This window comes from Podarcis erhardii (genome assembly GCF_964252035.2).
Source record: "Podarcis erhardii genome assembly, chromosome: 4".
In the NCBI taxonomy this organism is placed as follows: Eukaryota; Metazoa; Chordata; class Lepidosauria; order Squamata; family Lacertidae; genus Podarcis; species Podarcis erhardii.
Window position 1 is genome coordinate 21,240,012 of NC_138508.1, and position 72,089 is coordinate 21,312,100.

Consider the following 72,089-nt stretch of genomic DNA (forward strand, 5'->3'; position numbering starts at 1 on the left):
ACACCTTTCCACATTATATGTCCTAGCTTTCCACCCAAGTTTATTGGGTCTGAAATAATTTGGGGGGGGGGGGACACAAATCTCTATTCACTGCAGGAAACAGTGGGCAAAATGTTATGAATATGTTAAAAAGAACATCATACCAGATGGCCTTAGTGGTTCCTTCTGGTTTTCATAATCTATGTGTCTGAAAATAACTCATGCTTTTTAATGCTTTGAGTTTAAACAGTTTAAACAGCCCGTGAGGCCCCAGCTCTTTAGGGTAACATATTCAGTTGTTTTGATAGACTCCGAAATATATGCAAAAATGGCCATGTTGAAGAACAGCAACAAAAACGTAGTCCGCATATGTGGAAACAAAAAATACTTTATTCATGAATTATCAAACATCATGTGAGAAAGAAGTACATACAAACTGCTGGGCTAAATCCACATGTCCACTGATAAACAAAGAAATGGGGCCTGCAACAAAATGTTGCAGTATGGATTGCTCTTGGTTCCAGGCTACTGTTTTCCATCTCAACCCAGATTTCCATTTCCCCCATTTTGTGGCTACTGAACTTGCTCAGTCTTCGTTTAGGGGGTTTCTCTCCCCTTCAACTTTCCTCCCTAAAACTTTTTTGTCCTTTTGCAGAACTTTGGGTTTATTGCTTTTATTTAGTAGCTCAACTAATGTACAGACTGCTCCCCATCCAAGGATCTCCAAGTTGGTTAACTCTAACTTGTTTAAAACCTCACCATTCTGCTGTATGGGTGGTACTCTTCTGGCTATGTAGAGAACTGAAATTGCTATTAGTATAGATCAGCCTTCATCAACCCAGATTTTTTGGACCACAACTCCCATCAGCCCCAGCCAGCTGTCATTTATGTCAAGGTGGTGAAGGTTAGATATGTGTATATGTGAAAGCCAGCGGTCAACATATGGAATAAAAAAGATGAGAATATTATGCAAGTGTCAGGCACAAAGTTCACAGACTGAACATTTATGCTGCAGTCATCAAAAAGTGGCACTTAACATTGGTGAAAGTCAGTCAGTCAAGTTTATCTGCTAAAAAACACTGGTCATCACAAAAATACAGAAAAGACAGTACTGATATACATTTCAGCACTGGGAGTCTGGGAGCCAGTGCAATTGGCCCAATACAGGTATAATATCACCTTAACACACATTCTCAAGTTAGTAATATGGCATCTGGGTCCTGTACTAACTGCAGTTTCTAAACAGCCTTCAAAGGCAGCCCCACACAAAGCACTTTACAGTAGTCTAAACCACTTGGAAGTAACCAGAATATGGATAACAGAGGTCACGTTAACTGGTATGCCAGCTTCCAAGTTTGAAATTTCAAGGACAGCTCTGGTTGCATCTGTCTGGATCTCCTGCACATGTAGTCATAAAAAGTAGCTGCCTTTTGTATGCGTTATAAATATATAACCAGTTTCAGTGGACCAGTGCTAATATGGTTATTTCTGAACAGTTGTTTTCTGTACCGTCAGTGGTTTAACCTCTGCATGGAAACCAGCTGTTTGCCCTTGTGATCCGAGTAACTCTCTTGCTATTAGGGTCAAACTCATGTTGATTTGTTCCGCTGAAGAGGTAAAAGAATCCTATAAAACAAAACAGAGTCAAGTTACTATAAGTTACATGCAGCAAAGAAATATGAAAAGAAAAACATGCTGAGGTATTGGGAAACTCTGGCTAGTGCAAAAGGCAATGGCTGGGACATTGGCTTCATGGGGGGTGGAGAGATGGTGAACGCGAAAGGGATAATTTCCTGCTATTTACCGTGTTTGCTGTCAGACTAACTGCTACGTCTGCATAGCACTGGGTGACAGCTTTGAGCAGCCTCCTGGAGGACATTGATAAGCACTATCTTATAGGCACAACATTTATAGATCTGCTGCTAATCTCGTGGAAAGGGGATAAAATGGCATAATTAGAGCTGCAATTTATATGCACAGCAAACTTCACATCATGATCTAGATAAGTATTAAAATTTCATACATGTATTTTGAAGATCCAGCCTTGGGAGTTGCTCATTATTATGGTGCCCTTTAGACCTTGATTAGCAACTATGGGCCTATTTTATGGTTTGTTGGGAACAGAAGAAGTTGCCTTCTACTGACTCAGAACTTTGGTCCATCCAGCTCAGTAGGAGTTTTCCCCAATCCTATGCTGGGGAACGAACCTCTGAACCTGGGATCTTTTGCATGCAAGACAGATACTCCACTTTTGAGTTATGGGAAACTTGACTGGCCATCAGGGTCAGGAATGTTTCAAAAAAGCATTTTAATTGTGTTTAATGTCACAGTATCACTTGGGAATGCGGCACCCATCAGAATCAGATGAAGGGGTACAGAGACAACCATAAGTGGTTTGGAACTTCTGGATTTGGATATAGACAGAGCAGGGAGAGTGAAGAACTTTTAAAATAATAATAATAATAATAATAATAATAATAATACTACTACATTGGCTCCCAGTATGTTTCCGGCACAATTCAAAGTGTTGGTGCTGACCTTTAAAGCCCTAAACAGCCTCGGCCCAGGATACCTGAAGGAGCCCAGATGCTGCCATCATTCTGCCCAGATGCTGAGGTTCAGCGCCGAGGGCCTTCTAGCGGTTCCCTCACTGCGAAAAGCGAAGTTATAGGGAACCAGGCAGAGGGCCTTCTCGATAGTGGCCCTGTGGAACACCCTCCCACCAGATGTCAAAGAAATAAACAACTATCTGCCTTTTAGAAGACATCTGAAGGCAGACCTGTTTAGGGAAGTTGTTGATGTTTTGCTGTGTTTTTAATATCCTGTTAGAAGCCACCCAGAGTTAATTAATTTATTTGTACCCCACCCATCTGACTGGGTTGCCCAGATGCAATGGGTATATCATTGAATCAGCTTCCTACACCCCTGGATGGGATTGCCCCCTTTTAAAAAACGAATAATAAAATATGGGTACTTGGACCCAGACCATGGGAATCTCCTGTTTGGACACATCACAAGGTTCACACCAGGCTGGAATCATTTCATATGTCCTCATGTCAGAGGCAACTTACCATTATGCTGAAAGGCAGCATCGACCTTCCCATTAACACCTGGGATGCCGTCTCTTATTTTCGTGGGTTTCTTGTCTATGGTTTGGCTAGCTTCATCATATCTGAATTAAAAATAATAATAAAGAAGGCATTTGTACACGAACAAAGCACTCTTTGAGATAGCAATGCTTTTTGCCCATCATCTACTAATATTCTTTTCTGAGGGGAGAGGATTTGTGAATCCCTGAACAACACCCATCTTAGAACTGCTCCTTCTTACAGCCATGTGGGAAGAGGTCATGTGATTTCTGGCTGCCACACTCATGCAAATCACTGCTAGAAAGCACTCTCTGTATTTGTGGGTGGCTCTCATTCAATGCTACTTCCTCCGCAGGCCATAGCTCATGAAGGCACCCCAAGGGTCTAAACCAGCTCAAATAAATGTGTGGAACTTAATCCTGGGGACACTCCGTGGGGAACAGTCAATTCTGTCAATCTTCCCAAAACGAATGGGATTTGAACAATAAAACAGAGCCATATATTTGAATCTATCATGTATCATCTCTCTCTATATCATCTATCTATCTATCTATCTATCTATCTATCTATCTATCTATCTATCATCTATCTATCTATCTATCATCTATCTATCTATCTATCTATCTATCTATCTATCTATCATCTATCTATCATCTATCTATCATCTATCATCTATCTATCATCTATCTATCTATCTATCTATCTATCTATCTATCTATCTATCATCTATCTATCTATCCATCCATCTATCATCTATCTATCTATCTATCTATCTATCTATCTATCTATCTATCTATCTAATCTATCTATCTATCATCTATCTATCTATCATCTATCTATCTATCTATCTATCTATCATCTATATCTATCTATCTATCTATATCTATCTATCTATCTATCTATCTATCTATCTATCTATATCATCTATATCTATCTATCTATCTATCTATCTATCTATCTATCTATCTATCATCAATCTCTATCTATCTATCTATATCTATCTATCATCTATCTATCTATCTATCTATCTATCTATCTATCTATCTATATCTATCTATCTATCTATCTATCTATCTATCTATCTATCTATCTATCTATCTATCATCATTATCTATCTATCTATCTATCTATCTATCTATCTATCTATCTATCTATCATCTATCTATCTATCTATCTATCTATCTATCTATCTATCTATCATCTATCTATCTATCATCTATATCATCTATATCTATCTATCTATCATCTATCTATCTATCTATCTATCTATCTATCTATCTATCTATCTATCATCTATAGTGGTGCCCCGCAAGACGAACGCCTCGCAAGACGGAAAACCCGCTAGACGAAAGGGTTTTCCGTTTTGGAGGCGCTTCGCAAAACGAATTTCCCTATGGGCTTGCTTCGCAAGACGAAATGTCTTGCGAGTTCCTGCGGGTTTTTCTCCCTCCCCCCCCTTTTTCTAAGCCGCTAAGCCGCTTATCAGCTGATCCGCTAAAAGCTGCTAAACTGCTAATAGCGCTAATCTGCTAAGCTGTCAATGGGCTTGCTTCGCAAGACGAAAAAACCGCTATACGAAGAGCCTCATGGAACGGATTAATTTCGTCTTGCGAGGCACCACTCTATCTATCTATCTATCTATCTATCTATCTATCTATCTATCTATCTATCTATCATCTATATCTATCTATCTATCTATCTATCTATCTATCTATCTATCTATCTATCTATCTATCTATCTATCTATCATCTATCTAATCTGTCATCTAACATGCTTGATTATGTGGTTCTTCTGGAGCTCTTTTCAAACCAGTGACGAGTATTTACCAATCGCATCTGACACGATTTCTTACCTCCAGTATCTGTCAGATGAAAAATAGTATGTCGTTCTTTCATTGCTATTGTAAAACGCTGCATCGATTTTCTTGACGTCTTTCGGGAAGCCCAAGGTATGGATGCGCTTGGGGTAGCCAGGAAGCCTGGAGTCTCCTTTCACGACCCAAAATTGGTTGCCTGAGATAAAGCAGGTGAGGGAACATATTTTAGCCAATGCTTCTCAGTGACGGCAATAGAAGAAAAACAATGCTGGGGACAGCACAGGGGGTGCAAAGTGATTTTTAGGGTGGGGGACAGTGCATGAGTGAGATGTGCCTTTCCTTTCAATAACTGCAGAGGTTCAGTAATGGGGTGGGCAGACTGGGGGGGGGGGACGGCATTAGCACCCACCCCTGCACCCCTCTGATATTGCTCATACCACTTACATATGTGGAAGAAATAGGGGGGTCGGATGCCAAAGGAGACAAGGCTCCCATACCTTTAGTAGTTGTGTAGAAAAAGTAATTAGGACCAGAGGGAAATTCTGAGTCAAACTTTGTCTGTACAGTGCCAGATTTATGTATAAACTAAACAAACTATAGCTTAGGGCCCCACTCTCTTGCCCCACTCCAAAAAAAATTTGAAGAAAAAAACCTGGACGTACATTTCCAAAATATAAGATAAAAACAAATGAAGTAAAACCTGCATACAACAACAGTGTTTTGTGTTGTGTAGGCTCCTATGATGTAAATAATGGACCCCGCCTGCTAGCCTGCTGCCTAAAATATCACTGGTTTGCTCGTTTCTATATATAGGGTGCCTACTAGGTCCATAAATTACCATATAGCATATATTCAACACAAAAAAGTGACAATTTGATGTTGACAAAGGACAGCTGGACATATAAAGGGCCCCATTACCTTCAGTAGCTTAGGGCCTCATCAAACCTAAATCCGGCCCTGATTTTTCAAATATAGCTTTATAACAAAACCAAATACATTTACATATATAGAGATTTCTCTGAATCTCGTGACTCCCCCCCCCCATCCCCTCAGTGGGTCCTAATGTCAATGTTTTCAACTGTGTATTATATCATAGTCTATGTTTTAATATTATATTATCCATTGTTGTTGGTTTTTTTTTTACATTACAAGTGCAATTAAAATCCTGCCAATGTTTTCATCTGCTTACAGTGGTCTGGGCTGAAAGCTCTAAACAGTAAAAGTGTAACAGCATCATCATTATTTTCTGCATCCTTACCTTTAAAAAGAAACGCCACATCTTTATCACTGTTTTCAAAAACTGCATCAACTCCAGATGTTAAAAATGGCCAGAATGTGGAAATTAAACTAAAGTCAAGCTGTGCATAACGGGGGTGCTTTCGCCAGAAATACCTGTAAGAAACATATACATTTATTTTATATAATGTGCCTGGGGACACTCTATTTTTGTACTTGTACCATCTAGACAGCATGATGATGCTGGCAACTTTTCTCCAGTAAATGAGGAGAGGGGCTTAAAGAGAGGAAAGGAAAAGGAAAGGGGTTTGTGTGTGTGGCAGAAGAACCCAGTTGCCAGGGAGTAAGTCCCATTGAAATTACTTCTGAGTAGACATGTATAAGATTGTACTGTTAGGCTGCACTCCTAACAACACTAATCTGGGAGTGAGCCACATTGACTTACTTCTGAGAGACATGGCTAGGATTGAACTATGAGTCATGTTCCTGCATTGCAGGGGTTGGACGAGATGACCCTTCCAACTCAACAAATCTATGTTTAGATCTTATTTGTAATTAATGTGCCAAGTTCATTATGGCTGCCCTAAGCCCCATTCATTTCTATGGGACTTGGGCACAGCTTACTTTTTTGGATGGTAGGGGGGCTTAAAGATTACTGTCTTACTTGTCTTTAAAAAACAACATTTCTCCCCGAAAGTTAGTGACAGCATCAAACGTCAAATGAGGATCGCAGGCAGTTGGTATTGCAGGTTGGGTTGGCCTGGCAGGTACTCTTGGTATGTCATCTTCCACTGGGTCCTCCTCAGGTGGGTTAGTTGTTGATCCTTAAAAATATTGAATAGTCTGAAATTAGTAGAGCACAGCCTTCTTTTTCTGAATATAAGAATACTCAAACAATTGCACAAAGAACACTTCCTTAATTATATGTTGACATTAATTTACACAGAGCATGTGTAAACAAAGTTTTTAACTAGCAGGACCAAGAAGAATGTATTTCTTTGTAACATATCATTAAAGAGTGGCTTTTACAAAGACTAACATAAACATCTGTCAACTTTCATTTCCCAAAAGTTATTAGAGATTACACTATTTAGATTCTCTCTCTCTCTCTCTCTCTCTCTCTCTCTCTCTCTCTCGTATATGAAATTGTAAGGATGCTGTCACATTGCAGTTCACTTAACCACAGACAGGTGGCACCGAGAACTACAGCATGTCAAGCAGCTGGGACAGTAGATGGGCAGGCAGCCCAGCCAAAGAGAGAAGGGGAGGAGAGTTCTAGAAGATGGACCAGCAGGCTCAGGCAAGGTGAGAAGGAGGGGACCAGAGGATGGAGACACAAGCAGGTGGGTCTTCCATACAAACCACAAGGTTATGGTGGTGGAATTGGTGAGGTGTTAAGGGTGGGAAAAGGGATATATGGGGTTCACACATGAAGTGAGCAGTGCACAGCCCTGTGTTGTGTGTGTGATGCTTGCATATAGTCAAATAATTGTTTTCTGTTAGGAAACAGGCAAAGATGCACCTTTTCCAGCAAGCTGAGTGAAGGGAACTGTGATTCGTAATTTATGAATAGTTCGATGATGATGCTTTTACTAGTTGTACTGAAATAATCGCTTGAAGTTTGTGTGTGTGTTTTAAGGTTATTACGTTGTCAATCATCCTGTGGCCTTTCGAAGGAGGTATTACAAATTCCTTAATTAGTTAATAAACTGAACATAAATTACCATAGAGGAACTGAATGCCTTTGATATCGTCCTGGGAGAGAACTTCTTGTGTGAGCTGGGAGTAGCTATACACTGGAAACATCACGGCTTGGGGGTCCTGGGAATGGTAGAGCCCAAGCGAGTGGCCAAATTCATGAGCCGCAACAAAAAACAGGTTGGAACCTGAAAGGCAGAAGAGAAATGCATCACGTCATGGATTTGCATCTCCAAGGTTTAACATAAGGAAAGTCCTGCTGCATCAGGCCAAAGGCCTATCAAAGCCCAGCATCCTGATCTCACAGGAGCCAATCAGATTTCTGTGGGAAGCATGCAAGCAGGATCGGGTAGCAACAGCATCTACTGCATCAATCAACACTCCTTTGGAGATTAAAATGTTAAAATAATAAACATGGTTGCATTTAAAAAAACAATAACAACCCTCTAACAGTTATAATCTGTCTAAGCAAACTCTGTCTCCCAGTGTTGCTCAGAAGGTATCTTATAACAACTGAGAGCTCTCAGGGAAATACAGATTTGAATATTGTCCACTATAGTAACTTCACATTTCTGCAAGCAGATGGCAAAAGTAAGATGTGATGAAAATCCCCCATCTCCATGCAAAGCACAGAGTTATCTATAAGCACACTGTATACAGCATAGAGGCTGACTGATTGCCTGTCGAGCCGGCGTACAGCTTCTGGGTCATGTGCCCAGCATGACTAAGCCGCTTCTGGCGAACAAGAGCAGCGCATGGAAACGCCGTTTACCTTCCCGCCAGAGCGGTACCTATTTATCTACTTGCACTTTGACGTGCTTTTGAACTGCTAGGTTGGCAGGAGCAGGGACCGAGCAACGGGAGCTCACCCCGTTGCAGGGATTCAAACCGCCGACCTTCTGATCAGCAAGTCCTAGGCTCTGTGGTTTAACCCACAGCGCCACCCGCTTACTTAGGAGCAAATGAACATGTCTGAGTCAGCTGACACCACGTAATTCCCCCTGTATTAGTATATGCATACTTTTGTGTTTGCAACTGGAGATAGGGATATCACACTAGATCTCCAATACAACATGGCAAATCTGTGTGGTTTTGTTTGTTTTCCATTCTTTAAAATTACCTTCCAAGCCGTTGGTCCACTTTTCGTCCTCGTCAAAATGAGCATCTCCTCCAATACCTCTGCTGGGAGCATAGGCGTGGGCAACAGTCCCGCCAGGACCATCAAAGGGATTGAAATCACCATGCTCTAAGTACACAAGAAGAAACAGTTGGTTGCCCATTTGCTGGCCATAGTTGCTGAGCTGTACTTACAGATATTACTCAGCAGTTGTGCCTTCATCCCAGAGTTTCCAATTGCAACACCATCAACACACTGATAACACCTAGCCCTGCTTTCTCCCCTTCCTTCATAAAATGCTGCTGAAGCTTCGCAAAACATGAAGCAAGTTTTTACAAAACAAGAATGTGTGAAACATGCTGTAACTATTTCTAGCATGCTAGTGAACATGTCGAAGAAGGTTATTTATGTATGTCACTACTGCGGCCCGTGTTTCGTTAGCCCAAAAATGGAAAATGAGCGAGGTCCCCGCTAAAGACGAATGGCAACTTAAACTGATGGAATATGTGAAGCTTGTGGACCTAACTTATAGAATAAGAGAACAAGAAGAACATACATTTAAAGAAGATTGGAAAATGTTTATTGAATATATTGTGGGTGGGGGAATTGTGGCAGCATTAAGGTTAATTCAATAGTGTAAATAGGTTTTAATGGATGTAATAATGGAATACTGAATGATTTAGTTTATATAAAATATGCAGGGATTTATGCTATTTAAAATGAACCACGGAAAGAGAAGAAGGGAAGTCATTGATATTTTTAGGTTGTTTAAATGAATACTCTAAATTGTAAGAATTATACATAAAAAACCCGACATGTAACCCATGAAACCAGATATCGCATAACACTAATGCATCATGGAGCACCAGGCATATCCAGTTTTTCCTGCCTTCTCCCTGCCCCCCGGCACTGCAAAAACAAGGTGTTGCACTTGATGTCCAATTGTTAGAAAAGCTACACTGGAAGATTATTCAGTTTGGGCATCACAAGTTGTTCAGAAGTACTGTTAGCAATTGGTTTAGGAGGAAGGACCGTAGCTCAGCAATAGAGCAGCTGGTTTGCATGCAGAAGCTCCCAGAATCGATCTGTGACAGCTCCCGGTAGGGCTGGGAAAAACTCTTTCCTGAAACCCTGGAGAGGGGCTGCCAGTTAGTGTAGACAGCACTGAGCTACATGGACCAATGGTCAGACTCAGTATACGGCAGCTTCCTTTCTAAACAGCCTCAGCCCAGTATACCTGAAGGAGCGTCTCCATCCCCATTGTTCTACCCAGACACTGAGGTCCAGCGCCAAGGGCCTTCTGGCGGTTCCCTCGCTGCGAGAAATGAAGCTACAGGGAACCAGGCACAGGGCCTTCTTGGTAGTGGCACCCGCCCTGTGGAACACCCTCCCACCAGATATCAAGGAGATAAAGAACTACCTGACTTTTAGAAGACATCTGAAGGCAGCCCTGTTTAGGGAAGCTTTTAATGTTTGATGTTTGATCGTGTTTTTAATATTCTCTTGGGAGCCACCCAGATTAAAGATAAAGGCAAAGGGACCCCTGACCATTAGGTCCAGTCGAGACCAACTTTGGGGTTGCAGCGCTCATCTCAATTTATTGGCCAAGGGAGCCGGCGTACAGCTTCCGGGTCATGTGGCCAGCATGACTAAGCCGCTTCTGGCGAGCCAGAGCAGCGCACGGAAACGCTGTTTACCTTCCCGCCGGAGCGGTAACTATTTTTCTACTTGCACTTTGATGTGCTTTCAAACTGCTAGGTTGGCAGGAGCAGGGACTGAGCAACAGGAGCTCACCCTGTTGTGGGGATTTGAACCGTCGACCTTCGGATCGGGAAGTCCTAGGCTCTGTGGTTTAACTCACAGCGCCACCCGTGTCCGCCACCCAGATTGGCAGGGTATAAATAATTTGTTGTTGTTGTTATAATTGATGTCATATGCGTCCAGCGTTTCTAGGTTGCCCTTAATATATTTAATGGTTCAACCTGTTCCCCCCCCTTTTTTTTACCTCTTTCAGCAAAACTGATCATAATATCTGCATCGCCGGCTGAAACACGTTTGAATGTCAAGGGTGTAACCCGGCTCCACACTTTAAACGCTTTTGCAATCTCTTCGTACACATCGCTTGAATCCATATCTGGCGTATGGTTCACGATCCTTCGAAAAAGAAGGCAGCACAAATCAAAACAGAAGCGGGCTATCATTTCAGGCTGTGGTTAATCACTATAAAATGTGTGGATTTCACCCTTAAGACCTGATGCTGAAAAATTACCTGTAGGTCAGGTCTTTCTTTTCCCATTTGGGTTGTCCCGGAAAGAAGCCAAAATCCCCAACATCTGGGTTTCCACACCTGGGTTTCTGAATCGCCTCCAGCGTATTTGAATCCAGGTTGCCTGTCACCTGGAGCCCCATGAATTTTTGCATTTCTTTGATTTTTTTAACAAAAGGGCTGTTGGCTTTCTGTCTAAAAACTGGTTGCCCATCTGATGTGAAGTTGTAATATTTTTCCAAGTACTTCTGATAAAGAAACAGAAACACACACATTCATTTATTTTTAATTAACAAATGTATAGTCTACTTCATAGCCTAAAGCCACTGGTGTGGTGTACAAGATACACAGAATGAAACACAGAAACAATAAAAACCATTTCAAGAAATGCTAGGAACAAACAGCTTCTGCAGATATAAAATTGATGTTCCACACATGATGCCGGGCGACTTTCTAATTTTGGCTGCTAATTGATTGATATGCATATTGCTCAAAACTGCATACTAATATGTGTATACAGTCAAACCTCAGCTCCCGAACACTTCTGTTTTGGAACGCTTTGGCTCCCAAATGCCGAAAACTCAGAAGTAACTGCTCTGGTTTTCGAATGATTTTTGGAAGCTGAACGGCGTCCAGGGAGTTTTCTTCTTTTTTCTCCATTGCCAACAGCCCTTTGATCCTCGGTTATCGAAAGTTTCGGAAGTTGAATGGTCTTTCGGAATGAATTACGTTCGACAACCAAGGCTTGACTGTACCGTAGTATGTGAAATTCACACTGAAATGTTAAATTTTGATGATTTTTTTAAAAAGTGTCATCAATTGTTGCAAAAATGTGGAGAAGAGCAATTTAAGACTGGAAAAAAATGAAAGAAAGAAATGCACTGAGAGAAATCTGAAACTGACATATTTCTCCATTGCTAGGTTTTACATGCTATTTTCTTCCCGGCTCAATCACATAGATTGTTAAAATAGCCTTTGAATTATCTACATGCATATATTTGTTCCAAGCTCACCCCCACTTAAGCCACCTGCCATTGCCTGTCTTTACTGCAAGCATGGTCAATTTCATTTTTGCAACATAGCAATTCTATGCAGTGAGATCAGGTAAAATTCTCAGTTCCGCTTTACCTAAAAAGAAATCACGAATGCAGAAAATCCCTTATAATTCTGGAGTCAGTATAGATTCTAAAGTATCTTATGCTGGTCTGCGACCATAATAAAGTTTGTTGATTGTAAAGTAAATCCACAATGCTAAACAATGCTAAACAATAAACAATGAAGTTTTACTTAGAGTACACATTAAAATTAATGGGGCCATGTTCATTAACTTCAGTGGGTTTGCTCTGAATAAAATTTTGTTAAAAACCACCCTAAGTCCAACAGAGAGCAAAATGCATAGGATTCTGGGGAGACTCACTTGTCTCCAAATAATGCAGACCAAACCAATAAGCTGCAGAACCAGCAATAACTTTTAATTTGAGCCTCCTTGTTATTCATGGACAAATGACTTCTATCCAGTGCTTTCCCTCAAAAAATAAATGTTTAGGGGTACTCTCATTTTGACTCAAGAAAACCACCATTTTATAGTTCAGATCAGGAAAAATAAATACAGTAAATGGACAAAAGTACAAAGATTCACAAAATGTTTAGGGGTATGCGTACCCCTGCGTCCCCCCCAGAAAAAAGCACTGTTTCTACCCATCACGTAACCACCATTACCTGAACGAACCGCAAGTTTTCTTCTTCTCTTCTTTGTGAACTGACTGGCGCTGCATATGCCACGGCCAGGCCCAGCAGCATAAAGCAGATGGTTTTCATTCTGAAGCCAGTTGCTCCTTTACGCACACTTCCGTTTCCAAAGCTCAGTCTTTGCTCCTGTTTACTATCCGTCCCTGCTTATATAGCACTTTTGGGGCTTCATAAAATAAGCTGCGTTCTGACTCAGTTAAGAATATTACCCAATCAGCAGGAGGAGAGGGCATGGAAAAAGAGAGAGTTATATTTTGGCCTGGAGATAGTTGCTTCACTCTTCACCTTGGCAGATGTTGCAATCTTAAATAATTTTGTTTTAGGAAATGGTTGCCTACGTTTATCCGTCAATTAGCCGCAAGGATGCTGACAGCATGCTTCAGGGTGACGAATCTGTCTTCGTTTTTTATCCGAGACTCGAATAATTTTATTTCATGGGGCACAGACAAGGTGGCTCTTGTTTATAATCCAGAAACAGGCCCACAAATTTATTTGATTCTATTCATTTCGGACCAATTCCTAGTTTGAAACGACTGGCTATTTTAAAATGATCAGATGAATCCAGACTGCTGGAACAAATGCATTTCCAGCTCAAAAGGACTGTCAAAATAACACCAAAATATCGAGTGAATTCAGAAATGAGACAGAGAATAGTGTTATATGTTTGCTGCATGATTACTGTGCCTGTGAATGGGGCATAGTGCTTCTGCCTGAAAGTGTTTTGAAAAAAGAATGGTGATATTTTCTACAGGCCAGTCCTGTACCTGTTTACACAGAGGCAAGTCTCACTGGGTTCAGTTTGTGTTTATTCCCAAATAAATATGAATAGGATTAGTACTCTGATTACTGATTTAGTTCACCTAAACAAGAAGTGGAGAATCTCAGCGGGGTTGCATGTGGCCCTCCAAGCTTTGGTATATGGCCCTTGGAACTCTCTCCAGGCCACACCCCTCATGGGCCTTGCTTTGCCTTGAGTGCTTTTGGAAGGTGACCCTCAGAATGAAAAAAAAAGTTTCCTTACCCATTCTGTAAACCAGGGGTCAGCAAACTTTTTCAGCAGGGGGCTGGTCCACTGTCCCTCAGACCTTGTGAGGGGCCGGACTATTTTTTTTTTTTGGGGGGGGAGAACGAATTCCTATGTCCCACAAATAACCCAGAGATGCATTTTAAATAAAAGGACACATTCTACTCATGTAAAAACACGCTGATTTCCAGACCGTCTGTGGGCCGGATTGAGAAAACGATTGGGCCGGATCCGGCCCCCGGACCTTAGTTTGCCTACCCATGCTCTAAGACCCCTTCAACCTCCAGAGTTGAATCTGGGCAGATGCTCTGCAGATTTGTGTGTCAGATGTGGAGGTGGGGAGAGCTTTCCTCCCATGATAAATTGCAGACAGGGGGCAAAGACAGTTAATTCCAAATGGACCTCAGTGGGGGCAAGAGGATAAAACCTCTCTCAGTCACACAACAGTCCAACTTTACTACCCTCCTCCAACTGACATTTAAAAAATAATAATAATAATAACAATCAATGATGCAGAGGCAAAGCACTTGAGTGAGAGCAGACAGAGACTGCTGGAATCGGCAGTGTGTGCGTCTTTGTGTATGTGAGAGAAAGTGTGTGTGAGAGAGATGAATTGAGAGGCAGGAAGATTGTTTCTTACTGTCTGAGGAATCTTCTGACCTTAGTGGGAATGTCTGTTTATATTTATGTATGTATGTATGTATGTATGTATGTATGTATACAGACATTTATATCCAGCTTATCAAGCACACACTCCCCCCCCCCCCCACGTTTTGTCCTGTGAGGCAGGTTAGGCTGAGAGAAGTTTTTAGGGACGTTTCTAATGTTTGATGTTTTATCATGTTTTTAATATTCTGTTGGGAGCCACCCAGAGTGGCCGGGGAAACCCAACCAGATAGGTGAGGTATAAAGAATAAATCATCATCATCATCATCATCATCATCATCATCATCATCATTATTATTACAGTGACTGGGTTTTCTGGATGAGTGCAGGACCCGTCCGGCCCTGGTGTGCCTATTTTCCGGGGATGTCCCTGATTTAGAGAAGCCGTCCCAGTTTCTGATTTGATCCCAGAATGCCTCACTTTTCCTTAGGATGTCCCTATTTTCATTGGAGAAATGTTGGAGGGTTTGGAGTTATCCAACCCCTGAGCCTTCTGAAGGCAATCCTGTATAGGGAAGTTTTTGGTTTTTTAAAAATGTTTAATGTTTTTCTATAGGTTGGGAGCTGCCCAGGATCGCTGGGGTAACCCAATAAGATGTGTGGGGCATAAATAGTAAAATTATCATTATAGAATGGGATGTCCCTATTTTTATCGGAGAAATGTTGGAGGGTATGTGAGTGGGGATTTGAACCCTGGTCTCCTGGGTCTTAAGTCTGACACCCTAGACACTGCACCATGCTCTGCTTATATAACTTAATAGCTATATTACGTTAAGTCCTCTGGTCTTCTTTGGAGACTTCAATTCTCTGTTGAATGGCGAAATATGAGGTGGGTAAATGATAAGTTGTGGGTGAACATATCAGACGACACAGCAATTCTTCAAACAGGTCTTGTTTATTCACAGGCCAGAACAGAACTGAACTGAAGGGTTCAGCCAGCCTGCTTATATAGAGCTCCAGTACAACGTAACTGTAACAACTTTCTGTAACTATCCAATCACTGAACGTCATTTTCGATCCCTTATTTGCATATGTGGACCTGAAGTATCTACAGTATCCCCCTGCTGGCCCAGGGTGAGAACTTCAGTACATAACAGTAAACATCTGATCTGACAACCTACAGGGTTTTTAAACCTTTTTAAAATGAAATTATTATTACTATTTGTCTGCCAGTGGGCGGCCAGATAAAATGAATATATACTCAATGCCTGTGCCAAAAATCCACCTATATCTGTAATCAATAAAGTTGTGGCCATTTCTAATCCAAATCATTGTCTGCCTGAGTTTATTAATCACATATTACATTTAGGCACTGCCCATGGTTGTGTGGGTGTGGCACTGCAACTGGGCCCGCAAAAAACTAACTTACTTCATGGTGAGCTCCCCCACTTTCCCCCCAGAAAAAAAGGACACTTCCCTACCATGGATCATCATGTGATGAATAGATGCAGAATTAATGTGATAGAATATGAATCTTCAGGAAATGTTTCCTTATAAATGGATTTGCCATCTTCAGATGTTTTTGTTGTTTTTGCTTGCGTGCTCCTTTCGATTTCTCCTTACCACTTAAAAGAACTAGGAAGCTGTTGCTGAGACTCAGTGATCCATGAGAAGCATCATCAATGGCCATGATTCATAGCACAATCATAGCTAAGAGGGGCTTCGGGTGACTCATTATAGAATTTGTCCTTTCAATCATGAAAATTAGCAACTTGATCATTTCTGAAATTCCAAGCAATGTGGACCCCCTCCATGACAGAGGCTGGAAGTAACCGACATGTCATAGTTTGATGATGTTCCTATCTATGTCCCCAAAACAAACATTTTGCGTTGTGAACATTCCAAGTAAATCTGTTATTCATTCACATGGGAAAATTTGTGCCAAAATTTTTTTTCATGCCTGCTTACAAAAATTGCAACAGAGTGAAGAACTTGTGGCTTAGTTATACAACAGGGCATGCCGAATAATTACTAGCAAGCAGGGACCTGCTCCATGCCAAGAGCTTCTTGTAACACCTTTTGATGTTCTCTGATTCAACCCACCTACCCAACAATAATTTAAACATTGATTTGTCTGGCACAAGCTGTTCTTCCAGATAATGAGTTTGGATGAGCAACATCAAGCAACATCTATAAAATTGCTGAAGTAAAAATTAATTATGTGTTCAGCACTTTGATGGCATGGGTTGGATTTTAAAAAAATGTTTATTATTATTATTTTTAGCATGCGGCTATGGCTGGTACCCATTGGGACTGATAGGCTGTGAAGCAGAGAAGGGGACAGCAGGTGGAGCCAGAGCCAATGACAGACGAGTCACCACTTACTGGATGCAAATAAGAAGACAGGTAGTTGGGGACTTAACTGTGGGCAGATTGAGGTTGGTGGTGGCTGTGTCCTGTTCTCTCCAACGAACCAGCCTCCACAGTAAAGGCATACTGCATGCTTTGTCAATGGCGTGGAATCATAGAACTGTAGACTTGGAAGGGACCCTGATAAAAAGGTAAAGGTGAAAGACCCCTGGATGGTTAAGTCCACTCAAAGGTGACTATGGGGTGGAGTGCGTCAGGAGCTCATCCTACACTCAAGTAGGACCCTGGCAGAGACACATGCCCAACTGGCATGTTCTCTCCCTCCTGGTCGATCGTTTGGGAGCTTCAAAAGCTTTCTTCTGCCTGAACATCACAGCGACCGATGCCAACAGACATCGGCACCCTTAGGGATCCGCAGAGTCTTTGCAGCTTGTGTGACAGACCTCAGCAACTCAGCATTTTGGCTAATCTACTTTATTTACATATAAACACACACAGAACACTGCAACATGGCTCCCTCTCTCTCTAGCATCAGACAGCAAAGAGAAAGAACAAAGGACAATAGTCCCACTTCACAGAACACAGTAACACAAACATCCTGTCTCTGTCACTTCCCACTTTGTGGAGTCAAAACATACCACGCCATGTGATAGACAAAAATCCCATGACTGCAATCATGGAGCAGGAATTCTAACACATTGCTCATCTCGCTTTTCACGCCGAGGGAGCCAGAGTTTGTCCACAGACAGCTTTCTGGGTCATGTGGCCAGAATGACTTAACTGCTACTGGCGCAAGGAAGACCGTGATGAGTGCCAGAGTGCACGGGAACACCGTTTACCTTCCCGCCGCAGCGCTGGCATGCTTTCAAACTACTAGGTTGGCAGAAGCTAGGGACCCTGAGGGTCCTCTTGTCCAACCCCCTGCAATGCAGGAATCTCAACTAAAGCATGCATGACAGAAGGCCACCCCACCTCTGCTTAAAAACCTCCAATGTCAAACAGCTCTTATGTCCTGATGTTTAGTCAGAATCTCCTTTCTGGTAACTTGAATCATACCCTCTGGAACATGGCAGAAGTGCTCATGATGCTTGCACAAGCCAGGCTGGTTTGGGTTTGTCAGTGGCTGTATAAGTGCCCAACTGGGACTCAGTGAGTTCTTCTGATGGAAGACCAGTGGGATATAAATGTACCGTGCAAAATGCGCCATGAGTTTGTTTTTCCTCCAAGTTAATTGTTTATTTGAAGACAGAAGTGCCTGGCGTGCTCTGGTCCATGGGGTCACGAAGAGTCGGACACGACTAAACGACTAAACAACAACAATTGTTTATTTATTACTTATTCCATTTATATCCTATCCTTTTCTCCAAGGAACTCAAGGTGGTGTACGGGGTTCTCCTCCTCCCCATTTAATCCCCACAATCCTGTGAGGTAGGTTAGGCTGAGAGGCAGCGGCTGGCCCAGTTTCACCCAGTGAGCTTCATGCCTGTGTGGGGATTTGAACCCTGGTCTTCCAGCTCCAAGTCTGACACTGTAACCACAACACAACACAACACTGTGCCAAGTTTCTATATGATTTCTTTATTACTTGCATGGCAACCCTGTTTAATTTTTTTCTTCAATCTGTTGGGGAAATTCTCTGATCTCTGCTCCCCACTTCTCCCCTCCATACTCTGCTTTGCACCATTAATAATACCTGGTGTATTTACAGTGAACTTGACGTAAATTGTTTTCCCTCGTCCTTGCCTTTGTTGATTTTATTTTATTGAAAATCCCTTTACAGAGCAGCTTGCAACCACTACAGTAAAAGAATAAATCCACATATTTGCAGGATCAATATTTACAGGTAGCGTCTCTGTTCCTCGTTGGCGCCCGCTGGAGTCACCAAGACTTTTAAGTGGAGATCTTTATCCCAGTCTGCACCTGTACTGGAAATATTTTTAAACAGTTTCTTTTTTAAAAAAATATATATGGAAGCATTTGTGTTGCGTCTTTAAAGGATGACATTGCCTTTAGCTGTTTTATATATGGAACTTTGTGTTTTTATGTTGCTGCAAACCACTGGAACACATTTCTATGATACAGCAGTATAGAAATATTTTTATAAATAAACTGCTTCTAATTGTTTTCACTTTTTTGTTTTATGGTTGCAACGGTTTCATTTGTTCTGTACTTGTATAAAACCTGTCGTGCTAAAGGGTGTGTAAGAAATAAATTGAATTTAAAAATAAAAATTAAAAAATGCATGGCTTGTAGAAGAGGATTGGATAAATTCATGGAGGACATGACTACCAGCAGCTCCTAGTCACTTCCTCCACTCCACAATTGGTGGGAGCTGCAGGTAGGTAGACTGCTATTGTACCCAGGTTCTGCTTGTGCGCTTCCTATAGGCATCTGGTTGGTCACTGTGAGAACAGGATACTGGACTAAAAAGTCCATTGGCCTGATCCAGCAGACTCTTCTTATGTTGCACTGAAATTCAAACTTAAAACTTTTTAAAAAGCACCATTTGCTGTGTCGAACTGAAGACGCGGGAAAAATGAGACAGAGAAATGGATATTGACAAGATCTGCCCGTTGCTACAGCCAGAGAAGCTTCCAAAGTATTCCAAAGGTTTTTTGGGGGGGACACCACCAAGAAGGTTTTCTTTCTCATCACCATTTTCTATGGAATGGCAAGAGAAGAAGGCTATTTCCTTTATGTCCTGTATGTGGGTTGGGAAGCAACTGGTTGACCACTGTGGAAAACAAGGTTACATGAGATGGACCTTTGGGTTCATCCGGCAAGTAAACATGCACAGGACTGCACTGCCCAACACACGCAAAGAAACACACACACACACACACACACACACACACACACACACAACATACCTAGGAAGAACTTGCTTCATGATTCTACATCATTAAACTCGTTTTTGTTTCCACGCTCAATTCAAGGGGCTAGTAATGACCCTCAAAGCCCATTTTAATAGGTTATCACAAGAATATCACCTCCTGAATGCACCTGTCCTACTGAGGTCCTCCTCTATGTCCCAACGTCCTAAGAAATATGGCTAGTTAGTACTAGGAAGAGGATATATTCACTGGATTTCTCCAAGGGCCTTCCAGAAGATGGCAAAAACCTTCCATGTTAGGAACCCTTTCAAGCCCTAAATGTTTGCTCTCTTTTTGAATATGCTTTAACTGCTGAGGTTGCTTTTAAAAAATGGTTGTTGCATTTCTTATATTACTGTTTCATTTCCACTGTATGCTGTTAGGCGCGTCTTGACCTTGTTGGAAAAAGGTGTCATATAACTGTTTAAATGGGACGCGGGTGGCGCTGTGGGTTAACCACAGAGCCTAGGACTTGCCGATCAGAAGGTCAGCGATTTGAATCCCCGCGACGGCGTGAGCTCCCGTTGCTCAGTCCCTGCTCCTGCCAACCTAGCAGTTCGAAAGCACCTCAAAGTGCAAGTAGATAAATAGGTACCACTCCGGCGGGAAGGTAAACAGTGTTTCCATGCACTGCTCTGGTTCACCAGAAGTGGCTTAGTCATGCTGGCCACATGACTCGGAAGCTGTACACCGGCTCCCTCGGCCAATAAAGCGAGATGAGTGCCGCAACCCCAGAGTCGGCCTCGACTGGACCTAATGGTCAGGGGTCCCTTTACCTTTAACTGTTTAAATAAAGTGGGAGATCTTATTTAGAAAGTGTCTTGCTCTTGGTGACAAAATTGTTTCTTCCAAGTGTAGGAAACAAATTGAATCGTATTACCTCCCCGTTGCTATGTCCCATCATTTCTCATGAGAGAAAGAGGAAATTTGTGGTTTACAAAAGGCTATTTCACTATGGTTTTCAAGAGACCTTTCCGGGAGGGAGCTTTTGATTACAAAATCATTCCTTCGAAATCTCAAGTACTGATTGCATCCTGTCATTTCTCTGATTCACATAGCTGCCACTTTTCTTGGGCCTTGGGGCTTAGTCAGCAGGGCAATTCTTACATTCTTATGGGAAAGTCAAAGAGCAGAGACAGTCCATACACTCACAACCCCTGACCCTGCAAGGTCCTGGTCACAGGGAGTGTCTGTGCTTTTACCTCCTCTGAACATCTCCTGTTTTGGGGGGATGGAAAGATGGAGCAGGCATTTCTGTTACTTTGGTAGGATGGGATCCTGTTCAGATGGCTTCTTGCTCAAAAAGAGCTCATTTAAAAGCTTACAAGGGTGCCTTTATCAAATGATATGGAATGATGCTGTTAGTCAACAAACAACAAACAGGAATGCATTTTATTAGATGAAATTGCTTGCAAAAATGTGCAAATTTTTCCAGTCGAAACTGCGAAAAAGGGTTTATTAGGATAAATTTGCAGTAAAATGCAGAAGAATTTTCAGGAGGAAAATGAATAATATATATGTTACTTCTGAATGTGGACACATTACTGCCAGGGATGATTTCTGCCTTAGAGTGGTTGGCATCACCTGATAATTTGTACTGCTTCTGCCAGACCCTGAGGCCAGTCTATGTAAGTACACATCTGCAATCATACGCAGGATGGGAGTGGTAGAGAAAGTATTATGCACCCCATTTTATGATGCTTATATTTAACAACATCCACACGAGGCAGGATATAGCTTGTATGTAGCTGGAACTAGCCGTCTCCTTGTTTTTAGATTCAGGTAGGTAGCCATGTTGGTCTGACACAATCAATCTATCTATCTATCTATCTATCTATCTATCTATCTATCTATCCAGTAGCACCTTAGAGACCAACTACTTAGTTGGTCTTGAGGGTACTACTGGACAGTTTTTTCCCTTGTTTTTAATACTGCATTGTTAAGCATTTATTTTAAAACTGAGACACACTGTTGTGTATTGATTCTAGGTTCAGATTTAGATCTGGGTACACAAAGCTTACTGAGTGACTTCAGGTCAGTCACACTTCCTCAGCACTAACCTAAGGGCAGATCCATAAATTTAAGGCATACAATTGCCCCTCCCCCTGCTTCAACAATCCTGGGAACTGCAATCCCCCCTCTCAGGGCTACAATTCCTATCACTCTTAACGAACTACAGTTCCCAGGATTCTTTGCGGAAGCTATGCTCTTTAAATGTGTGTTGACTGTGCTTTAGGTGTGAATCCTCGGAAGCTCAAAGGGTTGTTGTTGAGTGGAGAAAAGGGGGAATAATCAGGGGTCCACAGGTCTAGGGGTTGGCTTCCTAGCCAACAATTATTTGTGGTCATCACCACTGAGTTTGTGCTCCAAATCCTTGGCAAGCACTTGAGGTCCTGCTGGTAAGATAGCAGTCCTCTCACTTTGGATAATGATGATGATGATGATAATTTATTCCCCGCCCATATGTATTCTGGGCAGCTTCCAGTACATATAAAAACATAATAAAATGTCAAACATTAAAAACTTCCTGCCTTCAGATACCTTCTGCAAGTCGTGTAGTTCTTTATCTCCTTGACATCTGATGGGAGGATTTGGAGAAGGTAAGAAACAACAGGAGTTTCTCAGAAGGGACTCTGCTGTTTTCTGCCGACATGAAACAGTAGTGAAAATGAGCCTTCTGGGGGTAGGGACTTGTGTGGCTGCCCTGTTTTCCAGAGGCCTGGGGCCACTCATCCCTTGTAATCAAATGAGTGAATTTGTGGATGCCTGGAGGGACCAGGTTTGCTATCTTGAACTTAGATGTATATTGGGATAAAAAAGTCAAAAGTATTTTTAAATACCATTTTTTTGCAGTACGGTTAGAAATCCCAGGGTTATAAATGATGAGGTAGGACATAACAAACAAACCAAACCAAACCAAACCAAACCAAACCAAACCCTCTTTCATCTCTGCCTCGGCCCCCATTGAAAAGAATATCTGTTCCCTAAAGAGACGGTCAGCCTCAGGCCCAACCGCTGGTTGTGCATTGGGCTATGACTAAGCAGATTTGTGCATTTCCCTCACCTGCCCTCCATATTTGTTTCTTCAGAAAGCATTTGCACAATATAGCTGGTGAAAACTAGCACTGGCCAATGTAAGGTTTTTGTGTGTGCACGTGTGTGTGAAGGCTGGGAGGGGACTCTAGCATTGCCATTTGATGTGTAAGAGAAGAAAGGTCTTAAAAAACACAGAGTGTTCCCTGCACAGGCATTACAAGGGTGAGAGGTCAAACTTTTTAGGAGCAGGGGTTCCCCATAGTCGAGAAGAATAATAATAATAAGAAGAAGAAGTAGAAGAAGATGAGGAGGAGGAGGAGGAGTTTGGATTAGATATCCCGTTTTATCACTACCCTAAGGAGTCTCAAAGCAGCTAACATTCTCCTTTCCCTTCCTCCCCCACAACAAACACTCTGTGAGGTGAGTGGGGCTGAGAGACTTCAAAGAAGTGTGACTAGCCCAAGGTCACCCAGCAGCTGCATGTGGAGGAGCGGGGAAGCGAACCCGGTTCACCAGATTACGAGTCTACCGCTCTTAACCACTACACCACACTGGCTCTTCTGTACAATCAGTGTTCCTGATCAAAGGGAGACTTTGAACCACCGCTCAGTGCCCCTTAACTCCACACCAGTGTAGATGGTCAGCCCAATAATGAGCTACATGGATCCAGGATGCGGTAGATTTACACATACACTACAAATATGGCGTGGGTGGCACTGTGGGTTAAACTACAGAGCCTAGGGCTTGCCGATCAGAAGGTCAGTGGTTCGAATCCCCGTGACGGGGTGAGCTCCCGTTGCTCGGTCCCAGCTCCTGTCAACCTAGCAGTTCAAAAGCACGTCAAAGTGCAAGTAGATAAATAGGTACCACTCCGGCGGGAAGGTAAACAGCATTTCCGTGCGCTGCTCTGGTTTGCCAGAAGCGGCTTAGTCATGCTGGTCACATGACTCAGAAGCTCCCTCAGCCAATAAAGCGAGATGAGCGCCACAACGCCAGAGTCGTCCACGACTGGGCCTAATGGTCAGGGTCCCTTTACCTTTACACATCAGGCTGACTTTTGTGGCCCCCATATCCCACAGCTGGCTTGAAAGCAGTCACCCAGCAGACCAGGCCAAATTAGCAGCTGAGTGGATGCACATGAAAGTCAACGGTCAGATAAAACAACAGACTCACTTTTCATAGTAGGAACCAGGAGCTATGTGCCAATTTCTGGCAAAGCAAAATGGTGAGCTGAACATCAAACACACCGCCACAACAGACTGAAATGTTAGCACATGGCTCAGCGGTTTGTTTTTAAAAAGTGTGTCAGGGACCTCAGATTTAATTAACGCGAAGATAAGCTGCAGGGCTGGAGACCATTGGCTTTATACCTGCTTCCTTGTATTTTGCAATGCAATTGCCCTTAGGTTGTATATCTTTATCTTCTATGACTAAGTAACTGATCTTGGGATAAAGGTTTATGCTTCCAGACATGGAACAGCCATTTTCCTCATTTAAAACAGGAATATCATCCAGGTTTGTGGTGTAACAAGGTGTTAACGACTTGCACCACTGGAATTTATTTGTAATTTAATATTGCCAACAACAACAAAAAAGGGTGAGGGGAAGAATATTTGTTTATACACAGAAGAGCATGAAGAAGGGACAGAATCTGAATAGCAGAGATGGGATAATTTACGGCCAACTGCTTGAACATCAGCCTTAAAGGATGATTCATGGCCCCTTTGACACCAGAAAGTCCATCCCTGAACCCATGTGCCAGAATCAGAATTCCTCTGCTGACCTGGGATCAGCTCTGTGAGTCCCTTCTCCAATCAGAGGCAATCATGTGGGTGGATATTGTGGCCTCTCTGAAGAAGGGGCATGTGACCCTCTCTATGAAAATGACTTGCAATCCTCAAGGAATAGTGTGAGGCCTCATGCTCCATGTAGCCCAATCACAAAGGGGTGCATTTTCCATCCACATGGCCGTCTCTAATTGGTGATGTCACAATAACAATTATAGGTCAATGTAATAGCAAAGGAGCCATAGTTCATACATCTGGGTCTTCCAGTGATTTGATATCCCTGCCCTGCTACTAATGTAAAAAATTATTATTATTATTATTATTATTAGTAGTAGTAGTAGTAGTAGTAGTAGTACAGTGGTACCTTGGGTTACATACGCTTCAGGTTACAGACTCCGCTAACCCAGAAATAGTGCTTCAGGTTAAGAACTTTGCTTCAGGATGAGAACACAAATCATGCTCCGGCGGAGTGGTGGCAGCAGGAGACCCCAGGTTAAGAACAGTTTCAGGTTAAGAATGGATCTCTGGAACGAATTAAGTACTTAACCTGAGGTACCACTGTAGTAGTATTTATTTGGCACTTACTACAAAATATCTCAAAGTGACTTATATTTTAAATTCTGCATCATGTTTGCTTATATAGTGAAAAGATAAAAGAGCATTAATTGACTAAAAGTGTTGACCCTGTAGTGTAATGACATAAAAGGGTCTAACCCGTAACCCTAATGCAGGTGTGGGTATCATCGTACTCCAAATGCCTGAACAGGACCAATAAAATTAAGACCAATAAAAAGCATGTTTAGTGTGGAAGGCACTGCACAGAGCCAAACAGCTTACAGTATCAGGGAACCAAATTTGAAGGACAAAGCCCCCGCCCTTCCACCAATAGCCAATCCCTTAGCTGCCAAGTACCAAACAGCTCTAGAAAGATGTCTCTTCAGTTTCCCAGTCCTGTGAAGGACTAAGTGCACTTCTAAATATTTATACAGTAAACACAGCAAAAATAAATAAATCATTATATATATTTACATATCTTGTTTTTAACCTATCCATTAAGCTAGCACGTCAATGCACTCTAATGTACAATGCAGCTCTCCTGTAGTTCAGGAGTACTCAGGGAACTCAGTTATGCCTTGAGGCAACAAAATGACCCATGTTCTTGTTTTGCTATGTATATTTTATTCAAAAGGTTTCAATTCTAAAGAAATGAAGTCATGCAAAGAAAAAAAGAGAGAAAGAAATGAAGAATTAAAAGGCACAAAATGTGCGGAAAGAAACGATGTACAAAATACGAAAAATACCCTAACCCATACATTCTCATATAAATTTCATATTATTATCCTAATACACTTGTAAATATTGATAGCCTGCTACATTTTGTATAAGCTCATTTGAAATATTGTCATATTTATCCAGTCAAATCTACATCTGTAAGCTCTCCATTCATAAGTTGTGTGTGTTATCATATGGTCAATCCATTTATTAAAGGGGATCATATCTTTATTCTTCCTATTCATCAATATCAGTCTCTTGTCTACCATTAGAATCCGTAGAATCCATTTTTGTTGTCCTGTTTTTAACTTCTATACAATAGGTATATAGTTCAAAAGAATATTTTCCACCGAAAGTTTTAGCTTTTTGTGGACAGCCAAAGGACCAATGTTTGATGCAAAGTAAAATACAGAACCTGTTGTTCTTGACTACTCTTTCCCTTTCCCTTTGCTCATAACCAAACCAGATGTAGTTCTTTCTTTCCAGTGGTGAAACTCATTCATGCGGGATGATACTCCTATCTTACAGGAGCAACTGATTATTCTATGCATTGAAGCATGATCTGTTAGACTTTAACCTAAGATCAGTAAACAGAGACCGAAATGCAACCAGAAGGTAACTGCAAAATAAGAGAAAGCAGGCATGGAAGAACTTGATCTCAGAATCCTTGCTGACAATAAAATAAAAAATCCAGAGTTGTTTTTGCTTACACTCTTCATTTATGTCCCCATGGTTGGGTTCCTTCAGACGCAGTGGAAGATGTTGATAGTAGGTTGTGAACATGAAATGAGCAATTGCCGAATTCAGTACTACTCAGTGTGATAATGTGTAAAGGTAAAGGGGCCCCTGACCATTAGGTCCAGTCGCGGACGACTCTGGGGTTGCGGCGCTCATCTTGCTTTATTGGCCAAGGGAGCTGGCGTACAGCTTCTGGGTCATGTGGCCAGCATGACTAAGCCGCTTCTGGCGAAACCAGAGCAGCGCACAGAAACACTGTTTACCTTCCTGCCATTTATCTACTTGCACTTTGATGTGCTTTTGAACTGCTAGGTTCGCAGGAGCAGGGACTGAGCAAAGGGAGCTCACCCCGTCACGGGGATTTGAACCACTGACCTTCTGATCAGCAAGCCCTAGGCTCTGTGGTTTAACCCACAGCGCCAACCATGCTTGCTAACCCCCCCCCCATGTACAATAGAGGTATACTACTTCCCTGGGAGGATTATGAGTTGCACTCCCTTGGGAAGATCAGATTCGCAGCATGGGAAAACTCCTGGATCCAGACTCAGGTGGTCTTGGTGTCTTGGAGTGCCTAGTTCCAATTACAGTGGTACCTTGGTTTGCAACCGTTTGCAAATTTACAACCACGTCAAACCCTGAAGTGTGTGTCCCTTGGGTTACAACCTGTTTTGGTTTACAACCGGACCTTCAGAACGGGTTATGGTTGTAAACTGTATAGCTGCCATTGTACTCTAGTAACTTCCATACTGGATTATTGCTACAAACACTTTAGATGGGACTACCCTTGAGATGACTTGCCCAAAATGCAGCGGCCACATTGCTACCTTGAGTTCCATCTAGAACTCATATAATACCTGCTCTAAAACAGTTACAGTGTTTGATTGTCATTTCTGGGCACAACTCAAGGTGTTCATGTTATTGTTTGAAGGCCTAAATGACTTCGGCCCCACATATCTGAAAGCGCCAACTTGCGCCGAAGAGTGAGGTGACCGGGTGATGTCATGTGTGCAGCATGCGATGTCACATGACATTTCGGGAGGAGTCAGGGATGAAGTCGAATGCTGTGGGTAGGGGGCCCTCCTCTCTTGTGCTTGGCAGCTCCACGCTCAGCCTCCTCCACTCACTGATGGTAAGGAACACTGGGGAATCCTCCCCCCAAAATTATGGAGGGGCCCCCAAAAAGCAACCAGCCCCCTGGATCTGAAAAACTGCCTCCTTCCCTTTGGATCCTCTCAGGTGTTAAGATCAGCATCAGGTGCCCTCTTGGCAGTTCCACAGCCCTCAGAAGTTCACAGGATGGCAGCCAGGGAAAGGGCATTCTCTGTGGTGGCCCCTAAATTGTGGAGTTTCCTCCCACAGATTGTGTTCCCCCATGGAGGTGCATCTGACACCTTCGTTATGTAGTTTTCTCATATGCTCAAAGCACACTTTACCCAGGTCTTTTGCCCATGAGATATATATTTTACACATGATATATTTCAGGAACCACCCTATTTCCTTGATTGTCGTTTGTTTTTACTGATTTAAATATTGTATTTTTAAACGGTTGCAACCTGTCCTGGGGCCTCATGGTGAAGTGTGGATAATGATAGCAACAACAATAATAGCAACAGCAACTTTGACCATAATAGTAATAAATCACTTTATTGCACAGTATTGTACAAAAATATATGGTTTTCTTTAATAATTTATATTAAATATATCTATTTATTTTCTTGTTTTAAAAAATGGTGTCCTGCTCAGTTTTAAATAAAATACTCAAGTAGTTTACAAAAAAGTAAAGCAAACGTTAAGACTGTAAATAAAGGCAGAGTTAAAAATTATATTTAAAATAATTTAAAATATAAAAATAGAATGATAGAATCATTAAATAGTTGCAATCTACCATAGGTTAAAAACAAATATATACTAGAACTTCCTTATTCAAAATGCAGCTTGTTCCATGACTCATGAAACCACAGGAGAGACCAAGTCATGCCAACTAAGATGGTGTCCAGTGAGCATTGCCTGATGCCCAGACCAAGAGAGATATCCTTCCTCTGGGCCTCATCACTTTTTCCTTTGTCTTGTGTCACTGGCACCCAAACCAGCTGTGACTCTTCTTGACGCTAAGGAATTTTTTGGTTTTGCTGTCAAACTCATATTGATTGGATCCACTGAATAGATAGAAATGCCCTAAAAAGAACAGAGAGTAAGAGTAAAAATAGTGAATCGAATGCATGAAGGAAACTCAAAAACCTACAAAATACCTCAGTGTGGAATGCTCTTAGTCACCGTTCCATTAGGTCAAGCACCCCTGCTCCCCCACAATGGTTCATTCCACACCCACCCACACCAGATATCCTATTCCTCAACTACTGAAGTAAGCCACTGAGCATGCTCAGTCCTCATTGGTCTGTTCTGCACCCCCTCCCACACATTTTCCTTTCTGCTTCTGCAAACCTATATGTTCTCTGAACAGAGCTGTGGCAGGGGTTAAGGTTTGTTCCATCTTCTGGACCATGGCTATGGTAGCAGTCCTGAGATGCTCAGGTGGTTGAGCAACCTGCCACATTCACATCTGTGGTCAAGTCCTTCTATCTCACCATTACAACTATATATAGTGGTACCTCGGGTTACAGACGCTACAGGTTACATGCGCTTCAGGTTACAGATTCCGCTAACCCAGAAATAGTACCTCGGGTTAAGAACTTTGCTTCAGGATGAGAACAGAAATTGTGCTACTGTGGCACGGCAGCAGCAGGAGGCCCCATTAGCTAAAGTGGTGCTTCTGGTTAAGAACAGTTTCAGGTTAAGAACGGACCTCCAGAACGAATTAAGTACTTAACCCAAGGTACCACTGTATGGTCATACTGGATTAAAGGTAAAGGTAAAGGTACCCTTGCCCGTATGGGCCAGTCTTGACAGACTCTGGGGTTGGTGCACCCATCTCACTCAAGAGGCTGGGGGCCAGCGCTGTCTGGGGACACTTCCGGGTCACGTGGCCAGCGTGACAAGCTGCATCTGGTGAGCCAGCACAGCACACGGAAACGCTGTTTACCTTCCCGCCAGTAAGCGGTCTTTATTTATCTACTTGCACCCGGGGGTGCTTTCGAACTGCTAGGTTGGCAGGCGCTGGGACCGAGCAGCGGGAGCTCACCCCGCCGCGGGGATTCGAACCGCCGACCTTTCGATCGGCAAGCCCTAGGCGCTGAGGCTTTTACCTACAGCGCCACCCGCGTCCCCTCATACTGGATTAGGGGGTTTGTTTAATGAAGATGGTTATCCACCTACCATGCTGCAGAAAAGCAGCGTTCACCTTGGAGCTAATTATTTGGAAGTCGGCTGCTATCTTTCTTGGGTAGCCTTTTTCCATGGACTTCTTGGCTTCATCATATCTAGAGAAATGAATGGGTTGAGAATTCATTGATTTAAAGAGCTTTTCAATGAACTTTCAGAATTGTCCCACATGAGATAGGTAAGTTTCCCTTACTTCCAGTAGCGGTTTCCCGAGAAGAAATATGTCTTCTTTGAGTTGCTGTCATGAGCAGCGGCATCAATGGTCTTAACACTTTTCGGGAGGCCCAGGCTGTGAATTTTCTTGGGGAAACCAATCTGTATTGTATTTCCTTTGGCGGCCCAATACTTGCTTCCTGTCAACCAAAAGACAGTAAAAAGGAAAAAAGAGATTGAGAGAGCCTTCCATCAAGATGGAACAAACCTGCAGAGACAATTGTTGGGCAGGGCCATTCCTAATCCATTTTATTCCTTCTGCTTAGGGCAATGGGGATTTGGAAGCAATAACCTGCACACTGAGGGCAAATGATGTGATCCCTTTGCTCCTGCTAAGCAAGTTGAGGTCTGGTCAGTGCCTTGATGGGAAACTACCTGGCAACCTTATTTAAAGAACCTTGAGTTCTATGATGGAAGAAAAAAGATATAAAGGAAATAAAAAATCTGCTTGGGTAGAGATGAGAGAATCTGTCCAGTTTCACATCCCACCCCCCCTTGTAGCTTCAGTTCTCAATATTACACCACCACCACCACCAATAATAATAATAATAATAATAATAATAATGATGATGATGATGATGATGATGTCTTTGTAGCTATACTGTGTAACTTATTGAACAGCTAGGATTTGGTCATTAACATTCTGTAACTCCAGCCTCTTGCACAGGTCGTTCTGCTTAATAACAAGATGCTCCTTCCATCATTCTTAGCTCCTTTACTTGCTGTTCATTCACATTTGGAATATTTACCTTTGAAGAGAAATACTGTGTCATCAGCCTTAACATCATAAGCAGCATCTATGCCTTTGCTCAAAGCTGGCCAGAAAGAAGGAATAGGAACCTTTTCAACATCTCTTCTCTGGGGATTCTTTCTCCAGAAAAAGCTGGGGAAGACAATATGAATGTTTACAGAAGAAGGGCTGTGGCTCCATGGTAGATCATCAGCTTTGCATGCAGGTAGGGCTGGAAAAGTCCCTCCCCCAGTATAAAACCCAGGAGAGCAGTTGCTGGTCAATGTAGACAATACATTGGTACCTCGGGTTAAGTACTTAATTTGTTCTGGAGGTCCGTTCTTAACCTGAAACTGTTCTTAACCTGAAGCACCACTTTAGCTAATGGGGCCTCCTGCTGCCGCTGCACCGTCCCTGCACGATTTCTGTTCTCATCCTGAAGCAAAGTTCTTAACCCGAGGTAATATTTCTGGGTTAGCGGAGTCTGTAACCTAAAGTGTATGTAACCTGAAGCGTATGTAACCCAAGGTACCACTGTACTGAGCTATGTGGACCAGTGGCTGGAATCAGTATAAGACAATTTCCTCTGTTTCCTTATTTTCACTGTATCAATATTCTTTCTGGGTAGTGTTTTGTGTATAAGGTTTAAGTCCTACCTGTCAGCCTATTTATTTATTGTGCATATTTTAGCAGTCCCAGGGAAGCTTACCCACAAGAAGTCATACAATGCTTATTATGACTAAGACAGCCATTAAAACTATTTTAAATAGAAAAAAAGAGACCAGCAAAGGAAGAAGGAGCATCTAGAGATGATCTTCCAGCCTCAAGGACCTGGGTAAAAAAGGATGCATCTTGGCCCAATGTAGAAAGAGAGCCAAAAATGGAGTCAAATGCACCATGGAAAGGAGAGCATTCAATAACCCGGGAGCCACCCTAGACAAAGCCATCTCCAGAACCACCACAAAAAACTACAGGATGCCTTGTCAATACTGACTAGTACTATTTGCAATTGTTCTTACCTTACGTACCAAGGAGGGCATGTTGAATGAATTTAATGAGCGGTATGTTGAGCTTAGTATGGATGGTTATTTGCATCATAAGGGAAAAGTCATTGCTGATTCATTGTGTTTGCAGAGTACTCTTTGAGTAGAAATGTTCTTGGAGGTAGGGCATGACTTTGAATTAGAACGTAAAAAGTTCAGTGTTTAGATATTATTTACCTGTCTTTAAAGAACAGGATTTCCCCTCGGAGAGAAGTAACAGCATCAAAAGCCAGGTGAGGGTCACACCATTTTGTGGATGGTGCCTCTGTTGTGGATGTGAGGTTAATTGATTCATTGTCACCACCTTCAGGGGGTCCTTGAAAAAGAAGTAAAGAGAAGAACTGAAGAACAAGCAGGATTTGGAATAGGCAGTTCAGAGGCATTGCAAGAGACTTCATTTTAAGTTGCTTTAAACTTTTTTAAAAAATATATCATGTAATATTGTGTTTTAATATTGATGTTGTGTATTAATTGTTGAAACCCATCCTGGGACTTTAGGGTGAAGGCCGGGTAATAAATGGTAATAATAATAATGAGTAATAATTTATTGGAAGACAGTGAAATACAACAACAGATGGAATAATAGATTGGCTCTGCGAATTCACATCAGGTGGTCTGGACGAACATTTGCTCCCCAAATAAGAAAGTTCACAGAAAGATTTTCAGTTGTTTTTCTCACCCACCCATTCCACAGCCATGGTACCCCCTGAAAAATCTCTCTGGAGGGTTGAGGGGGCATCCAAAATAGATGGGGCATGGGGGGTGTCCCTGCAGGGAGAATCTAAGACTACTTTAGGGAGTTCATGGAAATAAAGTTTCCTGTTACTCCCTCCTACCTTGTTCTGAAGGTCGACCCAAACCCTCCAGAGAATCTATTTGAGTCTTCTCTGTGAACATTCTTAAGCTAACCGACCTTAGGATCCAAGCCAGTGCTCTTACATGGCCTCATTCCATATAATAATCTGGGAGTCTGTACTTACCATAGAGGTGCTGGATGCCCTCAATGTCATCTGTGTGAAGACCAAAATTTTTAAGGTCTCTATTTCTGTAGGTTGGAAACATCAGAGCCTCTGGATTGCTGGAATGCCTGAGGCCCAGTACATGGCCAAACTCGTGAGCAGCTACAAGAAAAAGGTTGGTGCCTATAAAGGAAACAGGAATGGGTTTAGCAAATCTTTAAAAATGTAGCATAAACACTGACAACTGGGAAACACTGGGCTATGAGCGCTGCAACTGGAGAACAGCCTTTACCAAAGGTGCCATGGGCTTTGAAGACACCCGAACTCAGGACGCAAGGGAGAAACGTGCTAGGAGGAAGGCATGCTTGACAAATCCACACCGTGATCAACTCCCACCCAGAAACCAATGTCCCCACTGTGGAAGGACGTGTGGATCCAGAATTGGCCTCCACAGTCACTTAAGGACTCATTGTTAAAACTGTGTTTATGGAAGACAATCTTACTCAGCTATGAGTGATCGCCAAATAAGAAGAAGAAAATGGACAGCAACTCTTTGGGATTTCAGATGGGTCTTTGCAATCCCTTCCTGGAGATGCTGTGGATTCCACATGGAACCTTCTGTGTCAAACCATTTCAACTACATGCTAAAAAAAGAGAACACTTGCCCTTTCGCCAGAAACAAGGAAATGTAGTCTAATCTTATGACTAACCCGAGTGAGTTTACTAATACCGTTTATGGATGTACAGAACAGTCCATAGCATGTACCAATGAACATTGTGGGGTGTTTTTTTCTTGGTTTTTTTACGTTGACAAAAATGGTGCTTTTCATAATAAAATTTCATCAGCCACATTCCTATTCTTTGCAGAAGGAACTAAAAGATCACCTGGTCATAAGTGGTCCTGGCACACATGATCATTATCACTGATTTCATTATAGCAATGACTGCTTTCAATGCAAGTCCTGATTATTTGTTTGTTAGGTTTGTATCCCAAGAAACAGTGCTCCAAGTAGCTCATAGAAAGAATGCAAATGCAAGAACCACAATCAAATAGACCAGTAATGTGACAGAGAGCAATATGACATGCAAGTGGAGTGTAATAAATGAATGTCATGAACACAAGAAGTGTCCTATTGGATAAGGAGCGAAGACCCACATCCTATGCTCCCAGTGGTGGGTTGAAAGGCAGAAAGGCCAAGAGTAGAAGGATCTAGGGCCAATGGCAGGCAGAGCCAACTAATTCTAGGGTTGTCCCCATCCACCTCCCTGCTGAGTTCTGCAAGGACAATGAGATTAAGGAACAGGAAGCTGAAAAGCAGGGGCGCCCACTGGCCTGGTTGTAAGTCAAAGGGAAGTCATGTTGGCCCTGGAAGAGGCAGCCCTCCAGTTGCCCTAATAGATCAGCCTCCAGATGTCTCTCAGAAGCCCCGAGAATGACTCAAGAGCAACGGTGCCTTTGGCACTTGTGATTCCCAGCAACTGCTATTAGAGCCATGAAGTTGGGATGCAACATAGTCATGAAGACTAGTAGCCACCAATCAACTAACGCCCATGAATTTGCCAGACACGCTGATGGCCATTGTGGCATCTTGCGGCAGCAAATTCTGTAGCTGAGCTGTGTGAAAAAGACTTGCTTTGTGTGCCAGATAAACTTTAGCAACGCTGTAGAGCAATGCATGGAGAAATTATATATATATATATATATATATGCAGGTTTTGGTGTCCTCGGGTGTCTTCCCGTGTAAAAGTTGGGGTGTCTAGGCGACGTTTCGACGAGGTCTCACTCGTCATCTTCAGGCTGGTGCTTTTGGCTTCTTGTTACTGGAACAGAGCAGGATCTCAGTGTTTGAGTTCCTATAAATACTGTAGAGGGGGTGTGGTGTATAGCCTCCAATGTTCTGGGCAGAGAGGAAGTTCCCAGGTTAGTGTGCCTTTTCTATATATATTTGCTTTCGTAGATTTTCACGGGTACAGGAATGCAGGTTTTGGTGTCCTCGGGTGTCTTCCCGTGTAAAAGTTGGGGTGTCTAGGCGACGTTTCGACGAGGTCTCACTCGTCATCTTCAGGCTGGTGCTTTCGGCTTCTTGTTACTGGAACAGAGCAGGATCTCAGTGTTTGAGTTCCTATAAATACTGTAGAGGGGGTGTGGTGTATAGCCTCCAATGTTCTGGGCAGAGAGGAAGTTCCCAGGCTAGTGTGCCTTTTCTTCTTTTGTTCCTTAATTACTTGAGAGATATCTTGAGTGATTTCTTGAGTGATATCCTGAGTACCACTTAGGTGGGTCATTAGGTGTGGATTAGTTGTTAAAGTCTTTGTGTCTTGACCTCTTGAACTTTGTGAAGAGTTTTCCTGAGAAGATGGCTGTACTGTACTTAGTTGTGCTCTGGCTTGGCTTCGTGTATAGGGGCGAGCTGTGGTTTTGTGGCTTGTGTCAGCCAGATCTGTGTAGGGATTGCAGGGGGGTGCAGCATCCGGAGGTGCCACCATGGATTGGCTACTGGATGGTGTCTGTAATTCATCTGTGGAGAGGGTCTGGGTTTGGGTCTGGTGTGGTTGATTGGTGTTGGCGTTCTGTGTGCCTCTGGATCTGGTGTCAGTTTTTGTGGGGAGGGCTAATTTCCAGATGTCTGGCAAGCGGGATGTGTCGTCACGCTTGTTCATGTTGTGAGGGTGTTTCTCTATCTCGATGGCTTCCATGATTATTCTCTTGTGGTGATGTTCTGTGTTAAAGAGCAATTTGGAATCTGCAAAATTAATTTCGTGTCCTGTTTCTTTCATGTGTTGGAAAAGAGAGGAAGTTTTTTCTTCTTTTTTGACGGCATTCTTGTGTTCTGCGATACGTGCATTTATTCGTCTGTTTGTTTGTCCAATGTACGTGGCTGGGCAGACTTTGCAGGGTATTTCATAGATCCCTTGGTTTTCCAACTGGATTTTATCCTTGGGGTTTCTGAGGATATTGGCTATTTTTTGGTTGGTGCAAAAGGCTGTTTTGATATTGTGTTTATGGAGGATTTTGCTAATTTTATCTGTAGTGCCCTTGATATAAGGAAGGAGGGCCATGCCATTGTTTTCTTCTGTGTCTTGGTTTTTGGGGGGTGTTTCCTTTTGGATTAGCTTCGTAATCCTGTTTTGCTGGTATCCATTGGCAATTAACACGTTTGAGAGATTCTGTAACTCAGTTGTCAAGTGGTCTTTGTCAGCCAGGCGTTTGGTTCTGGAGATGAGAGTCTTGGCTACGGAGTTTATTTGTGCAGGGTGGTGGTGTGATTGTGCATGTAAGTAGCGGTTGGTGTGTGTTTTTTTCCGGTAGATAGTGTGTCCTAGGGAGCCATCAGGTTTTTTGTAGATTAGGACGTCAAGGAAGGGAAGTTGGTTGTTGGCTTCTATTTCCATAGTGAATTGTATTTTGGGGTGTAAGTTGTTGAGATGTGTGAGGAAGCTATCCAGTTTTTCTTTCCCGTGTGGCCAAATTACAAAGGTGTCGTCAACATATCTGAGCCAAAGTTTGGGTTTGTGTTCTGACTTGTCTAAAGCATTGGTTTCAAAGTGTTCCATGTACAGGTTTGCGATGACCGGTGAGAGGGGTGATCCCATAGGTGCTCCTTCTATCTGTTTGTATCTTTGTCCATTGTGGATGAAGTACGTGTTGGTTAGGCAGTGGTTGGTCAGGTCCAAGATGTATTCGGGGGGATTGTATTTGTTTTGAATAGCTGTCAAGGCTTCATTAATGGGCACTTGTGTGAAGAGAGATACAACATCGAAGCTCACAAGTAGGTCATTAGGATGTAGGTTTTGCTTCTTTATTGTTTCTATGAACTGGAAGGAGTTTGGTACGTGTGAAGAGATGGATTCTGCATAGGGCTGAAGTTGCTTGGCGAGAAATTTAGCGAGATTTTGTAGAGGTGAGCCTATGGAGCTGACTATTGGTCTGAGTGGTGTTCCTTCTTTGTGTATCTTGGGGAGGCCGTAGAGTTTGGGGCATCTGGATGATTTTTCTCTGGGGATGATTCTTAGCTGGATTTCTTCACTGATAGGAGAGGCTTTTATTTTGGATTTGGTGGTTTTTTCCAGGTAGGTGGTGGGATCTGTTTTTATAGGTTTGTAGGCAGGATCTTGGAGTAGATTTGATAGTTTTGCTTGGTAGTCCGATGTGTTCATCACCACTGTGGCATTACCTTTGTCTGCTGGGAGAATGATTATGTTGTTGTCTTTCCTCAGGTTGGTGAGTGCTTTCTGTTCTTCTTTGTGTAAATTGCTTCTGGGTGGTTTGCTGGAGCAGAGGATGTTGGTGACTTCAAGTCTGATTTTATTGGCTTCATCTGGGTTGATTTTGGTTAGGCTAGCTTCGACTCCGTTAGGCTAACTTCGACTCTCCTATCAGTGAAGAAATCCAGCTAAGAATCATCCCCAGAGAAAAATCATCCAGATGCCCCAAACTCTACGGCCTCCCCAAGATACACAAAGAAGGAACACCACTCAGACCAATAGTCAGCTCCATAGGCTCACCTCTACAAAATCTCGCTAAATTTCTCGCCAAGCAACTTCAGCCCTATGCAGAATCCATCTCTTCACACGTACCAAACTCCTTCCAGTTCATAGAAACAATAAAGAAGCAAAACCTACATCCTAATGACCTACTTGTGAGCTTCGATGTTGTATCTCTCTTCACACAAGTGCCCATTAATGAAGCCTTGACAGCTATTCAAAACAAATACAATCCCCCCGAATACATCTTGGACCTGACCAACCACTGCCTAACCAACACGTACTTCATCCACAATGGACAAAGATACAAACAGATAGAAGGAGCACCTATGGGATCACCCCTCTCACCGGTCATCGCAAACCTGTACATGGAACACTTTGAAACCAATGCTTTAGACAAGTCAGAACACAAACCCAAACTTTGGCTCAGATATGTTGACGACACCTTTGTAATTTGGCCACACGGGAAAGAAAAACTGGATAGCTTCCTCACACATCTCAACAACTTACACCCCAAAATACAATTCACTATGGAAATAGAAGCCAACAACCAACTTCCCTTCCTTGACGTCCTAATCTACAAAAAACCTGATGGCTCCCTAGGACACACTATCTACCGGAAAAAAACACACACCAACCGCTACTTACATGCACAATCACACCACCACCCTGCACAAATAAACTCCGTAGCCAAGACTCTCATCTCCAGAACCAAACGCCTGGCTGACAAAGACCACTTGACAACTGAGTTACAGAATCTCTCAAACGTGTTAATTGCCAATGGATACCAGCAAAACAGGATTACGAAGCTAATCCAAAAGGAAACACCCCCCAAAAACCAAGACACAGAAGAAAACAATGGCATGGCCCTCCTTCCTTATATCAAGGGCACTACAGATAAAATTAGCAAAATCCTCCATAAACACAATATCAAAACAGCCTTTTGCACCAACCAAAAAATAGCCAATATCCTCAGAAACCCCAAGGATAAAATCCAGTTGGAAAACCAAGGGATCTATGAAATACCCTGCAAAGTCTGCCCAGCCACGTACATTGGACAAACAAACAGACGAATAAATGCACGTATCGCAGAACACAAGAATGCCGTCAAAAAAGAAGAAAAAACTTCCTCTCTTTTCCAACACATGAAAGAAACAGGACACGAAATTAATTTTGCAGATTCCAAATTGCTCTTTAACACAGAACATCACCACAAGAGAATAATCATGGAAGCCATCGAGATAGAGAAACACCCTCACAACATGAACAAGCGTGACGACACATCCCGCTTGCCAGACATCTGGAAATTAGCCCTCCCCACAAAAACTGACACCAGATCCAGAGGCACACAGAACGCCAACACCAATCAACCACACCAGACCCAAACCCAGACCCTCTCCACAGATGAATTACAGACACCATCCAGTAGCCAATCCATGGTGGCACCTCCGGATGCTGCACCCCCCTGCAATCCCTACACAGATCTGGCTGACACAAGCCACAAAACCACAGCTTGCCCCTATACACGAAGCCAAGCCAGAGCACAACTAAGTACAGTACAGCCATCTTCTCAGGAAAACTCTTCACAAAGTTCAAGAGGTCAAGACACAAAGACTTTAACAACTAATCCACACCTAATGACCCACCTAAGTGGTACTCAGGATATCACTCAAGAAATCACTCAAGATATCTCTCAAGTAATTAAGGAACAAAAGAAGAAAAGGCACACTAGCCTGGGAACTTCCTCTCTGCCCAGAACATTGGAGGCTATACACCACACCCCCTCTACAGTATTTATAGGAACTCAAACACTGAGATCCTGCTCTGTTCCAGTAACAAGAAGCCGAAAGCACCAGCCTGAAGATGACGAGTGAGACCTCGTCGAAACGTCGCCTAGACACCCCAACTTTTACACGGGAAGACACCCGAGGACACCAAAACCTGCATATATATATATATATATATATATATATATATATATATATATATGGTGGATTAGTTTCTATTTATTTCTTTTATTAACTGTCAGTGGGAGGAACCTAGACCCCCTATACCTCATGCATATTTTTGGCTTGGTTGTTTTACTAAACATGCTGCTATTATTTTCTGCCTTATACACATCATGACGATATTTTGCTTTGTACCTGGTGACCAACACTTGTTATTTGTTGTTTGTATTTTTTCATGTCATTCTTAATAACAATAACACTATTTTAAAACTCCAGAGTAAGTCCCCTGGGACATAAATGGTGCTGGGGTCTCAATGTTTGCCAGCAAGAGTAATTAAGCTTCCTTGACAGCTGTTACAAGCAAGTGAATAGAATATATTGAGACAAAACAATGAAAATACCTTTTAAATCCCGTGCCCAGGGTTCATTCTCATCAAAATGGACGCTTCCACCGAAGGCAGGTGAAAATGCATGAGCCAACTGCCCACCTGGTCCATCAAAGGGTATATTGTCACCATGAGCTTTAAAAAAATCAAAGAACATATATATAAATCACCCAGCCAGGAACTTGGGTAAACCTACTATAATTCCTTGCGTGTGGTTTACTTACACCTAGCAGCGAAGGAGATCTTGATATCTGCAGGTTTCCCATAAACCCTGGTGAAGGTCAGGGGAGTCACATCACTCCAAACTTTCCAAGCTCTCTTGATTGCAACATCTACATCAGCGTGGTCCATGTCTGGCGTGTAATTCAGAACACTGGGAAACACACGGTAGAAGATGAAATGCACATTTGAAAGAATGTTCACAGAGCTTTCAAAGTGTGTGTGCAAGAGAAGACATCATTTTACGTCTCAGAGTATCTCCACATCCCTGCCCCTTGTATTTCTAAGTGTGTTAAAATTATGCAACGATGACTAGAATTAAGCTCTGTGTTGCACAGGAAAATCAATAATGGTAGACTGGTTTGAAGCTCAACATCAAAAAACCGAAGATCATGGCCACTGGGCCCATCACCTCCTGGCAAATAGAAGGGGAAGAAATGGAGGCAGTGAGAGATTTTACTTTCTTGGGCTCCATGATCACTGCAGATGGTGACAGCAGTCACGAAATTAAAAGACGCCTGCTCCTTGGGAGAAAGGCGATGGCAAACCTAGACAGCATCTTAAAAAGCAGAGACATCACCTTGCCAACAAAGGTCCATATAGTTAAAGCCATGGTTTTCCCAGTAGTGATGTATGGAAGTGAGAGCTGGAGCATAAAGAAGGCTGATCGCCGAAGAACTGATGCTTTTGAATTATGGTGCTGGAGGAGACTATTGAGAGTCCCATGGACTGCAAGAAGATCAAACGCATCCATTCTTAAGGAAATTAGCCCTGAGTGCTCACTGGAAGGACAAATCGTGAAGTTGAGGCTCCAATACTTTGGCCACCTCATGAGAAGAGAAGACTCCCTGGAAAAGACCCTGATGTTGGGAAAGATTGAAGGCACAAGGAGAAGGGGACGACAGAGGACGAGATGGTTGGACAGTGTTCTCGAAGCTACAAACATGAGTCTGACCAAACTGTGGGAGACAGAAGTGCCTGGCGTGCTCTGGTCCATGGGGTCACGAAGAGTCGGACACGACTAAACGACTAAACAACAACAACAACAGCCAACTTTTAGGAAAGACCATTACTGATCTGACAAAGGAATCCCGGCATTCCTATGAATACAAGTTGAAAACAGTAGCTTGCAAGTGGGATCTGTACTACCCAAAAATCCGCAGTCTGGTGTGTTCCTGATCAGGCTTCCAGACAGCCGGCCAGACAGACATACCCTCTTTAAGATAATCCATTCCATTATCTCCCCAGACAGAAGTTTTCTTCCTCAGCCAGGAGCCAATAATAAGCATTATCAAGTTACATCTTTGATTCAGGCAAGTGTTTTGAAACTTTACCTATATGTCAGGTTTTTTCGTCCCCATTTTGGTGACAAAGGAAAGGTGCTGTATTCTGCTACATCAGGAACCCCACACCTGGGATTCTTCATTGCAGCCAAAGTGTGTGAATCCAATCTGCCCGTCACTCTCAGCCCAAAGTGTTTCTGCATTTGTTGTAACTTGTCAACAGGAATCTCATCACTCCTTTTGCTTCTTACAACTGGGGTTGATGTGGAATCAGGATAGTAGTTTTCTATGTACGTCTGATGGAAAGAACAGGTGTATTTGATTGTTGCAGAATTATTTTCACATATAATCTTTCACATTGTAGGATTTTGATCTTTCTACCTTTTCCCCCAATCAGGAAGCTCATTTGTCTAATTGAACCCATTTTACAGACATAAGAACTGAAGCTAACAGACATTAGCAGTGAATCCTATGCACGTCTTCTCAGTTTAGTGGGACTTACTCCAAGATGTATGGATGTAGGGTTGTATGTAGAATTGCAGTCTATTTTACCCAAACCCATTCAGCACACCTATGGAGGAGCAGAGGTTGGAATCTGCATTTTCCCAGTCTATAAGCATGCACAACATTACACTGAGCGCCACAAGGCAATTAGTGACTGACTACCTTCTCTGCTAGTTGAATTCTGCTTCCCCTCTGTGCTACCATCGAACATTACCTTTGCAAAATTCAGGTCCGCTTCTCCAACTTGATCAGCTTCGTGGATTAAGGGCAAAGCACAAGAAAATGCTCCATAGAGCGCAATCGTCAGTAGGAAACTTTTCATTGTCTCTTTCGCTTTTGTGTCCCAGTCTTAGAGTCCCAGAACTGTTCAGTCTCTCTGTCAATGGATGTATCTATGTGCTCCCAATGGACCTCTATATATACCGGTACTTCATGGTTTTCTATAAAATTAACAGAAGCATGACTCACAACATTATAACATCCGTTGACTTGCCAAACACAGAAAATGTCCCTTTTAGCAGAGTGACACAGACAAAGTTTGTTAAGTTCAAAAGCCATGATTTGGCCATTACAAAGAAAGTGACTGGGACATTTCCTCCAAATTATTAAATAATTAGAATGGCATCATTCTCAATTTGTTCAATAGAGGTGGAGCAAATAGAGATGGAGCCTGGTGTCCTTTTTAGCAGAGTGACACTCACTGCAGAGTCTGTTAAGTTCAAAAGCCCTAATTTGGCAATTACTAAGAAGGTGAATGGGGTTCATCACACAGGGTTTTGCCTCCAAGTAATTAATTAATTAGAATGACTCCCTAAAATTACCGAATTTTTTGCTCTATAAAACTCACTTTTTCCCTCCTAAAAAGTAAGGGGAAATGTGTGTGCGTCTTATGGAGCGAATGCAGGCTGCGCAGCTATCACAGAAGCCAGAACAGCAAGAGGGATTGCTGTTTTCACTGCGCAGCGATCCCTCTTGCTGTTCCTTCTTGCTGTTCTGGCTTCTGGGATTCAGAATATTTTTTTTCTTGTTTTCCTCCTCCAAAAACTAGGTGTGTCTTGTGGTCTGGTGCATCTTATAGAGTGAAAAATACAGTGATGAGCTATATTCTTTAACCTCCAAGTGTTTACTCTGTGTAGGACTAGCGGTGAATGCCACCGAACTTTTTTTTTTTTTTAGCTGAAGGAATTATATTGGGATCATGTCAACTAATAGACTGAAATCTTATTATCTATATAAATAGAAATAATTATAGCAATTTTGGCATTATCTGAATGAAACATTAACCATAAGATATGATGAAATAAATAACACAGATCTTTCCAATGCAGCAGTTTCTGGAAATTCTAGACAATTTTACTAGGAAATCAGCAGAAATTAATTCTGACATTGATCAGCACATCTAAGTCTGAGAAGTGACCTTGTTTATCATTTTTGGGTACAGAACAGTATTTGCCTTCTCCCACTACAACATAAGAAAAGAAATTTTAGGTCTCACAGGGCGCAGCTGAAATTTTAAAGCCCAAAGTCCACCTTTGCCTGGGGTTTTTTCCTTTGCAGAATTTACACAGAAGTAGACCTATAATGCTGCTCTTCTGGGATTTTGTCAACAGCACAGGAGTAAACAATGCTCTCAAGTTTCAAACACTTACAAATTATGGCTTTCCCTCTATACACACAAAAGATAAGCATAAATGCTTTACTGTAGGGAAGCAACCTAACTTAGATTCCTAGTTCATTCATCTGTTATTTGAATACAGAAAATGAGTCTGTCAGTGGGTAAAACACCATGTCCAGCAGGAAACTTTGCAGTTGCCAAGAATGGACGATTTGGAATGATCCCTCCTAAAAACATAAGATGGGGGTGGGATGACCAAGAAAAAAAAAAGAAAAAAAAAAAGATTTCTGTAGTAATTTTAATTGAAGAAAAACTCAACAGGAACAGGGACAAATTCAGAGTCATAGTAAACTAGAAGAAAATGATGTAATGAAAGGATGCAGAATGTTACTTTAATTTGTTAATGAATCACTTCCTAGAAGATAGCCGAATGTGACTGAACAATGAAAACATAAAGAATAGAAACATATATGCACAAATGCTGATACCCAGCCTCAGCTGTTCATGTTATGGCGACCTCCCATCTGAATGACTGTATTGTGGGGCTGCTAGGTTGGTAAGTCGGGTAGCCATGTGTTGTCACTGGTCCGGAAAGCAAGGGGACATGTGCCACTCTTGATCACTTCGATCAGCAGTAAAAGGTAAAGGGACCCCTGACCTTTAGGTCCAGTCGTGACCGACTCTGGGGTTGCGGCGCTCATCTCGCTCCTTAGGCCGAGGGAGCTGGCATACAGCTTCCGGGTCATGTGGCCAGCATGACTAAGCCGCTTCTGGCGAACCAGAGCAGCGCACGGAAACGCCGTTTACCTTCCCGCCAGAGCGGTACCTATTTATCTACTTGCACTTTGACGTGCTTTCGAACTGCTAGGTTGGCAGGAGCAGGGACTGAGCAACGGGAGCTCACCCCGTCGCGGGGATTCGAACTGCCGACCTTCTGATCGGCAAGTCCTAGGCTCTGTGGTTTAACCCACAGCGCCACCCGTGTCCCTCGATTGGCAGAGTTGGTGCCAAATAATACCCGTTCTGCATTGTAAGAGCTTGATCGCTTAGTGTTGCAGTGCCCAGACTTTAGAACTCCCTGCCTATTGAGACCAAGCAGGCACCTCTTTATTATGAAAAACACCTTTTTCTCCAGTGTAAAAAATATGTGTAACTGGTAGCTGTTGGTACAGCCTAATGGCTGTTCTGTGTAATATATTTCATACATCCATAAATGGTATGGTCTGATGGGTTACTTCTTTAACTTAAAGACATTTCCCTTTTTTTCTTGAAAAGAAAGTTTCCTCTTTGGCAAAAAGATAAAGTGATGATTCAGGAAAAGCTCATCTACGATCCTACAGGGAAGGAGAAGTCACACATTCAAGTTAATAGGAGGAATGTGTAGGACTAAATTTAAGATTAGAAATCTGAGTTAGTTTTGTATCCCATGAAGAGATTGAGGAGAGCCAGTGCTGGCCATTTGGGCAGAACTCTTTCTGACACCTTCATTATGTAGTTTGTCTTTTGCCCACCTTACCCTGACCCTTTACACATGGGATACATATTTTAGAATCCACCATATTCTCACAAATGAAATAATTTTAACTGATTTCCAAATTGTATTTTAAATAATTGTAACCTTGCCCAATTGTAATAATTGATCCTTGCCCATCCTGGCTTATAAAAGCTAGCCGGGAAGGGCTGGGCGATGGTTATCAAACCGCTTCTTAAAAAACCACCTTTAGATGCTGCCAATATGGCCAACTATCGCCCAGTCTCAAATCTTCCATTCTTGGGCAAGGTGATTGAGCGAGTGGTTGCTGAACAACTCCAGGCACGCCTGGAAGAAGCGGACCATTTGGATCCCTTCCAGTCAGGATTCAGGCCTCATCATGGGACTGAAACTGCCTTGGTCACACTGGTCAATGATCTCTGGTGGGCTAGGGACAAAGGTGAGAGCTGTTTCCTAGTTCTGCTGGATCTCTCAGTGGCTTTTGACACCATCCACCATAACATCCTTCTGGACTGTCTAGAGGGTCTGGGAGCTGGAGGCACTGTTATACAGTGGTTCCGCTCCTTCCTCCTGGGCCGTGTTCAGAAAGTGATGTGGGGGATGAGTGTTCAGACCCCTGGGCTCTCATTGTGGGGTGCCTCAGGGTTATGTCATCTCCCCCATGCTTTTCAACATCTACATGCAGCTGCTGGAGAGATCACCAGGGGGTTTGGGCTGGGTGTTCATCAGTATGTGGATGATACCCAGCTCTACCTCTCTTTCAAATCAGAACCAGTGAAGGCAGTGAAGGTCCTGTGTGAGTGTCTGGAGGTGGTTGGAGGATGGATGGCGGCTAACAGGTTGAGGTTGAATCATGACACGACAGAAGTACTGTTTTGGGGTGGTGCAGGTGCGGAGGACTCCCTGGTCTTGGTCTTGAATGGGGTAACTGTGCCCCTGGAGGACCAGGTGCGCAGCCTGGGAGTCATTCTGGACTTACAGCTGTCCATGGAGGCACAGGTTAATTCTGTGTCCAGGACAGCTGTCTACCAGCTCCATCTGGTACGCAGGCTGAGACCCTACCTGCCCGCGGACTGTCTCGCCAGAGTGGTGCATGTTCTAGTTATCTCCTGCTTGGACTACTGCAATGTGCTCTGCGTGGGGCTACCTTTGAAATTGACCCGGAAACTGCAACTAATCCAGAATGCGGCAGCTAGACTGGTGACTGGGGGCGGCTGCCAAGACCACATAACACCGATCTTGAAAGACCTACACTGGCTCCCAGTATGTTTCCGAGCACAATTCAAAGTGTTGGTGCTGACCTTTAAAGCCCTAAATGGCCTCGGTCCAGTGTACCTGAAGGAGCATCTCCACCCCCATCGTTCTGCCCGGACACTGAGGTCCAGTGCTGAGGGCATCTTGGTGATTCCCTCGCTGTGAGAAGCCAAGTTACAGGGAACCAGGCAGAGAGCCTTTTCGGTAGCGACACCCGCCCTGTGGAACGCCCTCCCACCAGATGACCAAAAGAAAAACAACTACCAGACTTTCAGAAGACATCTGAAGGCAGCCCTGTTTAGGGAAGCTTTTAATGTGTAATAGACTATTGTATTTTAATATTCTGTTGGAAGCCACCCAGAGTGGCTGGGGAAACCCAGCCAAATGGGCGGGGTATAAATAATAAATTATTATTATTATTATTATTATTATTATTATTATTATTATTATTATTATCTGCTTGAAATGAAATTAATGATATTTTATTATGAAAAACACCTTTTTCTCCAATGTAAAAAATATGTGTAACTGGTAACTGTTGGTACAGCCTATGGGCTGTTCTGTGTGATATATTTCATACATCCATAAATGGTATGGTCTCATGGGTTACTTCTTTAACTTAAAGACATTTCCCTTTTTTCTTGAAAAGAAGGTTTCCTCTTTTGGCAAAAAGATAAAGTGATTATTCAGGAAAAGCTGATCCACGACCCTACAGGAGAAGTCACACATTCAAGTTAATATGAGGAATGTGGAGGACTAAATTTGAGATTAGAAATCTGAGTTAGTTTTGGATCCCATGAAGAGATTGAGGAGAGCCAGCGCTGGCCATTTGGGCAGAACTCTTTCTGACACCTTCATTATGTAGTTTGTCTTTTGCTGAAAACCCACCTTACCCTGACCCTTTACACATGGGATACGTATTTTAGAATCCACCCTATTCTCACAAATGAAATAATTTTAACTGATTTTCAAATTGTATTTTTAAATACTTGTAATTTGCCCTAAGACCTCATGATGAACCACGATTAACGATAACAATAATAATCATATACCAACAACAACAGTAATAATAAAAATTCACTTTATTACAAAGTAGCATACAACATACATATTCTTTGCTGCAATAATTTATATTAAATATCTATTAATTTATGTAACAAAAGTTATATACTGCTTGATTTTTTCAAAAAACCTATAAACAGTTTACAAGAAGTAAAATGAACGCTGAAATAAAAGACAGAGATAGAAACAGGATTATTTTTTTAAAAAAATAATAATTAAGATCTATCGTAAGCTTAAAACAGTGGGGAATTTCCATTTTAGAAGCTCCTTATTCAAAACGCAGCTTGTTCCGTGGCTCATGCAACCACAGGACAGGCCAACAAACACAATGCCCAGGAGATTCCCTTCTTCTGGGTTGTATCACTCTTTGTCCCGTGTCATTGGCACCCGAACCAGCTGTTGCTCTTCTTGATGCCAATAAATCTTTTGGTTCCGCTGTCAAACTCATATTGCTCTGAGCCAATGAATAAATAGAAATGTCCTGAAAAGAAAAATGAGGGAGAGTGAAAACCGTGGACCTAATGGATGACGGAAGCTCTCAAAACCCTACAAAACACCTCAGTGTAGAATGAGCCTACAGTGGTACCTCGGGTTAAGTACCGTATTTTTCGCTCTATAACACGCACCAGACCATAACACGCACGTAGTTTTTAGAGGAGGAAAACAAGAAAAAAAATATTCTAAACGAAATAATTTTTGTGGTTCATGCTGTGGCCACAGACATGTGATCTGACAGTGAGTTTGGAGTAGCCCAATGCAAAAATCCTGAGGATCCATGTGGATCCATGCTTTGTAACCACGGAGAAGGAAAGGAAGGGGAACCATGGATCCTCTGCTCACGACTGCAGCAGATCCCCCCCCCCCCCGCCACCCGCAGGCATTCGCTGCATAACACGCACAGACATTTCCCCTTACTTTCTAGGAGGAAAAAAGTGAGTGTTATGGTGCAAAAAATACGGTACTTAATTCGTTCCGGAGATCTGTTCTTAACCTGAAACTGTTCTTAACCTGAAGCACCACTGGAGCACGATTTCTGTTCTCATCCTGAAGCAAAGTTCTTAACCCGAGGTACTATTTCTGGGTTAGCGGAGTCTTTAACCTGAAGCGTCTGTAACCTGAGGTACCACTGTACTCACTTTCCCAGTAAGACTTGCTTCCCGATCGCTCTCCTCCACCACAATCCTCCATTCCGACCCAACATCCCCCTGCCAATTTCCTTTTCTCCTTCTTTCCTACGTCAGCCTTCAGCTGTTCTGCATCCTTCTCCAACAATTCCTTCGTACTTCTACAAATCTTGAGTTTCCCCTGAGCTTGAAAATACCTCCCTTTGGGACCATACCCAGCAGCAATATTCTCAGTGGCTTTCTGCTATTGATTATTTCTTCGTCAATGGATACCCACATAAACAGGAAAGTAGCTTCCAATTGTAGGACCAAGAGGATCCAGATCCACTGAGTGGAGTCAGTGCCTGATCAGTCATTTTTCAAAATAATAATAATAATTTTATAATAATTTATTATTTCTACCCCGCCCATCTGGCTGGGTTTCCCCAGCCACTCTGGGTGGCTTCCAACAAAAGATTAAAAATATATTAAAAACTTCCCTAAACAGGGTAGCCTTCAGATGTCTTCTAAAACTCAGATAGTTGTTTATTTCCTTGACATCTGACGGGAGGGCGTTCCACAGGGCGGGCGCCACTACTGAGAAGGCCCTCTGCCTGATTCCCTGTAACTTGGCTTCCCGTAGTGAGGGAACTGCCAGAAGGCCCTTGAAGCTGGACCTCAGTGTCTGGGCTGAATGATGGGGGTGGAGACGCTCCTTCAGGTATACTGGGCCGAGGCCATTTAGAGCTTTAAAAGTCAGCACCGATCCTTTGAATTGTGCTTGGAAACGTACTGCCTCTGGGGAACTTTCAAACTCAGTTGCACTAGCACACATGCCAAGCAAGTACTGTAGTCTTCACAGAGTCCTCTATGACAGCGGTTCTTAACCTGTGCTTAGTGGACCCCAAGGGGGTCCATGGATGGGCTTCAGGGGGTCTGTGAACTGGTCTTAAAAAAGAATGCCCCCCCCTTCCATTCCTTTCCTGTTACTTTGAAAATTATCTTTGTGGGCAAGAAAACAGTCTCAGACAGGAGGTTTTCCCAGGCCGAACGGGAAACTCTAGGGATTGACCCTAGGAACATTGGTACTCAGCTACCAACCTGGCTCTGAGCTAAGACCTGCTTTTTAGATCCTGACATGGACCACGGCCAAGGGAGCGGTCCTGAGATGCTCAGGTCATTGAGCAACTTGCCACATTCGCAGATGTGGTCAAGTCCTCCTATGATCTCACCATCACATGGAAGAAAATACTGTTTAATAGGCTAGCACCATGAAGATGGTCATTTGCTCACCATGGTTCAGAAAAGCAGCATCCACCTTGGAGCCAACCTGATGGAAGTCTGCTGATATCTTTCTTGGGTAACCTTTTTCCATGGACTTCTGGGCTTCATCATATCTAAAGAAATGAATGGGTTGAGAATTCATTGCTCTTTGCACCAGCAGAAACAGCTACATTGAAAACTCCTTATATGTGAACCTACATATGTAAAGTAAAAGGACTTTCCTTCATTGGGGGTTTTTAAACAAAGGTGTCTTGCATGGTTCTGGGATGTGTGGCAAAGCAGCAAGAACCAAAGCAGTGGTACCTCAGGTTAAGTACATAATTCGATCTGAGGTCCGTTCTTAACCTGAAACTGTTTTTAACCTGAAGCACCACTTTAGCTAATGGGGCCTCCTGCTGCTGCCACACCTCCAGAGCACGATTTCTGTTCTCATCCTGAAGCAAAGTTCTTAACCCGAGGAACTATTTCTGGATTAGCGAAGTTTGTAACCTGAAGTGTATGTAACCTGAAGCGTATGTAAGCCGAGGTACCACTGTACATTATTTGCATTTCAGTTGCAAAGGATTTAAAGGAGGGTTAGTCCTCCAGATGTCACTGAGTCTACAGCTCTCAACATCCCTGCCCACTGGCAATTTTTGCTGTGGCTGATGAGTTTTGGAGTCCAATGGCATCTTGAGGACCACCAGTTCCTCATTTCAGAGCTTCTCAATGAACTTTCCGGATTGCTCCACGTGAGCTAGGTAAGTTCCCCTTACCTCCAGTAACTGTTTCCAGAGAAGAAATATGTCTTCTTTGAGTTGCTGTCATGAGCAGCTGCATCAATGCTCTTAACACTTTTGGGGAGGCCCAGGCTGTGAATATTCTTGGGGAAGCCTCTCTGTATAATATTTCCCTTGGTGGCCCAATACTTGTGTCCTGTTAAGCAAAAGACAGACAGAAAGAAAAATGATTGAGAGAGCTTTGCATGAAGATGGAACAAATCTGAATGAGGAAGCCAAGGATTCCTGAATGTTGTGAAGCGCCCTGCGATCTATGGGTATAGGGCAGTATACAATTTTTAATAATAATAATAATAATAATTTCCTTTGTTATAATCTACTAGCCTTTATTGGCTTACACAAGAAAGATCCTGTTTGGAATCATCCTTCCTCTGAATCAAGGCAGGCACCAATACAGGTGGTATTTGTCTACCTTGGTAGAAACTTATTGATTTCCTTAGGCCTTTCCAGGATATTGATACCACTTGACTATAATAATATGTCTCTTTTGGCCTAATGCTGGCTGCTCATCTATTTATTTTGCAAGTTACATATTGAGGTCATATTGTCATAATGTTTCTTTAAAACCTCATGATGGGTATGTCAAAAACAGCATTGATGTGGTTTTAGTAAATAAATAAATAAATGGCTGGGGCGAACCAGTCAGATAGGTGTGGTAGAAACAACAACAACAACAACAACATCTGGGACTGATTTCCTAAGAAACATGAAGTAGTTTCACTAACAGCAGCCCAGAATTTATTTTATCTATATACAGTATTATTGTGTTTCTATCCCACCTTTTCCTTCAAAGAGATTTAAAACCCTGACAGTAATCCTGTAAAATAGGTTAGGACTTCAACTCTAGCCTCCCAAGGTCTTAATACAGCCTTCTAACAGCCACACTTTGTAGCTTAGAATTTGGTAAGTAACATTCTGTAGCCTCTTACACAGCTATTTCTGCTTAATAACATGACACCCTCCACTCAACTCCTTCTTAGCTTCTTTACTTGCCATTCACCAACACTCACAAGGGACCCGGAACATTTACCTTTGAAGAGAAACACTGTGTCATCAGCCTTAACTTCATACGCAGCGTCTATGCCTTTGCTCAAAGTTGGCCAGAAAGCAGAAATAGGAACCTTTTCAACATCTCTTCTCTGGGGATTCTTTCTCCAAAAAAAGCTGGGGGAGACAAAGTGAATGTTTAGAAACACAGAATCATAGAATTGTAGAGTTGGAAGGGATCCCGGGGGTCATCTAGTCTGACCCCTTCCAATGCAGGAACCTCAGTGGTTATTTAGAAATCATTTTTATTTGATTTTACAAATACAAAATTATATATATTTTTTAAAAATCCAAATATATATCCATAAACAGAGATTACTCCGAATTTTGGGACCCCTCCCCCATGGGGTCCCATATTAAACATTTAAAACTGCATATTCTTCCAAACTCTAAGTGATATATCAATCCATACTATCCATGGTAATTGTTACACTACAAGTGAAATAAAAATCCTGCCAATGTTTCCATCTGCTTGCAGTGGTCTCCTAGATAACTTATCATTTCCCCCCATTCTTTCATAAAGTTTTTATCCTCTTGGTTTCTGAGCTTTCCGGTCAGTTACGCCATTTCGGCATAGACTTTTTATGTACGGAACAACAGCCGCCTGGATGCTACTAGCCTGGAGATGGAAAGAAGACAAGGAATGGCAAACCAAGATGACAGGTCAACAATTAAACCTATCTGAAGTAACAGTAAAGTCCAACAAACTGAAAGGGAACATCCAGATATCAGATTCCAGTGCTTTGGGTTGAAATGCAGCTGGAGAGTTTGGGCATGACTTTGAATTAGAAATGAAAGATGTCAGTGCTTTGTAGGTAACTTAACCCTGACCATTAGTTCCAGTCGTGGCCGACTCTGGGGTTGCGGAGCTCATCTCGCTTTATTAGCCGAGGGAGCCGGCGTACAGCTTCCGGGTCATGTGGCCAGCATGACTAAGCCGCTTCTGGCGAACCAGAGCAGTGCATGGAAACGCTGTTTACCTTCCCGCCAGATTTGTACCTATTTATCTACTTGCACTTTGATGTGCTTTTGAACCGCTAGGTTGGCAGGAGCAGGGACCAAGCAATAGGAGCTCACCCCGTTGCGGAGATTTGAACCGCCGACCTTCTGATCGGCAAGTACTAGGCTCTTACTTGTTTTTAAAGAACATGGTTTCCCCTCGGAGAGAGCAAACAGCATCAAAAGCCAGGTGAGGGTCACACAAGTCTGTGGATGGTGCCTCTGTTGCTGGCTCTGGGTTTCCTGACGAACTGTCATCACCATCACCATCACCATCCTCACCACCTTCAGGGGGTCCTTGAAAAGGGGTTAAAGAGAAGAACTGAAGAACAAGCAAGATTTGCAAGATGCAGCTCAGAGCAAGAGGCTTCACTGGATGATGGCCAAACCCGATAATGGATGAAATAACAGGTTGGCTCCGCCAATTCACATCAGGTGGTGAGCTGAACTAGAATCCTAAACTAAGGAAATTCACAGAAGGAGAGTTCCCAATCCCTTCTCTTGCCCAGCCACCAGTGCCCCTGAAAAGCCTCTCTTGAGGTTTAAAGGGCCTTCCTAAAAATAAATAAATGAGAAAGAGCATGTGGGGGGTGCTGGGAGGAAGAGGAGGAATTGTCCTCAGACTCTAAGTTACTTTAAGGAATTTCATGGAAGTCAAGTTTCCTGCCACTGTCTTCCACAGTCTCTCCATACCATATTGTTCAGAAGGCCACTCTCCAGAGTTTCTTTTGCTGGAACAGCAGGCAGGAGAAAGTGATGGGCAATTTCCCTTCTGGGAATGTCCTTAGGCTAAGGGTCCAGGCCAGTGCTCTTGTTGCATGGAATAAATCCACACAATCATCTGGGAGTCTGTACTTACCGTAAAGGGACTGGATGCCTTCAATGTCATCTTGGTGAAGCCTGAAGTTTTGCGGGTCCGTAGCTTGATAAGTTGGAAACATCAGAGCCCCCCAAATGCCAGAATGCCTGAGACCCAGTGAGTGACCAAACTCATGAGCAGCAACAAGGAAAAGGTTGACTCCTAAAAGGAAACAGGAAGATTGTGAGTACTTGTGAAGCTCACCTGGGTATAAGATAGGGAAATATATATCACTTGGGGGACTTTAGGGATTCGGTATTGGCAAATTCCACTAGGGAATGACCCAGTTCAACCTTTTCCAGCTTAATGTGTGGCATAATGTATCTAGCCAGCAGATTTTGTTTTCTAATGTGATGCCTTTCTGCATTTTAAATTGTGTTTTATTGAGAGGTAACATGTTATGCAACGTATATTAAGGGGTAAGGTAAAGGTAAAGGACCCCTGGATGGTCCAGTCAAAGGCGACTATGGGGTTACAGCGCTCATCTCACTTTCAGGCCGAGGGAGCCGGTGTTTGTCCACAGACAGTTTTCCGGATCATGTGGCCAGCAGGACTAAACCGCTACTGGCGCATTCACAAAGATGCATTTAACTGTATATATATTTTGAATTTTTTTTGTAGCTTTAATTTTTTTTTTGAGAAGAATAGAAATATTGGTTGGAACAGCCCCATGAGTGAACAAATGTGTAAGTGACATGGACCAGAATACATTTCTCCATCCTTACAGATTAGGCTTCTGAAGAAAAAGCTCCTTTTCTTCTGAAGAAAAAGCTAAACAACTTAATTTCTTAATTTTGGGTTTAGAAAAATAGGGGTCGTCTTATACATGGGGGCATCTTATACACAGAAAAATACGGTAAGCATTTTTATACCCTAGGATTAGAATGGTATCCGTGTCTCACTACTTTGCAGCATATGTAATGCAGAGTCACACCGAAAGCCATTACAAGCAAGTGTACAGCTGAATATGTTGAGACAAAAGTAAACAAATTACCTGTTAAATCCCGCACCCAGGATTCATCCTCATCGAAATGGGCATTTCCACCGTAAGCAGGTGAAAATGCATGAGCCAATTGCCCACCTGGTCCATCGAACGGGATATAGTCACCATGAGCTTTAAAAATAAATAAATCAAAGAACATGTGGATAAGTCGCCCGGCCAGGAACCTGAGTAAAACTACCTATATCTATTTGCGTGTGGTTTACTTACATCTAGCAGCAAAAGAGATCTCAATATCTGCAGTTTTCCCATAAACCCTGGTGAAGGTCAGGGGAGTCACATCACTCCAAACTTTCCAAGCTCTCTCGATCGCAACATCTACGTCAGCGCGGTCCATGTCTGGCGTGTAATTCAGAACACTGTGAAACACAGAGTTGTAAAGAAAATGGACGTATGAAAGAAATGGCACCACACAGCTTTCGAAGTCTCTGGTGAAAGAGAGACAGCTTTCTACATATCAGCACATCTGACACAAAATCCATGCTCCTTGTATTTCTAGGTGCATCAAAGCGATAAAATGATGAGCAGGCTTTTATGCTTCTTGCAAACTATGAACTACAGTGGTACATTGGTTCTCAAACTTAATCCCTTCCGAAAGTCTGTTCCCAAACCAAAGCGTTCCAAAACCAAGGAGCGCTTTCCTCATAGAAAGTAATGCAAAATGGATTAATCCATTCCAGACTTTTAAAAACAACACCTAAAACAGCAATTTAACATGAATTTTACTATCTAACGAGACCATAAAATGAAAGCAATCAACAATGTCCTGTACTATAAAATAAATAAGATAGTATAGTAGATGATTAAAATTAAAATTATTATTTTTTCATACCTGCACTGATGATAGTCATTGTTTGGATGGGGGGGCTTTTATCTATTTCCACAGTCACACCATCAATCAATCAATCAATCAATCAATCAATAGCTGAACTGGGTTCCACACAGTCACAAAAACAAATTAACCAAAAAAGCTTCAAAAATAAAAAAGCAAATTAAGTAGCAAAAACAAAACCGCCAAACTTTATCCATTCTGGAAGTCCATTTGACTTCCAAAATGTCCGAAAACCAAGGCACAGCTTCTGATTGGTGCAGGTGCCCTGGAAACAATAGCTACAGCCATGTTCGACTTCTGAAAAACGTTTGAAAACCGGAACACTTACTTCCGGGTTTTCTGCATTTGAGAACCAAGGTGTTTGAGTTCCAAGTCATTTGAGAACCAAGGGAGCACTGTAATTAATTGTGCCCCAACTCTTCATTATGCAGGAAGATCAATCATGATGGACTAGACAACTTTGAGGAAAGACCATTACTGTTCTTACTGAGGAATGCCAACATTTCTAGCATCTTCCAATGGCTTCTTCCAATGGCTTCTTCCAATCAATTAAGTGTACTGAAACCTTACCTATATGTCAGTTTTGTTTTCTTCCATGCTGGATCCCCAGGAAAGGTGCTGTATTCTGCTACATCAGGAACCCCACACCTGGGCTTCCTCATTAAAGCCAAAGTGTTTGAATCCAATCTGCCTGTCACTTTCAGCCCAAAGCGTTCCTGCATCAGCCGTATTTTGTCAGCAGGAATATCGTCACTTCCTTTGCTTCTTATGACAGGCGTTGATGCCGAATCAGGATAGTAGTTTTCTATGTATTTCTGATTGGAAGAAAAGATATATTTGATTGCTTATAGAATTATTTTCACATATATTCATTTGCATTTTAGAATTAGCCATTCATACTTTCTGCCTTTGTTCGCAACGAAGAAGGTCATTCACCATTGCACCCATGTTACTGACAAAGGAACTGAAGCTCACAGACATTAACAATGCAATCCTAGGCATGCCTCCTCAGCTGAATGTAAGTTGCTCCAAGGTGTATTTATGTAGGACTGCATGAAGAATTAACCCATCCAGCAGCTCTGAGGAGGAGAGGACTGAATTTACCAGTACATTTCCCCAGGCTATATGCATCACATTCCACTTTGCACAAGGCATTTAGCAACTGTCTACTTTCTTTTGCTAGTCAATCTACCAGCAGAATTCTGTTTCCCCTCTGTGCTACCATCAACCATTACCTTGGCAAAATTCAGGTCCGCTTCTGCAACTTGATCAGCTTCCTGGGTTAAGGGCAAAGCACAAGAAAGTGCTCCATAGAGCGCAATTGCCAGTAGGAAGCTCTTCATTGTCTCTCTCGCTTTTGCGTCCCAGCCTCGGAGCCTTAGAACACTTCGGTCCCTCTGCCAATGGATCTGCCTGTGTGCTCCCAATTGACCTCTATATATACTCCGTGTTTGTTCTATAAAATCAACAGAAGCATGACTCACAACATTATAACATCCGTTGACTAGCCAAACACAGAAAATGCTCCTTTTAGCAGTGTGACACACAGCAGGAGCTGCCAAGTGTGAAAACCCTGATTTGGCAATTACTATGAAGGTGGCTGAGATTCGTCAAGTGGGACTTTTTCACCAAAGGGAGGGGGGATGGTTCTTTTTATAAAGATAAACAAAGTATAAGGACAAGCCCTTCCACGACTCAAATACTATGCTTATTTGTATTATCAATCCTCCCTAGACATTCGGTTGCATTCAACTAAGTCCTACTCAGAATAGACCCACTGAAATTAAGGAATTAGTCAGATCAATAGATCCATCAATAGATCCACTCTGAGTATAACTAGGATTGAATACCACCCATCCATTTGCTATTTAGTATTTGACAGGCTCACATTTGACCGACAGACTGAATTCTTATGATCTATATAAATTAGAAATCATTAGAGCAATTGTATGCAGAACTGAACAAAACATTAATTTGTAAATATAAGATATGCTGAAATAAATAACACAGGCCTTTCCATTGCAGCAGGTTCTGGAATTTTTAGACAATCTTCTTACGAAACAAGAAGAGATGGTTAGAGTAATTTTGACACTGACCCATGGATCTGAAGGCCAAATATGTGGCTTTGTTTACCATTTCCCAGTACAGAACAGCATTTGCCATTTACCACAATAAGACACCTGGTTCAGCTGAAGAAGGCAAGAAACTTTAGGTATGCTTTGTAAATGAGCCAATTCCTCCTTCATTCCCCCCTTTTACCAGTAAGTAACAGAGTAGGTTGGTGGGGAGAGGTCAGGCTAAATCAGTTGCATTATGTGGAAGTTGCAAATATTCGTTTCCCATTGAAATTAATGGACCTCAGCATACATCACAACTCACTTTTCACATGGGTTTCAATGGGACTGAATTCCAACTGACTTGTTGATGTTACAATTATATTCCAGCTTTTCTCCAAAAGAGCTCAAGGTGGCATACATGATTCTGCCCTTCTGCATATTATCCTCACAACAACCTAGGTTAGACTGAGGAACTGTGACTAGCGTTAGAATGCATATACAACACATATAAACGCTTTTTCTTTACCAATCTAGCTGAGTCCCAAGTAAGCTTCACGTGGTGATTTGACTGCTGGTCTAACAGGGACTAGTCCAACAACCTGACTGTGGCACAACACTGTCTCTCTTAGTCTGGAGGCAACCCACTATGCTTTCATGAAAAGAATACTCAGTTGTCTTGAAAGGTATTATAGACAGTCATGACATAGTTTTGGGGCAAATATTTTCTTTGTTTTGGGACTCTATCACTTCACACACACACACTTTAATCTTTGGCATAATTTTATTCACCCATACCATGTCCCCTGTAACTTACTTTTTCTCTAAACTAAAAAGCCACAAATATTTCCTGATAAGAATGCTGCTCCAACCCATTTATCATTTTGGCTGCTTTCCATGAACTCATTCTGTGGAATATGTTATGGTGTACTTTGCCCTCAGACTGTTTCTGGAGAACTTTCATGGAGAGCGAGAGCCTCATGTCCAGCAATCCAGTCACCTGAATGCGCCCATCCCAAGGCTGAAAAGGCTTTGGCAACACCCATGGTTGCACTTTGTAAAGAGTGTCAGGAGAGGATCTGACTAATTCCAGACACAGGCAGTATAGAAACTTCCGACTGGGAGATAAGAACCCAAGAAAGAGCTGAGCTAAACCAGGTCAAACATCTCTCTAGAACAGCATCCTGTTCTCACAGTGGCCAACCAGATGCCTATGGGAAACCGACAAGCAGGACCTGACCATAGCAGCTGTCTGTGATTCCCAGCTAGTCTCCCTACACATGTCCTTCTAAACACCACTGTAGAATGATTGTGTAGCAAAGATGAATCGGTAAAAAGAAAAGTATAAGGACTCGGATCCAGCTAGAACCCCCTTAATGCCAAATTTATGAAGATGAGAAAATGGGGAAGGGCATGTGCTCTGCACATGCTCAGATGAAGACTTAAAAACAAAATACTTCCTGCATTCTAGAGCTGAGCCTTGGGTCAAATTAGGCCCCCTTATGAGGTGTGTCTGTGTGCCTCTGTGTGTGTTTACCTTGTGAAATAATGGAGAACCAATTGGGACAGTCCACTAATGCAACAGCCATTATACTAGCCAGAGTTTTTCTCCTAGTGTAGCAAAACAGCCAAATCCATTGGACAGCTTGGACCAGTGTAAACATCTGTACCGTTTTGTACTCTTCCACTACTTCCTCTTGTGCCACTGCTAGCACAATGAAAGTAGTTTGCACAACAAGGCCAACTCTCTTGCTTTAGGCACTTGCTTGACATTGGACCTCGCCGGTGCTATTTTTCTAGAAAAAGAGTTGCCGGAACTCACCACGAACACCTCCCTTGTTCTCTTATAATGGCAATGGCTCCCACCTGAGAGGTGCCAGAACTGAGTTCCAGCTGAGACAAAGCTCTGGATCTCGCCCTTTGTTTTTGTCTGGAAGGGTACAAGCTGAAGCCTATCAAATGTAATTTACCCCCCCAATAGATAATGTACAATTGGCAAGCCTTTCAAGCAGCAGTCCAAGAGGACACCAGAAGTGCGTGCCCACACTCTACACATCCATTTCGTACATGAAAAGGTCACCTAAAGATGACAACATACTCATGAAGAGGCACACACAAATACACACATAGAGCCTCACAGTTTACAGTCAGCATAGTTGTGGCCGCCTGCAGCATTTCACAGATGGCAGCACGTAAACACAGGCCTCTTCATGCAGGAACTGACTCAGAGGAACCCCTTTCTGACTGCTCAGGAGGCTCGGATAGGGCCAAAAATCCCCTCACGCCTCTTCCTGGCACACCTGTGGTGCCAAGGAGGGAGTCGGCGAGGGAGCAGGTGAGGCAGTTTGCAAGGTGTGGAGGACTGGAAAATGCAGCCTTGACTCTTCCTCACACACACCCCTTCAGAAGCTGGCAATCTTAATCTGCCGGTAGTCATGTAAAGAAAGGGACAGAGAGAGGTACCTTACAAGACAACGGAAATAAGTACTGAAGCACAGTATCTCACCACGTTCAACAGCGCCTTGGAAGATGGGTGCTTCTCCCTGAAATTCCTTAAAGTAACTAAAGAAATTCAAGTCTATTTCTCTCCCCTAAAGACTTGAGGAACAGTTGAAGGAGCTGGGTGTGTTTAGTCTGTAAAAGAGGATGAGAGGAGATACGATAGCCATCATAGGAGCCAACTCCTAGGGGCGAAGGGGTCTTTGCCCCACCAATAAAAAATTGAGGGGGCTGGGGCATTGCCATTCAAATGGTGCACATGTACTGAATCATGTGATTGATTATTTGGGGTGGGACTTACCTGTCCATCCCCCTGCCAATATTTTATTCAAGTTGGCACCCTGATAGCCATCTTCAAATATCTCAAGGGCTGTCATGTGGAAGAGAAAGCAAGCTTGTTTTCTCCTGCTCTGGAGGGTAGGACTCGAACCAGCAGCTTCAAGTTACAAGAAAGGAGATGCCGACTAAACATCAAGAAGAATGTTCTGACAGTAAGAGCCATTCGTCACTGGAAGGGTCTCCCTCAGGAGGTTGTGGGCTCTCCTTCCTTGAAGCTTTTTAAGCAGAGGTTGGATGGCCATCTGTCATGGATGCTCTAGCTACTCTAGAATTCTACAATTATATGGTTCTATAATTCTGTAACTCTACAATTCTACAATTATATGGTTCTATAATTCTATAACTTTTAACTGTGTGGGAACACTTTTTTCAGACCAACTCTGGCCCCCTTTCAGGGTCTGGGCTCCAAAGAAGCAGGCACCAAGCCCTTGCGTTTAGGCTAAACTCTGCCCTCTACCCAGCAGAGAGTTGGTGCCTCTGCCCTTTTCACAGCTGTTGGTGTCCAGCCCTGCCAGGTTTGTGGGAAATGGGGACCTTTCTCACAAAGCCTGTTCTCCTTCATGGAGAGCACGTGTTGCGGTGGGGTCTAACAAGACACCTCACTGTTGCTGGGCAGGAAAAAAAGTAGTTGGCCACCTTTGCAATTGAACTCCTCTTGTCGTTGCGGAGAATTTCATAGAATCATAGAGTTGGAAGAGACCACAAGGGCCATCGAGTCCAACCCCCTGCCAAGCAGGAAACACCATCAGAGCACTTCTGACATATGGTTGTCGATGTTGCCATTTTCTGACTGACAGCCAAGAAGGCTTTTATTTCCTGTGCGCAGCGTTGAGCTTCTTCTTTTCGCTGGGCGCATCAGATCACCCGCCCACCCTCCCTATATTTAGGGTTGTTCGCTTTGACCTTGCTATGCCTGTCATGGGGTCATCTGCTTTTGGGGCAGGAGCCCAGTAGGAATTTTGTCCATTTGGCTGATTGGCTGGTGCCATTTGGTTTTTGCCTACTGCGTAGCAAATTGTCACAACTTGTAAGGCTGCGGTTAGGCATTGGTTTTATGAATTGGTTGGTGGAGGGGCATGGATTGGCTGTGCCTGCCCCTCCAATGCTGCTGCTGCAAGGGTTTTCCATTAAAGGAATCCAGGGGCTCACCATGCTTTTGTCGGAACCCCTGTCAAGGGGCTAGGGCCACGCAAGAGCCCCTGGGAGCATTTGGGGAGAGGTGAGGGCATGGTACCCAGCTCCATCTTTCTCCCCAAAATGTTTTCCCTTTTTGACTTTCGTGGACATGCGAATGTCAGTCTGTCCCTGGGCGGGGTCAGATAGTCACAACCAATGCCTAAGCAACCACTCACATTTTTTGTATTTTAATCAAGTTGTGGCCAAAATTATGCCAAAAGCCTTAAACAAAAATTCTGAGTGAATTGTGTTTTATTGGGGTGGCTTGGGGATCTTGACACACAACAGGATCTAAATGCAACACCAGCCTCCTGCAGTTTCCAGCAACTGGTATTTAGAATCATATTGCTTCTAGCATTGGAGATAGAATATAGGCCACTGTGGCTCATGGCTATTGATAGCTTTCACATCCACGGATTTTCTAATCTTCTTTTAAAGCCCTCCAAACTGTTGGCCGTCAGCACTACCCCTTGTTTATGCACTGTTCAAAAAAGTACTTTCTCTTGCCAGCCCTAGGTCTTTCAACATTCAGCTTCACCAGCTCTGAGCTGGATGGCAACTCTATTTCATAGAGTTGGAAGAGACCACAAGAGTCATGTAGTTCAGCTCTCCCTTCAATGGATGCAGGAATCTTTTCATCCAATTTGGGGTTGAACCCACGACCCTAAGATGAAGTCTCATGCTCTACCAGCTGAGAAAAGGGAAAATATTTTCTGTAGGACCCAGGTGAAGGAGACATGATTGCTGCAGGATAAAAAATCCAGACAATTTAGTAATCGACAGAATTTTAGAGATCCAGTGAGCCGTTATTAATGAGAACCGATCTTTGTCATCAGCATCTGAGTAACATGTCAAGAGAAGGGTTGCCAGACAGGGTATTTTCTGCCAAAATCTTTTCCAAAGAAGACATCTGATCTATGATGCTGGGTTTGGGAAATGCCAGAAAAGGCTCGGAAACATTCATTCATTAAAATAATTCCATGCTTGGAAATACCCATGTGCCTCAGGTATCGTGGTGTGTTTTGTTTGGTTCCATTAATTCGTTAATTCAATTCAACTCATGCTCAAATTTTGGTCACAGTGCCCAAGGTGGATTAGCAGATAACAATAGCTGATTTAAACCAAATATCCAAAGCTTTGAAACATCTCCATCATCATCATATTTACATGCATCAACAGGTAACATCTGCGTAAGTATTAGATTAAATTGAAGAAATATTGGCCAGTTTAGGCAAGTGCCAGGAGAGAGAGGTATTGTGCTGGTCCCAGGGGGGATGAGGTACTATTACCGTAGGCCAAGATCAACAGGGAGCCGGACGGGGTAGCAGGAACGATGGTAGGGCAGAAGCAGGAAGCCAGGCGAGGAACCGGAACACTGGTAGGGTAGAAGCAGGAGTCCAGGCGGGGAACAGGAACACTGGTAAGGCAGAAGCAGGAGTCCAGGCGGGGAACAGGAACACTGGTAAGGCAGAAGCAGGAGTCCAGGCGGGGAACAGGAACACTGGTAAGGCAGAAGCAGGAAGCCGGGCGAGGAACAGGCACACTGGGAGTGCCGAACAAGGACTGGGTAAAGCAGATACTTCACAACGACGTTGCTCCCGCGACCTGGGACCGGGCTGCCTGACCTTTATCTTCTTCTAAGGCCGGGGGCGGTCCCGGCCCCCAGAAGCCCCGCCTCTCTTGGCCTTAAGGCGAGCACTCCTCCTGGGAGACACCAGTTCCCTTCGCCTCTCTGCCCTAAGCCTCTGCAGATCAGGAGAGGCCGAAGGGTTACTGGGCCCCGGGGGAGGCTCACCTGTAGCCACTGAGTCTTCCAGCACCTCTGGGGCCTGAATGATTTCACCTGGTGCCTGCTCTTGAGTTTCCTCAGCAACTAGGCCTTGCCCCAGTTCAGCCGGCCCTGGAGGCGGGGACTCCTGCGCCGGCTGGGATTCCTCCGGATCACTCTCAGACTCGGAATCCCAGGCCATCACACCATCCCCCCTCCCAGGCCCCCCCCCCTCACTTGAGGGCCCGGACCCGGCTTGCTGGGATACGCTGCATGAAACTCCCGGATGCAGGCAGGTGCGTGGACGTTGACCGCTGGTTCCCAGGAACGGTCCTCTGGCCCATACCCCTTCCAGTCAATGAGATACTGCAGCCTTCCCCTGCGGTATCGGGAGTCCAGAATGCGTTCCACCTCGTACTCAGGCTCTCCCTGCACCAAGACTGGCTGCGGTCGGGGACGGTCCGGGTGGAACTCGTCGGGTGGGGCCACCGGACTCAGAAGGGACCTGTGGAATACCGGGTGAACCTTCAGGTTTGCTGGCAACCGGAGACGGAATGCCACAGGCGAGACCTGGTCCACGATAGGGAACGGGCCGGTGAACCGGGCGTCCAGCTTCCGCGAAGGTCGAGAAGGGTGGAGGTGGCGAGTGGAAAGCCATACCAAGTCACCGACGTGAAGTTCCGGCCCCACCTGGCGGTGGCGGTCGGCCTGGACCTTGTACGCCTCCTTGGCCTGGTGCAGCTGCTCCATCAACAGCTGTTGCTGGGACTGGAGCTCCTGAAGCCACTCTGTCACCGCAGGGACCGTAGATGCCGGCAGCACATCCGGAAACAACCGTGGATGAAGGCCATAACTGGCTTGGAACGGGGTCTGCTGGGTGGACGCATTCACCGCGTTGTTATAAGCGAACTCCGCCAATGCTAGGTGGTCGACCCAGTCGTCCTGCTGGTAGCTGCAGTAACACCGGAGGTACTGTTCCAGTACCGCGTTCGCCCGTTCCGTCTGGCCATCAGTCTGTGGGTGGTAAGCAGATGAGAGACAGACCTCTGTTCCGAGGGCCTGGTGCAAAGCACGCCAAAACCGGGACGTGAACTGAACGCCGTGGTCGGATACTACACGCTCAGGTAGGCCATGCAGGCGGAAGACATGCTGAAGGTACAGCTGCGCGGTTTCCTTAGCTGAGGGTATGGATGGGCAGGGGGCACAGTGCACCATCTTCGTGAAGTGGTCGGAGAAAACTAGAAGGCAGGTGCAGCCACGAGACGGGGGTAACTCCACTACAAAGTCTAGAGAAACTGTGTGCCAAGGACGTGGTGGAACCGGCAACGGCTGAAGGAGGCCGGGGGGTCGCCCGGTAGGCCCCTTGGCCCGCCTGCAGACGTCACAACCAGCGACGTAGCGAGCCACGTCAGCCTTTAAACGGGGCCACCAAAACTCACGGCTTACCAGATGGGTGGTCCGATACCGCCCAAAGTGCCCCGCCGCTGGAGCGTCATGGGTCATCCGGAGAACCTCAGCCCGCAGCGGCCCTGGTGGGATGTACAGGCGCCCGTAGTGCAGCAGAAGACCCTGATGCGAGACCAGCCCTGGATACTGAGGGCATGATCCTTCGGCCAGTTCCCGGAGTCGTTCCTGGGCCCAAGCGTCGACCCGCTGCTGTTCCCGCACCCGAGCCTGCAGTGGCTCGACCTCCTGGGTGGCCAGGAACGCAGCTGGTGGTAGGATCGTGGTGGGTGCTGCTTGCTGAACCGTGTCTGCGTTGTCTTCAGGTTTCCGGGACAGGGCATCCGCCTTCTGGTTTTGGGAGCTAGGGATGTAGCGGATCCGGAACTGGAACCGGGAAAAGAACAACGCCCACCGGATCTGCCTTTGGTTCAGCTTGCGGGTGGTCTGGAGGTATTCCAGGTTCCGGTGGTCGGTTCTCACCTCCACCGGGTGTCTTGCTCCTTCAAGATGGTGGCGCCAAACCTCAAAGGCCACCTTGATGGCCAGCAGTTCCCGCTCCCACACGGTATAGTTACGCTCCGCTGGAAGGAGCTGGCGGGAATAGAAGGCGCAGGGTAAGAGTGGCGCTTCCGGTCCGTGCTGCTGAGACAAGACGGCACCGAGAGCCGTACTGGAGGCGTCAGTCTCTACCACAAAGGGTCGAGAAGGATCCGGATGTTGCAAGATTGGCGCTCTCTGGAAACAGGCCTTCAACCCTTGAAATGCCTCCTCCGCCTCCTTGTCCCAGGAAAACGGCGTCTTGGGGCGCAGAAGCCGGGTCAACGGGGTGGTGCGGTGAGCATAATCCGCAATGAAGGTCCGGTAATAGTTGGCGAACCCCAGGAAACGCTGTAGGTCCTTGCGGTTCCGAGGTGCCGCCCATTCTCGAACCGCTGCCACCTTCCCAGGATCCATTTGCACCCCACCTGGTGAGAGTCGATGACCCAGGAAGTCCACTGACTGCTGATGGAACTCGCACTTGCTGAGCTTTGCATACAGACGATGCTCGCGCAAGCGCTGCAGCACGGTCCGGACATGGCCCTCGTGGCACGCCGGGTCACGGGAGTAAACCAGAATGTCATCCAAGTACACCACCACGTACTTGTCTAGCAAGTCCTGGAACACGTGGTTGATGTACCGTTGGAACACAGCAGGCGCGTTGCACAAACCAAAGGGCATAACCAGGTATTCAAACTGTCCGTACCGGGTCCCGAATGCTGTCTTCCACTCATCCCCGGCGCGGATCCGAATCAAATTGTAGGCTCCCCGGAGGTCTAGCTTGGTGAACACCTGCGCCCCTTGCACCCGCTCCAGTAACTCCGAAATAAGGGGCAAGGGGTACCAGTCCGGGATGGTAATTTTGTTCAGGGCCCGGTAATCATGGCAAAGGCGGAGCTCCCCACATTTCTTTTTAACAAAGAGCACTGGTGCAGCAGTGGGCGAGGTAGAGGGTCTAATGAACCCACGCTCCAGGTTCTTGCGCAAGAAGTCCTGCAAAGCCTCGCGCTCTGGCTCTGTTAACGAGTATAAGCGACTCACCGGTAGAGGCGCTCCGGGCTGGAGGTCTATGCCGCAGTCAAAGGACCGATGCGGCGGCAGCTGGTCTGCCCCCCGTTCCTCGAACACGTCGTGATAGTCCCGGTACTCAGCGGGGAGCGTCGCAGCCGCCTCCTCAGTGGGCGCAGCTGCTAGCATCTCAGTCTCAGCAGGAGAATTGGGGTCTGGGAAGTGTACAGTCCGTTTGACCCAGTCAATCTGCACATTGTGAGCCTCTAGCCAGTCCATCCCAAGCACCAGGGGGAACCGGGGCATGGAAGCAATATCCAGAGTTCGTATCTCACGGTGCTGCTGGAGGCACAGGACCAGGGGCTGGGTCTCTTGAGTGACGGCGCCCGAACGTAGTGGCCGTCCGTCGATTGCCTCCACCTGTACCGGTTCTGGCTTGTTCCGAAGTGGCACCCGATGCTGGGCAGCAAAAGCAGCGTCCATATAAGAGCGGGTTGCCCCTGAATCCACCAGAGCATGGGTAAGAATCCATGGCCCTCCTGGAGGGTATAGATGTACCGGAACCATAAGGTGTTGTAATTCAATTGGTGCGGCCCCATTCTGTGCTGTTTGGGACCCCCGGTAGCTAGGGCCATCAGCTACTGGGGTTGGCGGTTTCCCTGCGGCTGGCATTTCTCTGGACAAGACCGAGCGAAGTGTCCACTTCCGCCACAGTAAAGACAGAGATTTCCCTCCCGACGCCGCGCCTTCTCTGCAGGGGAAAGGCGTGGCCGCACTGCCCCGAGCTGCATAGGCTCCTCCGTTAAATCAGTTGTGACCGTGGGGCTGCTGGAAAAAGCTGGTGCCGTGAACTGGAAGTGTCGGCGACCCCGGGCCTGACGACGATCCTCCAACCGATCGTCTATTTGTAGACACCGTTGAATGAGAGTGTCTAGCGTGGTGGGGCGTTCCATTGTGGCCAACTGGTCCAGTACCTCGTCTGAAAGCCCCTCGAGATACTGGTCCCGCAGTGCCGAATCATTCCAGGTCAAGTCCTGTGCCAGCAGCCGAAACTCCGTGGTATATGCGGCCACCGTGGACTTGCCCTGTTTCAAACGCCGAATCGCCCGGTTGGCTTGACTCCCTTTCTGGGGATTGCCGAACGCGGCCTCCAAATGATCGCAAAACCCCGTATAGTCTGCCAGCAAGGGGGAGTCTTGCCTGAGTAGCGGCAACGCCCACTTGGCCGCCTGGTCCTTTAACAAACTAATCAAAAAGTGCACCTTGGTGCGGTCGTCAGGAAAGTTCCGGGATCGCCCCTGAATATACAGCTTGGCCTGGGCCAGGAACATGGGAAAGCTGGCCGGGGCTCCATCAAATTTCTCAGGCAAAGCTACTGGGTACTTGCCAGGAGCCGGGGCGTCGGCCCCAGGAGCCGGTAGGGCCTCCAAGCGTTGCTGAAGTGCCACAACCGCGTCACTGAGCTGCTGCACGGTGTGAGTCAAGGTCTGGTTCCTCTGGGCTAAATCCACCAGTGCAGCCGCCTGGTCAGCCATGGCCTCTGGCTCTTCCCGAACGCACCCCTACGAAGGGGGAGTGCGGGTATGGCGGGAGCAAACTGTGCTGGTCCCAGGGGGGATGAGGTACTATTACCGTAGGCCAAGATCAACAGGGAGCCGGACGGGGTAGCAGGAACGATGGTAGGGCAGAAGCAGGAAGCCAGGCGAGGAACCGGAACACTGGTAGGGTAGAAGCAGGAGTCCAGGCGGGGAACAGGAACACTGGTAAGGCAGAAGCAGGAGTCCAGGCGGGGAACAGGAACACTGGTAAGGCAGAAGCAGGAGTCCAGGCGGGGAACAGGAACACTGGTAAGGCAGAAGCAGGAAGCCGGGCGAGGAACAGGCACACTGGGAGTGCCGAACAAGGACTGGGTAAAGCAGATACTTCACAACGACGTTGCTCCCGCGACCTGGGACCGGGCTGCCTGACCTTTATCTTCTTCTAAGGCCGGGGGCGGTCCCGGCCCCCAGAAGTCCCGCCTCTCTTGGCCTTAAGGCGAGCACTCCTCCTGGGAGACACCAGTTCCCTTCGCCTCTCTGCCCTAAGCCTCTGCAGATCAGGAGAGGCCGAAGGGTTACTGGGCCCCGGGGGAGGCTCACCTGTAGCCACTGAGTCTTCCAGCACCTCTGGGGCCTGAATGATTTCACCTGGTGCCTGCTCTTGAGTTTCCTCAGCAACTAGGCCTTGCCCCAGTTCAGCCGGCCCTGGAGGCGGGGACTCCTGCGCCGGCTGGGATTCCTCCGGATCACTCTCAGACTCGGAATCCCAGGCCATCACAGGTATGGATGCTGGGAAGCAGTAAGCCCCAGAGAGAAAGGGCAGCAAAATTGAAAAGATGGGGTTTGGGCAGGTGTGAAACTTAGAATATATCCTCCAACATGCCGAAGGGAAAAATCAGGACGCCATCTTTTGGGACAACATTTTTCCATTTTTTCTTCACGAGGTAACAGCAGCCATTTGGGGTGCCATAGTCTCATGTAATTTCACACCCTAATTCCCCTCACCCTCAAAAAGTGAGAGTTTTGTGGCACGGTGCCTTAAAATGCACATTTTGGGATGTTGTGCAAGATTGCAGCCCTGAAAAATCACTTTTCCCGGGGGAGGGGGGTGTCATGGTGCGAAATCACAAGAGATTGAGGCACCCAAAATGGCCACTGTGCTCTCACGAGAAAAAACAGGATGTGCTGGTTTTTCCAGGACAGTTGAATAAGTAACTATGATAGGTTTAGTGACGAGAAATGTATTGGCACAGTGAAGATGATAAGAAGGCCAGTCAAGAGAAAGAAGAGAAGGTTGATTAGAGCAGAGTGGGGAGATTTACAATGAAATTCCAACTATGCCTAGAAGGAACTAAGTGGGGCTTATACCTGGCTAAGCTGGCTTAAGAGGTGCACTCCATTCAAACCAGAACCCCATATAATAAATTATATATATTGTCAGGGACCAGGCAGAGGAGGAATGGTGGAGACGGCCTCCCCATCCTGACCCTACCAGGGAGGAGGAAGAGGAAGACAGTGCAGAGTTACATCAGGGTTTTGAGGGAGGTCACAGATCAGAGGCAGATGAGGGGGAAAGTTGGGAAATAATTGGAGAAGAGGAGGCAGGACTAGAACAGCAGCTGACTGACATAGTGTCTTTAGAAAGCATTCCAGACCCTTCATCTCCCAGAACCTGGCAAGCCTGAAAAGTAGGAGAGCAAAGAACTCAAAGGCAGAGGGCATATAGCAGCAACCATAGGAGAGACGCTGAGATTGGCGAATGAGGAAGTGGGAGAGACGGGCGGCTGGAGAGTCACTCGGAACAACGCCATTGTCCAAGAGGCTGGGTTCTATAGCTTCTCTCTGTAATTATTGGATAAAAAAGGGTGGTAAGAAACTTTTTCTTGTCTTTATACTTTTCTGGGCAACCAGCCGGGACAGCATCCTGACATATAGAGAGAGAGAGAGAGAGAGAGAGAGAGAGAGCGTGCTTAAATGTGAAAAAAATCAATCAGACAAGCATTAAATTATAAACATCCATAATTAGAAAGCACAATAAAACTTTCCCATTAAAATCTTAAAATATAAAGCTCTAGAAGTAAAAGATGCAATAAAACAATCCCATTAAAACAACAAAGCAATTAAAAGAGGAGACTCAACTTGAGTGATTAAGGGAATACATGTGCATTTAAGGTGTGGCCTTAAAAGCTGGCAGAATACCAGCACAGACGGCTTATCTCATATTCCAGTTGGGAGTGAATTCCATAGCACCAGTGCCACCAGTTTAAAAAAAAGAAAAAAGGGGGAGAGGCTTTATAAGACACACACAGAGAAAGAGATCTACTAGATAACAATAAGAAGGTAATGTCAAAAATGTATAAAATGGTGTGACAAACAAAAGTCAACAATGATACATTGGGCAATGGATCTAGGACACTATATAGAATTGTCAGCATAGGAGCGATTGTGGAATGTAGACTTAAAATTTACAGCGTGCTATGGAATAAAGGAAAATTATATGAAGATGATGTATAGATGGTACCTGACATCTAGTAAGCTAGCAAAAAATTATAAATTGCAATCAGATACTTGTTGGAAATGTAAGGAGAAAGAAGATGCATTTTTTCCTATGTAAGAGGAAGAAAGCATTCTGGGAAATGGTTTATGAGTTGAAAAAAATGCTTAAAATAACTTTTGTACAGAAGCCAGAAGCTTTCCTTTTAGGAATAATAGGAATAGGGACACCAAAAGAAAAAAAGGTTTTATTTATGTATGCGACCACAGCTGCTCGAATGGTGTTTGCCCAGATATGGAAAGAAGAAACAAACCCAACAAAAGAAGACTGGCAACAGAAACTATTGGAATATGCAGAAATGGCAAAACTTATGAGAAGGTTAAGAAATCAAGAAAAGAGACATCTTGATTTGGAATGGAAATGCTTTATTGAACAATTGAAAATCTGTTGTACACAACTAAAAACATTAGCAGGACTGACGCAAACATTCACAGTAATTATTTGTTTTAGAAAATTAAAAGAATAAATGATAAATAGGGTAAACTTGGAGGTGTGGTAGGAATAAGATATATTACATGGAACCGCAGAAGGGAGGGAAACACTTCAGGTTACATACGCTTCAGGTTACAGACTCTGCTAACCCAGAAATATTACCTTGGGTTAAGAACGTTGCTTCAGGATGAGAACAGAAATCGTGCAGGGGCAGCGCAGCAGCAGCAGGAAGCCCCATTAGCTAAAGTGGTGCTTCAGGTTAAGAACAGTTTCAGGTTAAGAACAGACCTCCGGAACGAATTAAGTACTTAACCTGAGGTACCACTGTATGGGATTTACTATATTTATTATTTTGAAATCTCGTGAAAATTTGTCAGCATTTTAATGTGGGTTTCCTAATACACACATTTTTGCAAAGTGATTTCCCCAGTAGAATGCATTTTTGTATGTTATTTTTACACACACACACACGGAAAAGTGCAACTTATTCGGAGAAGCGCAAATTTCAAAGGGTGGCTGTTTCAATTCACGTACTGCCTCAGAAGGTAAGGATTCAGCAGATTCACATTTAAATATGAACTGAATCAAGTATCTCTCCCAACCCTAGAAAGAAATAGCATAAGGGACTGGAAGGCACAAGAGGCCAGGCACTAGAGGGCTTTAAAGGGAAGGGTAGAATCCTGACAGTGGAAGTCCTGGAGTCTAGTCATGGAATTTCCAGCCTTCCTTCATGTGTCAGAAGTTCACTAAAAGCACAACACCCTGTCTCTGTGTTTAGATTTGGCAGAGGCGATCACCAGTCATTTACTAAAAAATAAATCCCCCAGTTAATTTAGGGTGGCACTATATATACAGTATATTATGATGCAAACAAGAGTTTCTCAATCCTGTATTTCCCCTGTAAGGCACCTTTCATCAGCTTGGTGTCCTCCACATGTTTTGAGATGTAGATCCCACCATCCCTGGCTGTTGGTCATGATGGCTGGGGCTGATGGGAGTTGTAGTCCAAACATTTGGAATGCACCAGGATGCGGAAGGCTGAAGTAAAGGAGCTCACCTTTACTTGACTGGGTGGGATGTGCTTAAATCTTCCCCTCTCTGCTGACCACCCCCTGTAAGACCTGCCATTTTCCTGTGGGCAATCTCTGAAATTGGATGCAAGGAAAACATGACTGAGCTGGAGGGCGGGTAAGGTAAAGGTAAAGGGATCCCTGACCATTAGGTCCAGTCGTGGCCGACTCTGGGGTTGCGGCGCTCATCTCGCTTTATTGGACGAGGGAGCCGGCGTACAGCTTCCAGGTCATGTGGCCAGCATGACTAAGCCACTTCTGGCGAACCAGAGCAGTGCACGGAAACGCCGTTTACTTTCCTGCCGGAGCAGTACCTATTTATCTACTTGCACTTTGACGTGCTTTTGAACCGCTAGGTTGGCAGGAGCAGGGACCGAGCAACAGGAGCTCACCCCGTCGCGGGGATTCAAACCGCCAACCTTCTGATCAGCAAGTCCTAGGCTCTGTGGATTAACCCACAGCGCCACCCGCGTTCCTTTGGAGGGCGGGTAAGGAAGGGGAAATAGGCAGGAGACAATCAGGGACATACCTAGGGGTTGGCTAGTTTGCCCCCTGCCAAGGGTGCAGGCTCAGGGATGCACAAAAACCATGCCTCTCCACTCAGACTCAGGGGGTCTAGCAGCCTATCTGCATGC

At 44.2% G+C, this 72,089-nt stretch overlaps 2 protein-coding genes across 2 annotated transcripts; both read right to left on the reverse strand.

The window, feature by feature from the left end:
* Positions 1–349: 349 nt before the first annotated feature.
* Positions 350–13,129, reverse strand: LOC309341070 (stromelysin-1-like). The gene is made up of 10 exons (XM_081860518.1): positions 12,922–13,129; positions 11,206–11,450; positions 10,942–11,090; positions 8,940–9,065; positions 7,846–8,007; positions 6,786–6,945; positions 6,144–6,277; positions 4,922–5,081; positions 3,051–3,151; positions 350–1,605 (listed from the first exon to the last, which is right to left on the reverse strand). Exons 1-10 carry the CDS (start codon positions 13,018–13,020, stop codon positions 1,499–1,501), a joined length of 1,443 nt encoding a protein of 480 aa, XP_081716644.1. The 5' UTR covers positions 13,021–13,129; the 3' UTR covers positions 350–1,498.
* Positions 13,130–28,398: 15,269 nt separating this feature from the next.
* On the reverse strand, positions 28,399–56,621 carry LOC309340623 (uncharacterized protein). Its single transcript, XM_081859507.1, has 20 exons — positions 56,269–56,621; positions 55,604–55,848; positions 54,412–54,560; positions 54,196–54,315; positions 53,202–53,363; positions 52,477–52,639; positions 51,327–51,460; positions 50,273–50,432; positions 49,527–49,630; positions 47,511–47,611; positions 41,922–42,056; positions 41,255–41,499; positions 39,926–40,074; positions 39,717–39,836; positions 32,903–33,064; positions 32,100–32,238; positions 30,899–31,032; positions 30,130–30,289; positions 29,931–30,034; positions 28,399–28,832 (listed from the first exon to the last, which is right to left on the reverse strand). The coding sequence occupies exons 1-20, from the start codon at positions 56,374–56,376 to the stop codon at positions 28,729–28,731; spliced, it is 2,898 nt and encodes a 965-aa protein (XP_081715633.1). The 5' UTR covers positions 56,377–56,621; the 3' UTR covers positions 28,399–28,728.
* Positions 56,622–72,089: the final 15,468 nt, after the last annotated feature.

What these genes read in the sequence shown, in the direction of transcription:
- LOC309341070 (XM_081860518.1), bottom strand. Translation starts at nt 13,020, where the DNA reads ATGAAAACCATCTGCTTTATGCTGCTGGGCCTGGCCGTGGCATATGCA. An exon ending in AAAACTTGCGGTTCGTTCAG is followed by an intron (nt 11,451 to 12,921) that starts GTAATGGTGGTT and finishes TTTCTTTATCAG; the next exon opens with AAGTACTTGGAAAAATATTA. An exon ending in GATCAGTTTTGCTGAAAGAG is followed by an intron (nt 9,066 to 10,941) that starts GTAAAAAAAAGG and finishes TTGTGTACTTAG; the next exon opens with AGCATGGTGATTTCAATCCC.
- LOC309340623 (XM_081859507.1), bottom strand. Translation starts at nt 56,376, where the DNA reads ATGAAGAGCTTCCTACTGGCAATTGCGCTCTATGGAGCACTTTCTTGT. An exon ending in ACCATGTTCTTTAAAAACAA is followed by an intron (nt 51,461 to 52,476) that starts GTAAGAGCCTAG and finishes TGTCTCCCCCAG; the next exon opens with CTTTTTTTGGAGAAAGAATC. An exon ending in CACAGTGTTTCTCTTCAAAG is followed by an intron (nt 50,433 to 51,326) that starts GTAAATGTTCCG and finishes TTTGCTTAACAG; the next exon opens with GACACAAGTATTGGGCCACC.